This window comes from Schistocerca nitens, chromosome 5 (assembly GCF_023898315.1).
Source record: "Schistocerca nitens isolate TAMUIC-IGC-003100 chromosome 5, iqSchNite1.1, whole genome shotgun sequence".
NCBI classification, from domain to species: Eukaryota; Metazoa; Arthropoda; class Insecta; order Orthoptera; family Acrididae; genus Schistocerca; species Schistocerca nitens.
In genome coordinates this window covers 273,341,763-273,413,851 of record NC_064618.1, presented here as the reverse complement: position 1 = coordinate 273,413,851, position 72,089 = coordinate 273,341,763, and positions in this window count along the sequence as shown.

Sequence of the window (72,089 nt, the reverse complement as noted above, 5' to 3'; positions counted from 1 at the left end):
CTCATCTGTACGGTCGTCGCCGGACATCCCCCCTGTTGCAGAATGGCATCAGTCCTTGCCTGGAAATATTTTTACGACGAGACGTAGCAATGAAGTGCAATGCTTAATTTACTTTAGAAGATTAAAGGTATGTCTGTCATTTCTATGAAATAATAAAAGAGGAAAGAAAAGATGGTAACATCAATGAACTGAAATCTAATACAATTCTTTCACAGTATTGAACGAAAATAGAAAGTACCTGATCTGTTGCCCGTGCCTACATAATAAGCCTTTATCTGCTTGTAGCCCTAGAAAGCGAACAAAACCTGAGTTTTCACCCTTTTGCACTGACTATTCGTAATGCCCAAATAGTTGCATGAGCCCCGACTACAACATGATTTTTGATGAGAGTTTCAAAAAATTAGAATTAATAGAAGACTAATGGTGACTTTTTGTAATATTCAACGGTTTATCATTTTTCGAGAAAACCAGCGGATGGGTAGGTGGAGTAAGTTTTCTTTTGTTTGCTTGATTAATTCAATATTTTGATTCCGTGCGACCTGAACCTGAGAGGGTCAAAATTTTTCAATCTTTGTCCGATTTCTACATTTATTACTGGGAATAACAGAAATAAAAAACAGAAAATCGGTTATTTAATAAACCAGTTATTTTGAGTGGTACTAACAGTCAGGTTAAACTGATATGCGAAAAAACCGATATAACCGAATAAACCGTTCAAATGGCTCTGAGCACTATGGGACTTAATATCTGAGGTCATCAGTCCCCTAGAACTTAGAACTACTTAAACTTAACGAACCTAAGGACATCACACACATCCATGCCCAAGTCAGGATTCGAACCTACGACCGTAGCGGTCGCGCGGTTCCAGATTGTAGCGCCTAGAACCGCTCGACCACTCCGGCCGGCTGTAACTGAAAACCTGTTGTTTCTGCGAAAATAGCCAACTCATCGACTGTGGCGGCGTAGCGAAGCTCTAGGGAGAGTGGCTACTACGGCGTTTTTCATTCGTCGGTGCGGCATGCAGCGACTATACCTTTCTGTAGTTTCGTTGTCAGGGGCCAATCTTGGTTTGGCACACCGTCCTCCGGACGACACACAATTGTCCAACAACAAAGTACGAATTTTGGTGACTGAAAGCGATTACAGCTGAGGTCGCTACGCATATCAAACTCTACACAGACTGCAACCAAATCGGATATTTTGGTTCTCGCCCAGTAAGACAGAACTGCGGCTTTATAGTTTCGCTGCTGTACTGTAAGTAGCAGGCGTGATTAGTACTAAATGATTTAAATATAACTGATGAAAGAGAACGGAATACCATAACCGCTACGTAGAAAGTAAAATCAAGTTTACGGTAGAGGGTGTAACGTTGTTACTTTAATTTGCTATGAAAGCGGTGCTGATAGCCAATAAAAGCGGGTTAAAAGCTGTGAGCTGTCTGGGGAAGTTAACCTTGCATTACTGCGCAACTGTTTCATCAGGTATCCAGTCTAGCTTACCAAATTCCCAACCAGACTAACATTAATTATAATCTTTTAATAGTCATACGACAACCGGTGATATATATATATATATATATATATATATATATATATATATATATATATATATAAGAGAATTTAAATAACAAGAAATAAATCAGTTTATATTTCGAAATTTATTTTAACATTGATCATTGAAATTTCAGCATATTAAACTTGAGTCATAACTAAGCTGGTGCCTTATTTAGGACTGTGAAAATGTGAGTTTGTAATCTTACGGAACACATCAAATAGGGAGCCAAGATTGGGAGACTGCATACAACACTGCATTCATAAAATAACACACGAAGAACGTTGAAACATATGCAAGAGGAAATTAACCACAACCAACCGATTCAATTTTCACCCAAAGAAATTACGTTCATAGCGCAATCCTGTCCGTCATGAAATTACCACACACTGGTATACTAAATTCATACTAATTCTCTGTGAAACCTTCCCGAAAAGAATAGCTGAGGGCTGCTTTGATGATTACACCACATGCTACACGTGGTCAACTTGGTTTACACAAAGAGCGTAACTCCACAATAATTTTGATAATTAAAATAAATTACATCGAAACGCAATTTAGAAAAGAAAAACCTCGAACTGGTTACTATCGTCTTACTATTAACCTGATGGGTCCAACAATTGTATAAACACGTGGTACTGGTCTCACAAAGTACGCCCCACGTGGGTTGAACATAAAGAAAAGTTGCTATATTGAGAAATATTGTCAATATGAGACGTAATAATCACACGAGCATTCGCATTTAAGATTGATGATCTTAGTTAGAGTTACTGATCAACACGTGTTTCCACTTTACTCACAAAGTAGTGACAAAGCAACTACCGGAAGATATTCTGAACTTCACACGCGAATTACACTGCGTTGCAATTTAAGATAACATTAAATATTTTAGAGCTAAACCTGAAATAAAGGATATTAAATTTTCAATTAGGCTGAACTTAAGAAATCCATTGTCCTACGGACTTAGCAGACACGCGCTTAGCCGGAGATCTTACCACTTCAGACGCTCGCCACGGACCGACTGACCTGCTTCCTTCCTGAGGGTGGCTCTCAAATACAAACGGAAGTGGCCAGAGGGGCAGCTTCCTATACCAACATGACAAGGGACGGACAGGACCATACTAAGAATAGAAACCTCTCTGCTTTTAGAAAGCGTAGCTACCTGTTCCCACGTTGGTCCTACTGTTCTCTAGCAGACAGGCTTGTCTGCTACCATCCAGCATGCAACTAGAAATACATTTGCTCATTCATCCTCTCACACAGAAGGGAAGGGGGATGACAGTATCTTATCATATACAGTATATAAAAGAAAGCGGATGTAGGTTCCGTATGAGACTGTGTGACATGAATTCCATATAAACTCTGTTTTAAAGTGTAGTAGTGTGACAGCTCGTTCTTGTTTATGTGTAAAAGTAACACGTTTCACTGCTCAGTCTCCTCCCAGATAGTCAGAAACGCCACAGTAAATTTAGAAGAGGAATTTATGCCGTAAATGGCAACATATTTAAGAAATTAACATGAAAGGAATCCAACAGAGACCTTTCAAGGGTAGGGTAATTTTTTATCCCTCATTCATTAGGGAACAGACTTTTCACGAATGCCACGAACAAAAGATCACAACATCCCACGTAATTAGTCGTCGCTAACATGTATGAATTTAGATTAAGCACGGTGTAATAATGTAATACACACTTTGAATGATCAACTGTCGATGAGATGCGATACGAATGAAGTGACGACATGTTTTAACAATAAAAGGTACATAGTAGGATGGGGCCTCAAGCAGTAAATTGCACATTATTATGGCAGGCCAAGTAACATGTGCTAAAACTGCACTATACTTCTGAGTGACACAGATACTTGACACTCTTTTTCAACAAAGTCATCAATTCTTTGTAATTAACGATTGAAATGTTCTACCAACTGTTCAGTTACTCAACAATAGTACTTTCTTCTTTCGTCGATCAAGTGAAGTACCTCACTTTTTACCCAAAGTTTTCTTCGCAATTACCTTCCTAGTACCTACGTTTGTCTTTCCAAAACCTGTGATTGTTCTATTTAGAGATGTCCCCTCCTCATCAGCTGAACTGGCTACTGTAGTATTCGTTATCGTGGGGTCCACGTCTTTAGCTGACTTCAAATGTGTCTCTTCATTCCTCAATTGTTTAGTATCCAACTCTCTACCGCACTGGTTCTTCCCTACAAATCTATTAAAGTTCAATTTACTCTTCAAAACTAAGTTGATATCTGAGTCTACACCTGTTAATGTGTCCTCACTGGAATCCATTATCTGTTTTCGGAATCTCTGTCTGACTGTGATGTAATCAAACTGGAATCTTACTGTTTCTCCAGGACGTTTCCAAGCATATCTCCTCTTCTTCTGATTTTTGACTAATGTATTTGATGTTACTACAGTGTTAGTCAGTGAAACGGGAAGATTTAAATAAGTAACTAAAATTCTTTAAGAAATTTTTTTTTAATTTAATGGTTATAAATATAAAGTACAAAGGTAGCCATTTACTGTACAATAAGTGAAAAAATTACTTTTTGATATCTGCCAAATGTCTTCCATTGGAATCTATGCACTTCTGCAGCTGGGCCTGGAAGTTTCCCATGACATTTTGCAGCATATTGACTGGTATTCCTTCAATTTCGTCCCGAATTCGTTGTTTTAGGACTGGGATAGTTCTGGGTGGATCGTTCTGAAGAACTCTTGTTTTTAAGTAACGCCATAGAAAGAAGTCGCAGGTTTTCATATCTGGAGAGCGAGGGGCCAAGGGATATCCCAGTTTCGGGAAATGACGCCGCCTGGAAACAAAGCATTCACAGCATTCATGGCAACTCTTGCAGTGTGGCTTGTTGTCCCATCTTGTTGGAACATTGTGTGTTCATTCACTGGAAAACGGGCGAGTTCTGGCATAAGAAAGTTCTGGATCATTGCAACGTAACGCACAGAATTAACAATCACAGCACTTCCATTGAAGTCCTCGAAGAAAAATGGGTCTACGATTCCTCTTGCCGACATTGCGCACCAAACCGTAACTTTTAGAGCATGAAGAGGCGTTGCATGAAGTGCGCCAGTGTTTTCCTCCAACCAGTGTCTGAAGTTTTGTTTATTAACAAAACCAGAGAGGTGGAAATGCGACTCATTGCTCATCCACAAGTGGTTCACTTGGTCGTCTTCAAGTCTTCTGGCCATTTCCTCACAAAATTGTAATCGTTTCTGATAGTCGCTTGGTTTGAGAGATTGAACAATCTGTATTTTATATGGGTGAAAATGTAAATCTTGATGAAGAATCCTTCTCACCGAAATGTAAGTTATTCCAAGACGTAGAGCAAGTTGTTTGGCAGATCAGCGTGGACTTCTGAGCATTTCCTGTTGAACAGCAGCTATGTTTTGAGGGGTTCGAACGGTTTTAGCACTCCCACCTCATTTTTTGGACGTTGATCCAGTTTGTTCCAGGTTGTTTATCCACGAACGAATTGCGTTATTCGAGGGAACAGGCCTGTTACGCGGTATGTTGGAATGGTGTCTAAGAGCACGTCGCGTTTTCACCAAACTCTCACCATTCGTATAATACGCTTTAACCGCGTAGCCGCAATGTTCATCCGTCCAACGATCCATAGCAACTAAATGGCGGGACATGCAGGCAGAACGGAGCCGGCCACCATTACCCCCACCAATCACATTCCAGCTGTCAAGGCCATCTCCAATCTGCCCGTTTCACTGGCTAACCCTGTATATCTACATCTATTTCCATACTCCACAAGCCACCTGACGGTGTGTGGCAGAGGGTACCTTGAGTACCTCTATCGGTTCTCCCTTCTTCCGGTCTCGTTTTGTTCGTGGAAAGAAGGATTGTCGGTATGCCTCTGTGTGGGCTCTAATCTCTCTGATTTTATCCTCATGGTCTCTTCGCGAGATATACGTAGGAGGGAGCAATACACTGCTTGACTCCTCGGTGAAGGTATGTTCTCGAAACTTCAACAAAAGCCCGTACCGAGCTACTGAGCGTCTGACAAACTGCCTATTGGCTAAGAACAACGTTCCACTGAGACCGATCGTTAGCGCTCCTGGATCACCGACATATAAACTGGCAAAACACTTGGCCTCTCTGCTCCAGCCACACGTGGGGAAGACCGACACATACATTAAGGACTCAGGACATTTCATTGAGAAGCTGAAGAAACTGAAACTTGCACCAAACGACATCCTGGTCAGCTTTGATGTTGTTTCGTTATTTACGAAAGTGCCACTCAGTGACGCTCTGGAGCACATCGGTTCCATTTTTCCGCTAGACATCAGAAAGCTCTTCCATGCATGTCTCACCACGAGCTATTTCACGTGGAATGGCGATTTCTACGAGCAGCTGGAAGGCGTCGCCATGGGTAGTCCTCTCAGTCCAGTGGTGGCCAACTTCTTCATGGAACAATTCGAAGCACAGGCACTGGACTCGGCGACTTACAAACCTAAGGTGTGGTACAGGTACGTCGATGATACTTTCGTGGTGTGGAGCCATGGTGAAGAACAGCTCAGTGACTTCCTAAGACACTTGAACAGCCTCCATGCCAACATAACATTTACCATGGAAGTAGAAAAGGACAAGAAACTGCCATTTCTAGATGTTCTGGTCACAAGGGACGGCGAAGATCTGGGACACAGCGTGTATCGAAAACCGACTCACACGGACCGATACCTGCACAAACTGTCAAACCACCACCCGAGCCAGAAAAGAGGCATGATTAGTACGCTCGTAACGAGAGCAGGACGAATATGTGAGCCGCAACACCTCAAACGAGAAATGCAACACCTGGAAACTGTCCTGAGGAGCAATGGTTACTCCACAAATTATATTAGAAGTGTAACAGAGCCCAACCCTCGGCGAAGTAAGGAACCGGAAAAAGAATTGTCGGGTACGGCCTTTCTGCCATACATTCCCAGAGTGACGGACAGAATCGGCCGTATATTGCGCAAACATGGCGTAAAGACGATTTTCAAACCGACAAGGAAGATCAAAGAGTGTCTTAGATCGGCGAAGGAGAAAAGAGACCCACTTGCAATGTTGGGAATATACCGCATACCATGCACATGCGGAAAAGTTTATGTCGGAATGACTGGACGATCCATTAACACCAGGATCAAAGAGCATAAGCGACATTGCAGGTTGGGGCAGGTGGAGAAATCGGCCGTGGCAGAGCACGCACTGAATGAGACCGACCATGTAATAAAATTCGCCGACACGGAAGTTCTGGCTGTAGAGAAGCACTATCACACGCGCTTGTTCAGAGAAGCTGTAGAAATACAAAAACACGCGAACAGTTTGAACAAGAAAGAGGAAAGCCTTAAGGTCAACGGATCCTGGCTTCCCGTACTGCAGCGAACGACCGTCGCAGGTAGCAAGAGGAGAACCGCACCGGAAATGACCGCGGAGAAGCCCTCGGACGTTGGCGCGCCAGGTACATACAGCCTGCGCCCGCGAGCTCGGCTCCAGTTCACCACCGGCAATGGAGGGTGAAGCTTTGACAATGCCAGCCACTCGTGCTGGCGAAACGTCAGAAAAATCATTAGATGAACGTCGGCCGAAGAACCCGAGACAGAAGCCAATAGGCAGTTTGTCAACAAGTGGCCACGAAAGCCTCAACAATTTTGTACTGAGCGTCTCTCCTGCAGAGTCTTCCACTGGAGTTTATCATTTCCGTAACGCTTTCGCGATTACTAAATGATCCTGTAACGAAGCAAGCTGCTCTCCGTTGGATCTACTCTGTCTCTTCTATTAACCCTGTCTGGTACGGATTTCACACTGCTGAGCAGTATTCAAGCAGTGGGCGAACAAGTGTACTGTAACCTACTTCCTTTGTTTTCGGATTGCATTTCCTTAGAATTCTTCCAATGAATCTCAGTCTGGCATCTGCTTTACCGACGATCAACTTTATATGATCATTCCATTTTAAATCACTCCTAATGCGTACTCCCAGATAATTTATGGAACTAATTGCTTCCAGTTGCTGACCTGCTACATTGTAGCTAAATGATAAGGGATCTTTCTTTCTATGTATTCGCAGCACATTACACTTGTCTACATTGATATTCAATTGCCATTCCCTGCACCATGCGTCAATTCGCTGAAGATCCTCCTGCATTTCAGTCCAATTTTCCATTGTTTCAACCTCTCGATACACCACAGCATCATCTGCAAAAAGCCTCAGGTCATTTATGTATATTGTGAACAGCAACGGTCCCATGACACTTCCCTGTGGCACACCTGAAATCACTCTTACTTCGGAAGACTTCTTTCCATTGAGAATGACATACTGCATTCTGTTATCTAGGAACTCCTCAATCCAATCACACAATTGGTCTGATAGTCCAAATGCTCTTACTTTGTTCATTAAACGACTGTGGGGAACTGTATCGAACGTCTTGCGGAAGTCAAGAAACACGGCATCTACCTGTGAACCCGTGTCTATGGCCCTCTGAGTCTCGTGGATGAATAGCGCGAGCTGGGTTTCACACGATCGTCTTTTTCGAAACCCAAGCTGATTTCTACAGAGTAGATTTCTAGTCTCCAGAAAAGTCATTATACTCGAACATAACACGTGTTCCAAAATTCTACAACTGATCGACGTTAGAGATATAGGTCTATTTTTTTTTTAGGTCATCAGTCTACTGACTGGTTTGATGCGGCCCGCTACGGATTCCTTTCCTGTGCTAACCTCTTCATCTCAGAGTAGCACTTGCAACCTACGTCCTCAATTATTTGCTTGACGTATTCCAATCTCTGTCTTCCTCTACAGTTTTTGCCCTCTACAGCTCCCTCTAGTACCATGGAAGTCATTCCCTCATGTCTTAGCAGATGTCCTATCATCCTGTCCCTTCTCCTAATCAGTGTTTTCCACATATTCCTTTCCTCTCCGATTCTGCGTAGAACCTCCTCATTCCTTACCTTATCAGTCCACCTAATTTTCAACATTCGTCTATAGCACCACATCTCAAATGCTTCGATTCTCTTCTGTTCCGGTTTTCCCACAGTCCATGTTTCACTACCGTACAATGCTGTACTCCAGACGTACATCCTCAGAAATTTCTTCCTCAAATTAAGGCCGGCATTTGATATTAGTAGACTTCTCTTGGCCAGAAATGCCTTTTTCGCCATAGCGAGTCTGCTTTTGATGTCCTCCTTGCTCCGTCCGTCATTGGTTATTTTACTGCCTAGGTAGCACAATTCCTTAACTTCGTGACCATCAATCCTGATGTTAAGTTTCTCGCTGTTCTCATTTCTACTACTTATCTTTACCTTCGTCTTTCTCCGATTTACTCTCAAACCATACTGTGTACTCATTAGACTGTTCATTCCGTTCAGCAGATCATTTAATTCTTCTTCACTTTCACTCAGGATAGCAATGTCATCATCGAATCGTATCATTGATATCCTTTCACCTTTCTTTTATTTCCATCATTGCTTCCTCGATGTACAAATTGAAGAGTAGGGGCGAAAGGCTACAGCTTTGTCTTACACCCTTCTTAATACGAGCACTTCGTTCTTGATCGTCCACTCTTACTATTCCCTCTTGGTTGTGTTACATATTGTATATGACCCGTCTCTCCCTATAGCTTACCCCTACTTTTTTCAGAATCTCGAACAGCTTGCACCATTTTATATTGTCGAACGCTTTTTCCATGTCGACAAATCCTATGAAAGTGTCTTGATTTTTCTTTAGCCTTGCTTCCATTATTAGCCGTAACGTCAGAATTGCCTCTCTCGTCCCTTTACTTTTCCTAAAGCCAAACTGATCGTCACCTAGCGCATTCTCAATTTTCTCTTCAATTCTACTGTATATTATTCTTGTAAGCAGCTTCGATGCATGAGCTGTTAAGCTGATTGTGCGACAATTCTCGCACTTGTCAGCTCTTGCCGTCTTCGGAATTGTGTGGATGATGCTTTTCCGAAAGTCAGATGGTATATCGCCAGACTCATATATTATACACACCAACGTGAATAGTCGTTTTGTTGGCACTTCCCCCAATGATTTTAGAAATTCTGATGGAATGTTATGTATCCCTTCTGTCTTATTTGACCGTAAGTCCTCCAAAGCTCTTTTAAATTCCGATTCTAATACTTGATTCCCTATCTCTTCTAAATCGACTGTATGCTGAGTCTGTCCTTCCGACAATCATATCTTTTTCGATGTCTTCACATTTTTCCTGCAGCCATTTCGTCTTAGCTTCCCTGCACTTCCTATTTATTTTATTTCGATATCTACCATTTTGTCATCGGTGCAACAATCTAGAGAAGGAACTACAGTGCAGTCTTCCTGTGTGAAACAACTTTGAAAAAAGACATTTAGTATTTCGGCCTTTAGTCTGTCATCCTCTGTTTCAGTACCATTTTGGTCACAGAGTGTCAGGACATTTTGTTTTGATCCACCTACCGCTTTGACGTAAGACCAAAATTTCTTAGGATTTTCTGCCAAGTCAGTACATAGAACTTTACTTTCGAATTCATTGAAGCCTCTCGCATGGCCCTCTTCACACTACATTTCGCTTTGCGTAATTTTTGTTTGCCTGCAAGGCTTTTGCTATGTTTATATTTGCTGTGAAGTTTCCTTTGCTTCCGCAGCAGTTTTCTAGCTCGGTTGTTGTACCACGGTGGCTCTTTTCCTTCTCTTACGATCTTGCTTGACACATACTCATCTAACGCATATTGTACGATGGTTTTGAACTTTGTCCACTGATCCTCAACACTATCTGTACTTGAGACAAAACTTTTGTGTTGAGCCGTCAGGTACTCTGAAATTTGCTTTTTGTCACTTTTGCTAAACAGAAAAATCTTCCTACCTTTTTTAATATTTCTATTTACGGCTGAAATCATCGATGCAGTAACCGCTTTATGATCGCTCATTTCCTGTTCTGCGTTAACTGTTTCAAATAGTTCGGGTCTGTTTGTAACCAGAGGGCCTAATATGTTATCGCCACCAGTCGGTTCTCTGTTTAACTGCTCCAGGTAGTTTTCAGATAAAGCACATAAAATTTTTTCACTAGATTCCTTGTCCCAGCCACCCGTTATGAACGTTTGAGTCTCCCAGTCTATATCCGGCAAATTAAAATCTCCACCCAGAGCTATCACATGGTGGGGAAATCTACTTGAAATATTTTCCAAATTATCCTTCAGGTGCTCAGCCACAACAGCTGCTGAGCCAGGGGGCCTATAGAGACATCCAATTACCATGTCGGAGCCTGCTTTAACCGTAACCTTCACCCAAATTATTTCACATTTCGGATCTCGGTCAATTTCCTTCGATACTATTGCACTTCTAATCGCTATAAACGGGCGATCAAAAGGTTTCTGTTGGAGGAGGTCGCTGGAGCGAATAGACAATGTAGAGCTGCGTATATGTATGGCATTAGTTCGGCATTCGTGCATTTCCGCCGTGCGTGCGGTAAATACTGAAATATGAAGTGTGGCTGTTATAACTAAACGGATCCCAACAGGTCCAACGCGCTGTTATTCTTTTTTTGGCTGTCAAAGGACAAACACCGATAGACGTTCATCTCAGAATGAAGAACGTTTACGGGGCAGCATGTCTGTCGGAAAAAACCGTTACGGAATTTTGTGCCAAGTTCCAAGCTCGTCGCGGTACGACACAACGCACGTCCATAATCGTAAATGTCGTAACGTAGAAGTTAACCGCAGCTCGAATTGGAGACACTCGAGAACACGCCAGGCGTACAGTCCTCATCTCTCCCCATACGATTACCACGCCTTCCGTCCCTTAACAAAGTCCTGAAGCGTCGACGATTCCTATCGGTCGAGGATTTGCAGTAGGCAGTTACGGACATCTTCAGGCAGGAGGACACCATGTTTTACCAAATGGGTAACGGTAATGGTTTTAGAAAACAACGGTCTCGCGAGACGCAGCTGGCCATCTTTGTGCACCATATACAGCAGGCTCTAGATACCGGCTCCCAGGTTGATGCCATGTTAGTCGACTTACGAAAGGCGTTCGACTCAGTTCCGCACCGTCGCTTGCTCCAAGAACCGCTCGCTTACGGTCTGTCCGATGATATATGCGGTTGGATAGAAACTTTTCTAACAGACAGGGAGCAGTATGTCGTCCTGAACGGGGTGTGACTTCAACAGAGACAAGCGTAAATTCAGGTGTGCCCCAGGGCAGCGTAATAGGTCCGTTGTTTTTTACGATTTACATAAACGATCTGGTTGATGGTATTGACAGCGGCATTAGACTGTTTGCCGATGATGCTGTAGTCTACAAGAAAGTAGTATCACACGAAAGGAGTGAACTAATCAATGAGGTTTTGCAGAAAATAAATGAGTGGTGTACTAACTGGTAGTTATCTCTCAATATTAGTAAGTGTAACCTACTGCGTATAACAAGGCGAAAATCCCCATTAAAGTACGAGTACAAAATAAATGCACAGTCTTTGGAAGCGGTAATATCCGTCAAGTATCAGGGTGTGACCATTCGAAATGATCTCAAATGGAATAATCAGATTACACAAAAAAAAAAAAAAAAATGGTTCAAATGGCTCTGAGCACTATGGGACTTAACATCTATGGTCATCAGTCCCCTAGAACTTAGAACTACTTAAACCTAACTAACCTAAGGACATCACACAGCACCCAGTCATCACGAGGCAGAGAATCAGATTACACAAGTAACGGGTAAGGCGGACTCTAGATAGCGATTTATTGGTAGAATCCTGAAGCGCTGCAGTCTTTCAATATAGGAAGTAGCTTACAATACGTTACCTCATCCAGTCTGAGAGTATTGTTCATATGTATGAGACCATTACCAGTTGGGTCTGATTCAAGAGATTGAAAAGGTCCAAAGAAGAGCGGCATGATTCGTGACTGGTACATTTACCCATCGCGAGAGCGTTACAAATCTCATAGAAAGTTTGAAGTGGGACACACTTGCAGATAGACGGCGCGCTAAACGAAAGGGGCTGCTCACTAAATTCCGGAATCCGATCTTCACCTAGGATGTAGAGCTTATATTATTACCACTAACTTCCAAATCGCGCAATGATCAAAGATAAGGGAAATTAGAGCTCATACTGAGGCGTTCAGACAGCCGTTTTCCCCTAGCGCGATCCGCGAGTGGAACAGTGGGGTGGGGTGTGATTTGGGGGGGGGGATATGACTTTGGCGCGAAGTATATATATATATATATATATATATATATATATATATATATATATATATATATATATATAGAGCGTCGGTGGGATGATTGCCTCACTGTTCACGGCAATTTCTCCTGGTTGGTTGGCATACTGATTCTAGACTGTACGGCCCTTGAACGGAAATTCTTTGATCGCCCCTAAAACACAAATTTATTGCAGAACTCAGTCTTTCTCCTCTCTTCTTTTCTACTACGAAACCCATATTGACCAATAACTCTTTCTTCTGTTCCTTCCCCTACAACCAAATTTTCATTCCCCATGATTATTGGATTCTCATCTCCCTGTACGTACTGAATTACCTGTTCAGTAGCCTCATATACTTTCTCTGTGTGTTCGCTTTCTGCTTGCGACATCAGCAGCTAAATCTGAACTGTTGTTGTCGATGCTGATTTTCTATCGGATGAGAACAGCGCTATCACTCAAATTTTCACAGTAATTTAGTCTCTGCACTACATTCCTATTCACAACGAATCTCACTCCTGTTACACAATTTTCCGCTGATGTTGATATTACTCTATATTCGTCTGACTAGAAATCCTTATCGTCTTTCCATTTCACTTCACTGACCCCTACTGTATCTAGTCTGAGTCTTTGGATTTCCCTTTTGAGATTTTTTTTAGCTTCCCTACTACGTTCGGACTTCTGACATTTCACGCCCCGAGTCGTAGAACGTTATCCTTTCGTTGATTATTCAGTCTTTTTCTCATGTTCACCTCTCCCTTGGCAACCCCATTCTGGAGATCCGAATGGGGGACAAGCCCAGATCATCATGACACTTCTTCATTTTGAGGCCACACGTCCTGTGGATACAGATTTAGTTTCTTAAATGCAGAGGTTTCCATTGTCTTTCGCATCCATATGTCGTTGATCATTGCTGATCCTTGAGACGCACCCACATTCCTTGCTCATACTGTGGCATCAAGCAGTCAGGCCTGCAAGATGAGTGGTCTGCCAAGCGAGTGGATTCATTCTTATTTATCGAGTAACATGAACTCTAGTACTCACACTTAAGTTACAAGTTATCCTCCTATATGATTAATACGCAACGGAAACACGCAACTGACTATCAGTAATTTAAAGAACTCTGACTGTACACTACGCACTGGCAATACCACATTTTCTTTCTTTTTTATTTAACGGCTTTTGTCAACACGTGGCCACCGCACTGAATATGAATGGCGCACACATTATAAATTCGGGACATTATGACAACATACAATTCGAAGGAAAAGTCCACCAATCTTTTTCTTTTCACTATCTTATTTATTCCGATAAATTCTCTAACCTAAATACACAAATTCTATAACCTACAACAATAACACATGAGAAATTCCGCCCAGTGGGCATGGCTTTACATTGGTGAATCTCTATATTATGGTCTCGTAATTATTTAACGCTACAGTGCACTTTCTGGATAGGATGGTGGATCTTTTATTATTTCTCACACTTCGACTCTCACAATCATCATCACGAAACTATCCTCCAGACCGAGCAGTACAGAAGGAACAAGCATAACCCACTAATATTTTGAAACTACCTTGCTACTCTCCCATGCAAACCACACATACCCAAATTACATGACATACATCACACTACGACATGGAATACAAAACACTAAATAGTCACAAAATTATCACTTTCAGCTTTCCCACTTCAATTAGTATTTATCCCAGTTTCACACGACACTGCCCCACTTCGTAATTCTACTTTCCTATTATGAACTCTGGAGATACACTCCTGGAAATTGAAATAAGAACACCGTGAATGCATTGTCCCAGGAAGGGGAAACTTTATTGACACATTCCTGGGGTCAGATACATCACATGATCACACTGACAGAACCACAGGCACATAGACACAGGCAACAGAGCATGCACCATGTCGGCACCAGTACAGTGTATATCCACCTTTCGCAGCAATGCAGGCTGCTATTCTCCCATGGAGACGATCGTAGAGATGCTGGATGTAGTCCTGTGGAACAGCTTGCCATGCCATTTCCACCTGGCGCCTCAGTTGGACCAACGTTCGTGCCGGACGTGCAGACTAGAGATGGGGGATCCGCTCTTGAACTAATTCATAGAGTTCAATCTTTCAAAGGAGTGAACAATCAGTGATTCAGAAAAAAAGAACGGTAGCTCCAAACGTTTCCCAGGCAGAGAGAGAGAGAGAGAGAGAGAGAGAGAGAGACGGAGCATATCAGCAGCGCCTCTGCTGGTCAGAGCACAGTGCACGCCACACAACACAGCCAGCGCCGGCCTCTGCCCTGCTTCTACCTTGGCTGCCTGCATTGTGCAGTGCCCCATTGGATTTTGTGTTTCACATATGCCGGGCCGTCTCTGTGCGTCGTCTGCCGTGTGCACTGTGCAGTGTCTGGCGCAGCTTAACTTCGCATCGCACTCTGTCGGCGATCGTTTCAGTCGCACGTCCTGCCCTCTGGGCAGTTGATGCCAGCAACAGGACAGAGAGCCACCTAGCGGATAACATAGGAACTACTTGCAAAAACCTGCTCGCAAGGGAGCGGACGATTTGTCTCGGAGCGGGTGAGCTCCCCCCACCCTCGGAACTCGCCCGCTCAACGCTCACCCCACCGTCTCGACTCTAGCCAGAGCGTCGAGCAAAGCGACTCTCGTGTCACTCTGGTCTCTGCGGTCTCAGCTCACGCAGTAATACAGCTCGCGGCTTGACCTGCTCGACTCAGCGCCTCTGCATCGGAGTTTGTCCCCACTGGATATTGTTCTTCGTAGTAATACCGCTATGTATATTACATTATTATGTTATGTATACATCAATTGTTTTTATTTTATTTTTATTTGTTTAAACTGATTAGATTAGGTTCCTGATGACTACTCTTACTATAGGATTTTTATTATGGACACTCGAATTTACGCTTTAATTACGAGCGAACCGATAAACGTATCGCAAAATGTGATACACCAATATTTTCCTTGTTTTATTCTGCGTAAGGCTATATGCAGCACTTTCGTTTTACAGTCAAATTTATATTTTTTTTTTCTTATTCTGGTACGGATTTTGCGATTTTAGGCGTCTTCGAAAGGAAAAATATATGGCTTACGATGTATTTGTATGAGGTTAATGAAATTTTAATACATTATAGCCAAATATATTGTTAATGTAAATCTCAAGCTACAACATTTTCCGATCACCCAAAAAACCACGCTAGTGCAAAATAAATCAATAATCAAAAACTTTGTCATATCGTGGAAATTTCAATAAACAATACAAAATTCTTACTCATTATCTATGTTACTTCAAAATATGATCAAATAAGATCAAAATACAGGTATAGTACTGGAATAAACCAAGTTTAAAGGGCAATGTGCCTTTCATTTATTTTCTTTTGTAAATGAGTGGTGAGTCATGAAAAACAGCTAATTCATTTCAGGGAATGAACAGTTCTGATCCAATCTCTGAAAAGAACAGTTTTGCCCATCTCTAGTGCAGACCGCGTGAGACGACGCTTCATCCAGTCCCAAACATGCTCAATGGGGGACAGATCCGGAGATCTTGCTGTCCAGGGTAGTTGACTTACACCTTCTAGAGCACGTTGGGTGGCACGGGATACATGCGGACGTGCATTGTCCTGTTGGAACAGCAAGTTCCCTTGCCGGTCTAGGAATGGTAGAACGATGGGTTCGATGACGGTTTGGATGTACCGTGCACTATTCAGTGTCCCCTCGACGATCACCAGTGGTGTACGGCCAGTGTAGGAGATCGCTCCCCACACCATGATGCCGGGTGTTGGCCCTGTTTGCCTCGGTCGTATGCAGTCCTGATTGAAGCGCTCACCTGCACGGCGCCAAACACGCATACGACCATCATTGGCACCAAGGCAGAAGCGACTCTCATCGCTGAAGACGACACGTCTCCATTCGTCCCTCCATTCACGCCTGTCGCGACACCACTGGAAGCGGGCTGCACGATGTTGGGGCGTGAGCGGAAGACGGCCTAACGGTGTGCGGGACCGTAGCCCAGCTTCATGGAGACGGTTGCGAATGGTCCTCGCCGATACCCCGGGAGCAACAGTGTCCCTAATTTGCTGGGAAGTGGCGGTGCGGTCCCCTACGGCACTGCGTAGGATCCTACGGTCTTGGCGTGCATCCGTGCGTCGCTGCGGTCCGGTCCCAGGTCGACGGGCACGTGCACCTTCCGCCGACCACTGGCGACAACATCGATGTACTGTGGAGACCTCACGCCCCACGTGTTGAGCAATTCGGCGGTACGTCCACCCGGCCTCCCGCATGCCCACTATACGCCCTCGCTCAAAGTCCGTCAACTGCACATACGGTTCACGTCCACGCTGTCGCGGCATGCTACCAGTGTTAAAGACTGCGATGGAGCTCCGTATGCCACGGCAAACTGGCTGACACTGACGGCGGCGGTGCACAAATGCTGCGCAGCTAGCGCCATTCGACGGCCAACACCGCGGTTCCTGGTGTGTCCGCTGTGCCGTGCGTGTGATCATTGCTTGTACAGCCCTCTCGCAGTGTCCGGAGCAAGTATGGTGGGTCTGACACACCGGTGTCAATGTGTTCTTTTTTCCATTTCCACGTCTTCCTGTGCAATGCAAGCCAAGTGGCGTTGCTGGATAGACGGCCGACTCACTTTGCTTCTCTCTCAGAGTTTGAATCTAGCGTCACACGGAATCATATCACGCAAAGTATTATTAAGAACATATTCATCACACACGCGAGTCCTCAACTGATGCCATGGACGAGTACTTCTCTTTATCTTTTGTCTCATACACAGTTTGAGACTCACACAGTACTCACCACGTGGAAGTACTCGTCTCTAATTTCAAGTCCTGCACACGCCATTTCTTAAATATTTCAACTTATGGTACACACGCTATTTCTTAAATATTTCAACTTATTGCACACACGCTAGTAATTCAGCTTAACTAAAGCACACGGAAGTATTTCAACTTATTGCTACACGTGGTTTCGTTGTGACCGTTGGTCACTTCCAAAGATTACTACAATCCCATTAATATTACCTGCCTGACACTTAATTCTCCCCACAAAAGTTCCTGAAATAGAGAAATTATTATTTCAAACTACTCTTAAATATTCCACATGCATACCATGTCTCCACTCTTTTGTCATTACGGAGCACAACTAAGACAGGTCTTAACAGCACAAGATCCAGCTGCAGAGTGCTGAAACATGGCCGTTCTCTAGGTCATCTCGCACCTCTGTCGAGGTGGGGGAAGACCATGCTACCGTATTGGTCAGCCACATTTCAGGCGCTCAAAGCTCAGGTAAATTTCATCTCTTTGGTCCCACCAAAGGTGGCCAAAGGATCGACTCAAAGATGATCATATATTCACATTCACTATCTGCGGTTAGCAGACGACCATACATTCATTCATTTCACAGATCTCACCAAACTGGATGTAGGGATTTACTTTGTGGGAGTGCACATGTGATAAATTAAATAAATAAATTGTCATTCTTTCCCACACTGGTATCCGGCTTCGCTGTATTAATTGAGTTATTTTTACAAAAAAAATGTGTTGTTCTGACAAGAATAATGAAGTATGTTGTACCTATTTTCAATGTCGGGCGGTACTGTACCCTTTCATCCTTACGCCATTTAGGAGCGGTTTGCGCGCCCCAAGGGCAGGAGAGTGTCCTGAAACTATATCCGCTCCTCCCCCTTCTGTGAAAAGGTCGTTTTCAGAGTGAGGATGGCTTCTTACGCCGGAAGTCTTCGATTGCCATTGCTGATGATTTTTATTCAACATTTAAGTAGGAGCGGTTTCGAAACCAGGACCGCGCAAGGTTTGGCTATTAGTCAAAGATGTTACCTCTAGCTAGTGGGTTTTTAGACGTATTTGTCTGTTTATGCGTTGCATCTCAGTCGTCGAAGTCTTGTGAACCTCTTACTACAGTTTACATTGCCGAAGGCGTTTCCGAAGCCGAAAAAAGCTTGGAAGGTATCTTCGATTTTCCTCAGTTTGTCTCTAATTACTAAATACTATACGAGGAGTGGTTTCTCTGTTACCTTTTTCTTTAGTAATGCGAAGCTGTCTTCGACCATTACTGCTTCAATTTTTTTCTGTTCTTTTATACATTATACTGATTAAAATTTCACAATGGTAACTTCTAATTATTGGTGGAGGAGAGGAGGTGGAGACATTGCAAAGCTCTGACCTTCGCATAACCGACTTCTCGATTCGCGCCTATGGCACTGTAGATTTTCAGCATCGTATACGGCATGCGCTCTTTCTAGTTTCTGAACGTGCCTCTAAGAATTGCAGACGCTTCGTTACTCTGTTGGTAGGACTGGAGTGTTTCTGAAAGGCTTTGTGTATAAGTATTGGTAGCATTGGTCGTGATATTTGTGCTGGTTGTCATAAGAGTTAACAAAAACCGCGCAGACAATGTTATTACATTGTGCTGAAAAGAACCAAGATACGTGTTGAAGTTGGAATAAAATGATACGGCCATATGTCGAATTATAAATATGGACATTTTATGATGTGAGCTTTTGCGCTTATTACTTTCAACTCGATATCTTACTAAACCCTTACACTGCGAACAGCGTGATTGCCACTGAGTAGATACTGCCGCGATCGCGAAAAACGAATGGCATGTTACAAACATTCTATAATAAGGCTGATATCGTTATTTGTCAGTGTTGTCGTGCTTCAAGTTTGATTAGTACGTCATCCCTGATTACTGGCGTGTTTGAACAAAATTTATCGTCCACGCTATTTCACGATTTTTGTACGCCATTTACATAACGTTATCGCTAATTTTCATTTGTATGCACATTACTTGCATGGACCGGATCATTGTTTATGGAAATTTATCGTTTACTCGGGAGAAGATGTTTTACGAAATTTTAATGCAAATCTCTGTGAAATTGAGTTAAACGGAACCAAGCTAAAATTAACGATGTGGTACCTGACAGATGGCTCTTGGTTTTGTGAAACACAAGGGGATTTTTTAAATACATGGTGTGACCTTGTTTTGAAACGAGCGTACTTTACAGGTTTTAGTGTCAAAAAAGTATTCACGCCTTATTAGTGAAAGCATTTCTAATAAGTTTGCGTGACCATCTTTCGCAGCAGCTGTTAAAATCTGTTAGTACTGGTTATCTGTCTTGAGTTGACTGCAATTTAATTAAAAGGAATTTCGTCAGGCTTGTATTGCCTTTATTTATAATGAATCTTCTATGGTTATTATGCAAATTGAATAGATACGTTTGTACATTTCTGGTTGTTTTAGGTTACAAACAGCGTTTTAATTTAAAGTTGGTGTGCAGGTTACTAATGGTATTTCTTTACATGTCCTGCTCCTTCCCTCTTTGCTAGCAGCGGTTGACGTCTAAAGACTTCATTCATATTTACAGTTGGCACTTTTTGCCATTCTGAAGTATTTCTTGGGCTACATAATTTACGCTTCACTTTTGTAAACTGTTTCTCATTCCGCACTGTAGAGTGTTTGTCTGTTCGTTGTTTTCGTTCACGTTGTGAGTGTTGCCAACCTGTGGAGCTACTTTTGTGTGTGTGTGTGTGTGTGTGTGTGTGTGTGAGTAATTTAGTGAAAATTATTGAAATCGTCTTGTATATTAGCTAGAGAAGTGAAACGAGTGGGTGGGGATTGACAACTTTTTTTATCTTTCTTTGTAGGGGGGGGGGGGGGGGGTGCGGGGATGGACGGTGATTATAGGACAGAAGCTGGGAGGAGATGGTAGTAGTAAATGGAGCCTGTGTTTATATGTGTATATTTCATGTTATATTAAGTGGTCAACCAGTTTAAAGAGTGTGTGGTTTGCCAAGTTGGTCTGATCATTTATGAGTTGTTTCTTTTCTGTTATCGTGTTTTTGATGTGGTGGTTTTCTTGTAAGGTGAGGAGGTATTTTTTGTTGTTGTTTATCTCTATGATTTCCATGTCTGTGTCTCTGGCTGTAATTTGATGTTGATGTGGGTGTACGTTTTCTGCAAAAGTTGAATGATTTGTCCCATACTTCCATGCTCTTACACGTTCTTTGTATCTGGCATCAAAAGTCCTTGTTTGATCTATATATCTTCCATCACATGTATTGCATTTCAGTTCGTATATTCCAGATTTAGATCAGTTTTTAGTATTGTTTTTGGGAATTATTTCTGAATTCAGTTGTTGGTTTTGTGGGGTATCTTCATACCTTGTTTTTTAAAAAAATTGGATATTCTGTGTGTGTATTTGTGGTTGTAGGTCACTGTGTACCATGTTTTGCTTTTTGTTTCTTTCAGACTATTCGTTATTCCTATTCTTAATTTATCATGAGCAGATTTTATGTCTATGTGTAACTGGTCACTTTTGTTACTTGGCTCATCTATCAGGCACAAGTCAGCCATATTTCTAAGCCAGTATAGGATGTTCTACCTATCTGGTTCTATTTTGTTAAATATAATCTGTTCTACATGGTTCATAAACATGTTGGCTATTGTTTCAGACGCTGGAGATCCCATTGGTAATCCTTCTTTTTGTAAATAGTATTAATTATTAAATTGAAAATATTTCTGTTATTAGCGTTAGAAGCCTGACTGTTTCTTTGACGTATTCTTGTGGAAATGTGGAACGACAAAGATGTTACAAAAATGAAGTGTAAATAATGCAGAGCAAGAAATCCTGTAGAATGGCATAAACTGCCAAGTGCAAATATGAATAGAAATCTTTGGACGTCAACCGCTGCTAGCAAGGAGGTAAGGAGTAGAATATGTAAAGAAACACCGTAAGTAACAACCAAAAATGTACAAATGTATCCAATTAGCAGAATAACCACAGAATATATTTCATAAATAAAAGCGAAACGCTCCTGGAGTAATTTTTTTAATGAAATTGCAGTCAGCTCAAGGTGGATAAACAATAGTAAGAGAAAGCGTTTCTGATTATCTAGCCTTATTAGCACAACACATCTTCACACAAAGTAACCCAAATGATACAATGAAAATAAGTGTTATCACAAAATTTCTCTGTAGATAGCTCTCAACTCTAACGGCTATGCTTTTAGTGACACGTGACGCATCCAAAAGGCGTAAGTTCAAACGCTGAGTGCACTATTTGGCATTTACACATGAAATACAGAAGTTCTTAAGACATGGAGTACACACCTCCTGATCAGTACTTTATTTTAGGAGTATTTTCAGAGCAGGTACCGAAAACTGTTCATCATTTGGTATTTTAGTCATTCAGCGCTAAGAGCCACAAATTTATTTTCTTTTACCCAAGTAGCATGCATTTCCACTGTTGTTTGCACTTCGTCGCTTAGAACTGCCTCTCACTACCATTTTCTACGTAGTAATACGCAGAAAAATTTCCATTCTTCCAAAGGGATGACTGCAAATAACCTCTCATGCTTCAAAATACATGTAAACTCACATTTCGCGCTAACAGAGGGATTGGGCAATTAACTACTACGGAAGTGCATTCCTTAAAGGTGCAGTACGATACATAACAAAGAACGAGGCTTTTCCCTTTCACGTAGCTCGTAAAATGCCATGCGACTGAAAGGACTCTGTTCCTGTCCCTTCAAAAAAAGAAGGAGAACGTCTTTCGTGGCATCGGTGAATGGTCCAAGCGCTCCTGCGCCCGCCCTTCCCCTTCCCCTAGGATAGCCATATATGTACACCAATCAGCTACAGGCGCCAGTATTTAATGTTATTGATTTGCTGACAAGAATATTGAAAATATTCGCGTGAAGACTCGATTATACTCGAATTCCGATACGTCCAAGGTTTGGTCATGGTAATACGAGACGACTGAAGTTACATTTTCAGAAAAAATGCGATTACAGGTATTTAAATGATAGTATTTTAGGAAATTTAACCAAAAAGATACTCTGAATGCCGGTTCAGAAATCCTACTACCCATTTATGCTCTCCACAAATTCTAGCAGTTATAAAACACCGTGTCCTCATTTTCCCTACTGACCATTAAAATTGCCACACCAAGAAGAAATGCAGAAGATAAACGGGTATTCATTGGACAAATACATTATACTAGAACTAACATGGGATTACATATTCACGCAATTTGGGTTCATAGATCCTGAGAAGTCAGTACCCAGAACAACCGTCTTTGGCCGTAATAACAGCCTTGATACGCCTGGGCATGGAGTCAAACAGAGCTTGGATGGCGTGTACAGGTATAGCTGCCCATACAGCTTCAACACAATACCACAGTTTACTCTTGATGGCGTCTTCTTCCTGTCGGTTAAATTTCGCGTATGTAGCACGTCATATTCGTGGTGTAGCAATTTTAATGGCCAGTAGTGTAGTTAACATACGCTATATAGGATGAGTCTTATTAACTTTTTAAGAAACCAGAAGCGACGTATATGACGATGAGACAAGTAATTTGATATAATATCGAGGTCGCTTTGGGGTTTTTTAATCGTTGATAGGGATCGCCCTGTAATACAAGAAGGTGTTCTCTGTGTGTGACTTAAAATCATGAAAACAATTTTCTTTGTAATTATAGTTCTTCGTATTACAGTACTGTCATTATTACCAAGTGGGAATTATATGAGCAGTACAAAATTTTTCATTAAGTACGATATGGTTAAAGGGACAGTGTATGCAACATAAAATAATTTGCGTAGTAAAAAACAAAAACTTTTTTTAGATGACAATGCATAACTACTTTTCGTATTACGACATTCATCAAGGAAGGAAAAGAGGCTTTAAACGTTAAAAGTACTAGAATAAGCAATATAGGCGTATGTCAGGGGCGATATCATAGAACGTTAAGTCGACCATTGGTGGCAGTCTTGCTCTTCTTCCTACAAGTATGTTTGAGTTACTGCTCATTTGAATGGCGATGCTGATGCTGCTTCGACGGGGCGGGACATGCGGAACATTTAAAGTCGACGAGGACTCTCGAGCTGCAAAAGTGCTACATTAGCTCTTAGTTACAGCTGACGAAAAGAAAAAGTAAGAAGTAACATGAAACAGAAGACTTCACTACTTACTTATTACAGTAGTACACTACTGGCCATTAAAACTGCTACACCACGAAGATGACGTGCTTAAGACGCGAAATTTAACCGGAAGGAAGATGATGCTGTGATATGCAAATGATTAGCTTTTCAGAGCATTCACACCAGGTTGGCGCCGGTGGCGAAACCTACAACGTGCTGACATGAGGAAAGTTTCCAACCGATTTCTCATACACAAACAGCAGTTGACCGGCGTTGTCTGGTGAAACGTTGTTGTGATGCCTCGTGTAAGGAGGAGAAATGCGTACCATCACGTTTCCGACTTTGATAATGGTCTAATTGTCGCCTATCGCGATTGCGGTTTATCGTATCGCGACATTGCTGCTCGCGTTGGTCGAGATCCAATGACTGTTAGCAGTATGTGGATACGGTGGGTTCAGGAGGGTTATACGGAACGCCGTGCTGGATCACAACGACCTCCTATCAGTAGCAGTCGAGATGACAGGCAAAACGTCATTTTTTTGGGTGGATCAAGGTTTTGTTTACAGCATCATGATGGTCACATCCGTATTTGGCGACATCGCGGTGAACGCACATTGGAAGCGAGTATTCGTCATCGCCATACTGGCGTATCACCCGGCGTGATGGTATTGGGTGCCATTGGTTACACGTCTCGGTCACCTCTTGTTCGCATTGACGGAGCTTTGAACAGTGGACGTTACATTTCAGATGTGTTACACCCGTGGTTCTACCCTTCATTCGATTCCTGAGAAACCCTACATTTCAGCAGGATAATGCACGACCGCATGTTGCAGGTCCTGTTCGGGCCTTTCTGGATACAGAAAATGTTCCACTGCTGCCCTGGCCAGCACATTCTCCTGATCTCTCACCAATTGAAAACGTCTGGTCAATGGTGGCCGAGCAACTGGTTCGTCACAATACGCCAGTCACTACTCTTGATGAACTGTGGTATCGTGTTGAAGCTGCATGGGCAGCTGTACCTGTACACGTCATCCAAGCTGTTTGACTCAATACCCAGGCGTATCAAGGCCGTTATTACGGCCAGAGGTGGTTGTTCTGAGTACTGATTTCTCAAGATCTATGCACCCAAATTGCGTGAAAATGTAATCAGATGTCAGTTCTAGTATAATATATTTGTCTAATGAATACCCGTTTATCATCTGCATTTCATCTTGGTGTAGCAATTTTAATGGCCAGTAGTGTATATACACACATAATCATGGCCTCTTCCCCCATGAACCATGGACCTTGCCGTTGGTGGGGGAGGCTTGCGTGCTGCATCAGCGATACAGATAGCCGTACCGTAGGTGCAACCACAACGGAGGGGTATCTGTTGAGAGGCCAGACAAACATGTGGTTCCTGAAGAGGGCAGCAGCCTTTTCAGTAGTTGCAGGGGCAACAGTCTGGATGATTGACTGATCTGGCCTTGTAACATTAACCAAAACGGCCTTGCTGTGCTGGTACTGCGAACGGCTGAAAGCAAGGGGAAACTACAGCCGTAATTTTTCCCGAGGACATGCAGCTTTACTGTATGATTAAATGATGATGGCGTCCTCTTGGGTAAAATATTCCGGAGGTAAAATAGTCCCCCATTCGGATCTCCGGGCGGGGACTACTCAAGAGGACGTCGTTATCAGGAGAAAGAAAACTGGCCTTCTACGGATCGGAGCGTGGAATGTCAGATCCCTTAATCGGGCAGGTAGGTTAGAAAATTTAAAAAGGGAAATGGATAGGTTAAAGTTAGATATAGTGGGAATTAGTGAAGTTCGGTGGCAGGAGGAACAAGACTTTTGGTCAGGTGATTACAGGGTTATAAATACAAAATCAAATAGGGGTAATGCAGGAGTAGGTTAAATAATGAATAAAAAAATAGGAGTGCGGGTTAGCTACTACAAACAGCATAGTGAACGCATTATTGTGGCCAAGATAGACACAAAGCCCATGCCTACTACAGTAGTACAAGTTTATATGCCAACTAGCTCTGCAGATGATGAAGAAATTGATGAAATGTATGACGAGATAAAAGAAATTATTCAGGTAGTGAAGGGAGACGAAAATTTAATAGTCATGGGTGACTGGAATTCGTCAGTAGGAAAAGGGAGAGAAGGAAACATAGTAGGTGAATATGGATTGGGGGGAAGAAATGAAAGAGGAAGCCGCCTTGTAGAATTTTGCACAGAGCATAACTTAATCATAGCTAACACTTGGTTCAAGAATCATAAAAGAAGGTTGTATACCTGGAAGAATCCTGGAGATACTAATAGGTATCAGATAGATTATATCATGGTAAGACAGAGATTTAGGAACCAGATTTTAAATTGTAAGACATTTCCAGGGGCAGATGTGGATTCTGACCACAATCTATTGGTTATGACCTGCAGATTGAAACTGAAGAAACTACAAAAAGGTGGGAACTTAAGGAGATGGGACCTGGATAAACTGAAAGAACCAAAGGTTGTAGAGAGTTTCAGGGAGAGCATAAGGGAACAATTGACAGGAATGGGGGAAAGAAATACAGTAGAAGAAGAATGGGTAGCTCTGAGGGATGAAGTAGTGAAGGCAGCAGAGGATCAAGTAGGTAAAAAGACGAGGGCTAATAGAAATCCTTGGGTAACAGAAGAAATATTGAATTTAATTGATGAAAGGAGAAAATATAAAAATGCAGTAAATGAAGCAGGCAAAAGGGAATACAAACGTCTCAAAAATGAGATCAACAGAAAGTGCAAAATGGCTAAGCAGGGATGGCTAGAGGACAAATGTAAGGATGTAGTGGCTTGTCTCACTAGGGGTAAGATAGATACTGCCTACAGGAAAATTAAAGAGACCTTTGGAGAGAAGAGAACCACTTGTATGAATATCAAGAGCTCAGATGGCAACCCAGTTCTAAGCAAAGAAGAGAAGGCAGAAAGGTGGAAGGAGTATATAGAGGGTTTATACAAGGGCGATGTACTTGAGGACAGTATTATGGAAATGGAAGAGGATGTAGATGAAGATGAAATGGGAGATAAGATACTGCGTGAAGAGTTTGACAGAGCACTGAAAGACCTGAGTCGAAACAAGGCCCCGGGAGTAGACAACATTCCATTAGAACTACTGATGGCCTTGGGAGAGCCAGTCATGACAAAACTCTACCATCTGGTGAGCAAGATGTATGAGACAGGCGAAATACCGTCGGACTTCAAGAAGAATATAATAATTCCAATCCCAAAGAAAGCAGGTGTTGACAGATGTGAAAATTACCGAACTATCAGTTTAATAAGTCACAGCTGCAAAATACTAACGCGAATTCTTTACAGACGAATGGAAAAACTGGTAGAAGCGGACCTCGGGGACGATCAGTTTGGATTCCGTAGAAATGTTGGAACACGTGAGGCAATACTAACCTTACGACTTATCTTAGAAGAAAGATTAAGAAAAGGCAAACCTACGTTTCTAGCATTTGTAGACTTAGAGAAAGCTTTTGACAACGTTAACTGGAATACTCTCTTTCAAATTCTGAAGGTGGCAGGGGTAAAATACAGGGAGCGAAAGGCTATTTACAATTTGTACAGAAACCAGATGGCAGTTATAAGAGTCGAGGGGCATGAAAGGGAAGCAGTGGTTGGGAAAGGAGTGAGACAGGGTTGTAGCCTCTCCCCGATGTTATTCAATCTGTATATTGAGCAAGCGGTAAAGGAAACAAAAGAAAAATTCGGAGTAGGTATTAAAATTCATGGAGAAGAAGTAAAAACTTTGAGGTACGCCGATGACATTGTAATTCTGTCAGAGACAGCAAAGGACTTGGAAGAGCAGTTGAACGGAATGGACAGTGTCTTGAAAGGAGGATATAAGATGAACATCAACAAAAGCAAAACGAGGATAATGGAATGTAGTCAAATTAAATCGGGTGATGCTGAGGGGATTAGATTAGGAAATGAGACACTTAAAGTAGTAAAGGAGTTTTGCTATTTAGGGAGTAAAATAACTGATGATGGTCGAAGTAGAGAGGATATAAAATGTAGACTGGCAATGGCAAGGAAATCGTTTCTGAAGAAGAGAAATTTGTTAACATCGAGTATAGATTTAAGTGTCAGGAAGTCGTTTCTGAAAGTATTTGTATGGAGTGTAGCCATGTATGGAAGTGAAACATGGACGATAACCAGTTTGGACAAGAAGAGAATAGAAGCTTTCGAAATGTGGTGCTACAGAAGAATGCTGAAGATAAGGTGTGTAGATCACGTAACTAATGAGGAGGTATTGAATAGGATTGGGGAGAAGAGAAGTTTGTGGCACAACTTGACTAGAAGAAGGGATCGGTTGGTAGGACATGTTTTGATGCATCAAGGGATCACAAATTTAGCATTGGAGGGTAGCGTGGAGGGTAAAAATCGTAGAGGGAGACCAAGAGATCAATACACTAAGCAGATTCAGAAGGATGTAGGTTGCAGTAGGTACTGGGAGATGAAGAAGCTTGCACAGGATAGAGTAGCATGGAGAGCTGCATCAAACCAGTCTCAGGACTGAAGACCACAACAACAACAATCATGGCCTTTTAGTTAGTATGAGAACGCAAGTTATTTATGTACATGAGATGTAAAATATGCTCATACATGCGTATAGGCCATAGTTTACTTTATTTTAAAGTTCGCTTTGTTAACTAGAGAGGTACGATATTTTAAATTCCGTGTTTGTAATTCGACTTTTATGTTTTCCATTGTAGTTTCTGAGGATACTGTCATATGTAAAAAAGAAATTATGATTGCGTCCGATAGAAACTATAATAATTATGACCTTTTCCGACTGAAAAAAAATTCGGCATTCCTGTTCTTGTGCGAGAATCTCGTCCTCACCAACAGTTAGCAAAACACCGGCTAAGGCCCTCGGCTCCAGTGCATGCCGGGCAAGTTGCACAGTTCGTCCAAGGGCCTAAGTGTACCTTCCCTCGACCTTCTCTGGTGCATATTTCACTGGCCGCAGTTTGCAGGGGCGCAACCCCGAATCTTCCCGAAACCAGGTAGGTAAGCAGGTAAAAGGACCGAATGCTCCAAAAAAATTGTTCAAATGGCTCTGAGCACTATGGGACTTAACTTCTGAGGTCATCAGTCCCCTAGAACTTAAAACTACTTAAACCTAACTAACCTAAGGACATCACACACATCCATGCCCGAGGCAGGATTCGAACCTGCGACCGTAGCGGTCACGCGGTTCCAAACTGAAGCGCTTAGAACCGCACGGCCACACCGGCCGGCGAATGCTCCAAAACTGACACATTATATGTTGTATTATAGACAATAATATAATTATCTCCGCCATGTTCCTTATCTCCTTCCCCTACCCCTCCCATGTTTGAAGGAAAAATTGTTGATTCGCTTATGCACGCTTTGCTCGTGACCTTAAGCGGGACTTACTCGCTGGCGCTTCGCCGGCTGGACTTTTATCTCAATAAGATAAAAGATAAAACTTTTAAACATACTCACCATACACGCGAATATTTTTTACATCTTCTACTGTAACTTCATATGCTTTCCTTCGCCTGCTTGGAGTATTCATAACGCATAGAACTGCTACCTGCTTCAAACGGGAGGATTCGGCCCCATCGTTTTTCGTTGCGGGCTTGGAAGGATTCGGTACCATTTTTCTGACCGCGGGAGGGTTCGGGGCTGCGCCCGTTTGCAGGACACCAAAAAGTAAAATATATGAAATATATTAATGATTCGCTTACTTCAGTGCATATTGCAGTGCATTTGTCTTTTCGGAAAGGGGGGATATCGTAACCCCATGACACATCCCTGTCTCGTACGTGTATGGTAATGGAGGTGCGGGAGTGGAAATTGTAAAGGTAGAGCAAGGCTTGACTACAGTAAACAGATTCAAATGGATATACACTAAGATGACAGTGGGTTAGCGATATGCACATATACACATGGCCTCAGTATCCCGCACACAAGGTATAAAAGAGTAGTGCATTGGGAGAGCTGTCATTTGTACTCAGGTGAGTCAGGTGAGAAGTTTCCAGTGTACTTACAGCCGCACGACGAGAGTTAACAGACTCTGAACGCGAACTGGTAGTTGCACGTGGAACGTTTGATAGGGAAATCAATATTCCGATATTCAGAGTGTCAAGAGTGTACGAAGAATACCAAATTTCAAGCATTACATCTCACCACGCAAAACGCAGTGGCCGACGCCCTGCACAGAACGACCGAGAGCAGCGGCGTTTGCATAGATTTGTCAATGTTAACAGACAAGCAACACTGCGCGAAATAACTGCAACAATCAGTGCGGGACGTACGACGAACGTAGCCGTTAGGACAGTGCGTCAAATTTTATGGGCTCGTGACCATATCGGTTGGACCCTAGACGACTGGAAAACCGGGGCCTGGTCAGACGAGTCCCGATTTCAGTTGGCAAGAGCTGATGGTAGGGTTCAAGTGTGGCGTAGACCCCATGTAGCGACGGACCCAAGTTGTCAACAAGGCGCTGTGCAAGCTGGTAGTGACTCCATAATGCTGTTAGCTGTGCTTACATGGAATGGACTGATTCCTCTGGGTCAACGGAACCTATCAAATGGTTCAAATGGCTCTGACCACTATGGGACTTAACATCTATGGTCATCAGTCCCCTATAACTTAGAACTACTTAAACCTAACTAACCTAAGGACATCACACAACACCCAGTCATCACGAGGCAGAGAAAATCCCTGACCCCGCCGGGAATCGAACCCGGGAACCCGGGCGCGGGAAGCGAGAACGCTACCGCACGACCACGAGCTGCGGACTCAACTGAACCTATCAATCACTGCAATCTTCTCCTGAGAGTCAAGTATGTTATTTCTGATGCACCACTGCCAGTGTGCACTGCCTCGCACCCTCACATTGACGATTTAACACAGAATTGCGTCACTATTAAATACTAAAGGATCAATGCCGACTTCTCCCCAAAAGAGGAACACGGGTACGGTCAATATATGGATTTTCTCCTGGGATTCAAGTATCTTTTTTCCGACGCAACACTGCTAGTTTACTGTATCCCTCACACCCTCACACTGACGATGTAAGACAGAAATAGCGTCGCTATATTAATACATCTTAGTGTATATCCATTTGAATCTGTTTACTGTAGTCAAGCCTTGCTCTACCTTTACAATTTCCACTCCCACGCCTCCATTACCATGGATCCACGCCTACTTCTCCCCAAGCGAGTGACACGGCTACGGTCAATGTATTGATCTTCTCCTGGGAGTAAAGTATCTTATTTCCGATACACTACTGCCAATTTACTGTAAGCCTCACACCCTCAAATTGACGGATACTTGGAGATGATTTGCACCCATTCATGACTTCATGTTGTAATGGTACTTGAATTACGTAACCATTACGGCACCTCACCTCAGCCTCTCGATACCAGCAATATCTACTGTGTTTCTGTAAAATAGTTAACATATTTCTGTGACAACATTCAGATTTGATTTCATTAATGTAGAGGTACTTCGATACATCTGTATGTATATATTGCAATGATATTATTCTTATGTGTATTCTTTCTTTTGTCACTACGATCATTGACATACTTGTAACTCTGATTTTTGGGCGCGTAAGCGCTTATTAGAGAGTCAAGCTTTGGTAGTCATGTTAAAAAGACGTAAATTGTAGTCAGTTTATGAAATGTGAACTTTAACAGTGAGGAAGATATTTTCAAGTATGTTTTATATTGTGATGTTTTGGAACGAGTTACGTGATATTGCAACAAAAGTAATAAAAAAAGAAGTGTAACTTAAATTCGGAGTGCTGATTACTTTTTTACATCACCATTGTCCTAACTTGCAAAAGTTTAATCTTCAAGAATGGTTTATGAAACACATCTATAAAACTTTTGAATATCGCAGAATAACACCTAGGCCTCTTTGCATCCGAGCTTGGAACCATCACTACCTAGATTTTCGACGATTGCGCCATGAGTTCACAACGAGACCATCGTGGGAAACACGAAAAGATGAGTGCCTAGTTTATCCATTATTTCAAGAAATGACTATTAAATGTGCTCTAATGACACCTGCCACATAATATAACTTTGTTGTTGCCCGAAAATGCAATATTTAGCAGCGTGAGTAACACTACAATCATAATTTATTTTTGACCATTGTTGTGGTAGGATTGTTAGAATGTTCCCAAACAATTGACGGCAATGCACCATGTCACCGGGTCACAATTGTTCACGAGTGCTTTGAAGAAATTTATGGACAATTAGAGCGATTGATTTGGCCACCCATCAAATCGAGAGGTCACTTCGCGCACAAAATCCTGCACCAGCAACACAAAATCCTGCACCGGCAACACTTTCGCAATTATGTGTGTGTGAAATTTTATGGGACTTAACTGCTAAGCTTACACACTACTTAACCAAAATTATCCTAAGGACAAACACACGCACCCATGCCCGAGGGAGGACTCGAACCTCCGCCGGGACCAGCCGCACACTCCATGACTGCAGCACCTTTGACCGCTCGGCTAATCCCGCGCGCTCGCAGTTATGGACTTCTATAGAGGTAGCGGGACTCAATATTACCTCAGGGGACTTCCATCGGCTTGCTGAATCCACGCCACGTCGATTTCCGCTCTACACTGGGTAAGAGGGCCGATACGATATTAGGAAGTTCGCCATTACTTTTGTCACATCAGTGTAGGTTGCAGCAGATATGCAGAAACGAAGACGCTTGTTTGTGATTAGCTTTTGACTAATAAAGCCACAAGTTGTTAAGTTCCATGTGTTGCAGTCATATACTTCACCACTTTCCATCCTTCCCCTTTCTGTTCGGCTCCCACATTCACAGCGAGAGTAGCGGTCCTTTTCCCTCCGGCCCCAACAGAGGGGGTCCGCGGGGCTGCCGACCATTTTGCACTCGTAACTGCGGAAGGACGTTTGACGCTGCCGTCAGTTCCCACGCGACGAATCGGGCGGCCTTCCCCGGCGAGTCTCCAGCAGGGGCAGAAGAAAGCGCGGCCGGCTTGCCACTCTGTCTCCGCAGCAGGGCGCTGCGCGGCGGCGTGACGAATTATTGACAAGTGGCAGCCAGCTACCGGACTCACAATGGGGAGGCACTCCTTGTAATATTCAGCGTCGAGCGGAACAATGCCGGCCGCCCGGACAAAAGGGCAGCCGTAGAGGGCGTCGCCCGCCTCCGCCCGCGACCGGCCGAGACAAGACGTCCTCCGAGGGCCACCAGCCTCTCTGTCCTCCCCTCCCCCAACCACGAGTCCCTTTTCTCCAGAAAAGCATTAGTACGACGCCTCGGTCGGTGGCTTCTGTAGATCCATGCCGGCACCAGAGAATTCCTGCAAATGAAGCATTGTTTTCTCTGTTTGCAAGTCCTCGAATGAGCATTGATCCCTGCAAAGGCGCATCACTTAATGGACACATTTACTGACGTAACAAAAGTCGTCCTCACAAGAAATGCTTTTTCATTCTCATTTCTCGTTTTCATGGATATCAATAAATGGTTTAAAGCCAACTCACTGACATTAAACTTCGAAAAGACTCACTTTATGCAATTCAGAACCTGTAAGAGGTTTCCGCCCAGCATATGCATACAGTATGAAGAAGAGCAGATAGAAGCGGTTGACAGTCCTAAATTCCTGGGATTACAACTTGATAATAAATTCATTTGGGAGGAGCGCACCACAGAACTGCAGAAACGCCTTAACAAATCTGTATTTGCAATTCGAGTGTTAGCAGACATGTTGTTGTTGTTGTTGTTGTTGTGGTCTTCAGTCCTGAGACTGGTTTGATGCAGCTCTCCATGCTACTCTATCCTGTGCAAGCTTCTTCATGTCCCAGTACCTACTGCAACCTACATCCTTCTGAATCTGCTTGGTGTATTCATCTCTTGGTCTTCCTCTACGATTTTTACCCTCCACGCTGGCCTCCAGTATGAAATTGGTGATCCCTTCATGCCTCAGAATATGTCCTACCAACCGATCCCTTCTTCTAGTCAAGTTGTGCCACAAACTTCTCTTCTCCCCAATCCTATTCAACACCTCCTCATTAGTAATGTGATCTACCCATCTAATCTTCAGCATTCTTCTGTAGCACCACATTTCGAAAGCTTCTATTTTCTTCTTGTCTTAACTATTTATCGTCCATGTTTCACTTCCATACATGGCTACACTCCATACAAATACTTTCAGAAACGACTTCCTCCCCATTGCGGCACTTGCATGACCTATACACTGCAACCCCATTTAAAATCAAACAAGTTCAGTTGTGTGGACTATCCACTGTTTGTAAATCATTTGATTGCTGCAGTCCTTACTTCTGAACTGGCAGAAAATGGACGACTTCAGGCTGTTAATGCTTTGCGTCTAACCACTCTAATAATAATAATAAAACTATGTGCAGCGCTATAGTGGGCCTTGTGTAGTTACTGCTGTGTCGTCCTGTCAATTAATTCATTTATCTGTTTTGAAGCGACTAATGAAGCATTTTATGGACTACTGCACGTACTATCTACAACTTGGAGAAGAGATTTTCTTGAGATTTTTAGCATTTGTTGCGTATATGTCTCACTTTTATCATCAGCGATGCCTGGGACAACGCACAACATATGTGTGTTGTAGATGGATTGTGTGAGGAACCTATAATCTCCACCGCATTCATGCTACTAATTGGATGAAAGTAATTATTTACAACTTATATAATTAGTATTAGTGACTTAGAAAACTGTGATAACAGTAATGATCTTTTGAAAATAATTTAGTTTCGTGACTGAAACAGAATCTAATCGTTTAGCTTTAACCCCGCAAAAAATTTCGTTTCACCCCTCTGAGAGTAATTAATCCCAGGCTATGTTAGAAGATACTGCTTGCACACTTGTCAGGTTGTTTCGAGTTCACTGCGTTGGGAAGCACTTACACGTCCTCCATCCAGTTTACTTGCTTTTTCCATCTATCTCGCTCTGCCCATTTTATTATCAGTCCAGCGAATTTTGTACATCCTTACATAGCTCCAAATGTCAAACGCTCCGTTTCTCTTCTTTTCCGGTTTTCCCACAGTTCATGATTCGCTATCCCGGAAAGCTGTACTCCAAACGCACATTCTCAGAAATTTCTTCATCATATTAAGGCCAGTGTTTGACACTAGTAGACTCCTGTTGGCCAGGAATGCTCTCTTTGCATCTCCTAACCTGCTCTTAAGTGTCCTCCTTGCTTCGTCCGTCACTGCTATTTTGCTTGTAGGGTAGGAATATTCCTTAAGTTCGTTATCTCATCTCAATTCCAATCCTAAGTTTTGTAGCTGGACTCATTTCTGCTACTCATCACTACTTCCATGTTTCTTCAATTTACTCTCAAACTGTATTCTGCACTCACTAGACTGTTCATTCCATTTAACACGTCCTGCTAATCTTCTTCATTTCCACAGTGAATAGTAAAGTCAGCAATGAATATTACCATTGACATTCTTTTACCCGGAATTTTAATCCCACTCGTGAACTTTCACTTCCTTCATTGCACCTTCTGAAGAGCAGGAACGAAAGACTTCTTATTGCGAGCTCTTCATTCTTGGTCTTGCATTCCTGTTGTTCCATGTGCTCGTCTTTCCATATAGCTCATTCCTATTGTCCTCAGTTCTTCGTACTTCTTGCACCAGTTTATATTGTCGAAAGGTTTCTCCAGTTCGACAAATCCGATGAATGTGTCCCGATTTTCCTTAAATCTTGCTTCCGTCATCAATCGTAACTTCAGAACAACGACTGTGATGCCTTTACCTTTCTAAAAGCAGAAGCCAAACTGATTGTATCTAACAGATCCCCCATTCCTCTGTATATTACTCATGTCAGCATCTTGGATACACGAGTCGTTAAAATTGTTGGATGTGAGGTCCGCCAGTTATGCAAAACACCGTTTCTTCTCAGTACCCAAACATGTTTCGGCACCACTGTGCCATCATCAGTGGGTTTTCGTTTCTATTTATTCTGTAATGTGAACATTTTTGTTGAATGATTATAAAATTATGTGCATTTTTAGTTCAAACAACAGATCGTCTCTTTTTGTAAATACCTTTACATTTGGTGTGCATGAATTTTCTGGATCACTTGTGTGTTAATTACTACAGGTAGCTTGGCATCTGCAACCAAACGATGTTGATGATTTTTTTTTTTTTTTTTTTTTTTTTTGCGGGAGTTAACCTATCTTCTAGAATGTAATTAAGTTTTTGGCGATGCTTTCGCGCCTATATTCGTTTTTACTTACGTTAACGTGTGGCAAGTACTTCCATTCTCCGCATAATGCTGAGGATGCAAGTACTTGCCACGCGAAAACGTAAGTAAAAACGAATACACGCGCGAAAACATCCCAGGCGCGAAAACTTCGCGAAAAACTGAATTACATTCTAGAAGATAGATTAACTCCCTGAAAAAAAATTCTCATCAACATCATTTGGTTGCAGATGAAAAGCTACCTGTAGTAATTAACGCACAAGTGATCCGGAAAATTCATGCACGCCGAATGTAAAGGCATTTACAAAAAGAGACGATCTGTTGTTTGCACTTAAAATGCACACAATTTTATAATCATTTAACAAAAATGTTCACATTGCAGAATAAATAGAAACGAAAACCCACTGATGATGGCACAGTGGTGCCGAAAAATGTTTGGGTACTGAGAAGAAACGGTGTTTTGCTAACTGGCGGACCTCACATCCAACAAACTTAACTGCAAACACGGCCAATACAAGGAGCTGCAAATCAAAATGATGGATATGAGTCGTTAAGCAGTTTATGCGATACGTTTTGGGCTCATCTGCCGTAACTAACCTCAGGTTTGTTGGATGATATTTTTCTATAAGTCGGGTGGTATGTTTCCAGACCCATCGCATCGCTCCTTTTATTCTGTCTTAGATGTCTTGTGCTTCTTGTTACTGTTTTCGTCCTGTCCAGAACGCAGGAACTATCGTCCAGAGGTTACTGAAGAACTGTCCAGTGCTTCTGACGTGTCGTGTGGTTCTCTAGCAGCGCCACTTGGCCGCGACGCGTGAGAAGGTGGCGGGTTAGCAAGCAGCTGCCGCCCCCGCCACAGAAGGGAGTGAACACGCGCGCCCGGCCGGGCGTATCCAGCGGCGCTAAATGACGGAAGTGGCTCTCGCCCTGACGCTCGCATCTAATTTTCAAGTTGAGCGGAACGAATCGTTTGCCGGCCCTAAAAAGGTACGCCTAATTGGCCGCGAAGCGAATGCTGTTTACAGAGTGAGACCTCGGCTTTCTTCCTCCCGCCTCCTTTTCTCTTAGGTCGGCCCCGTCCCCGCTTCCTCAACCCTGCTGATTCCCGCCCGAAGACGCCGCGAACTGCCGCGCCGACCGACGACAATTTATGGTGCTCGCGCTGGCTCCGGTAGCGGCGTCCGTGCCTAACGCGCGGAGACAAAAGGTCCCGGAGACAAAACAGCCGGGAGAGGCGAGGCGAGGCGCTGCCGGTGGTCCGTCAGCGCGCCCTCTGCACGGCCGACAGCGGCCGCCCGGCCCAGAAAGGACGATATTTCACGCGTCCGGCCGCCGGCAGCTGGACCTACCGGGCGGCCGGGCGGAGCAACCTTTGTCGCAGGCACCGCCGTCCACGCGTTGTCCTAGACTCCTCGCAACTGTCCTCGGGGCCATTAGACTTCACAGACACGGCAGCACTTTGGAAGCGAACTGTTCTATAGCCGCCATGCACGGATTCAGGGTGGCATTCCTGCTCCGTCATGGTAACGGTCATGGGTGCGGACTCAGGTTCGAAAAAGGCTGTGAATTTTATATTTGCCTTACAAAGGACAATTGAAAAGGTACACGAGGTGATCCGGGAGCGGTAAATTACTAGAACAATTACTGGAAACAATTTTATTTCAGTACCACACATATACACTATGTGATAAAAAGTATCTGGACACCTGGCTGAAAATGCTGGAATTCAATATGGTGTTGGCCCACCTTTATTAAGGCAATACAATTACTGCACTGTAACCCCCCCCCCCCCCCCCAAAAATGAAAATACGAGGGCCGTTCAGAAAGTAACCTCCGGTTGATTTAAAAAAATACACCAAGTTAAATAAAAATATTTTAATATATACATCTTACAACTACATCTTTGTACTATTTTTCTACATAGTCTCCATAGCGATTGAGGCACTTATCGTATCTCTTCACAAGCTTTGAAATTCCTTCTGCGTAACAATCACCCGCTTGTGCCTGGAGCCAGCCTGTGACCGCATCTTTGAGCTCTTCGTCGTCATCAAACCGCTGTGACCCGAGCCATTTCTTCAAATGCATGAAGAGGTGATAATCACTTGGCGCCAGGTCTGGGCTGTAAGGTGGATGGTTGATAACGTCCCACTTGAAGGACTCAAGAAGGGCCGTTGTTCTGCGAGCAGAGTGAGGACGGGCGTTATCGTGCAAAAAAACGATACCGGAAGTCAGCATACCACGGCGTTTGTTCTGTATAGCCCGTCGTAACTTTTTTATTGTTTCACAGTACACGTCTTGATTAATGGTCGTACCACGTTCCATGAATTCAACCAACAACACCCCTTTGGCATCCCAAAACACCGTTGCCATCAGTTTTCTGGCAGAAAAATCTTGCGAGGCTTTTCTTGGTTTGGTAGGCGAATTTGAATGTGCCCACATCTTTGATTGTTCTTTTGTCTCAGGGTTCACGTACTTAATCCAGGTTTCGTCACCGGTCACGATTCTGTTTAACAATGGTTCTCCTTCGTCCTCATAACGTGACAGAAAGTCTGATGCAGAGGCCATTCTATGAGTTTTGTGGTGGTCGGTAAGAATTTTGGGCACCCATCGTGCACAGAACTTACGGTAACCCAATCTTGCTGTCACTATCTCGTACAAGAGAGTCTTAGAAATCTGTGGAAAACCAGTAGACAACTCCGACATTGAGAAACGTCGATTTTCACGAACTTTTGCATCAACTGTCTGAACGAGTTCGTCAGTCACCAATGATGGTCTACCACTCCTCTCTTCATCATGAACGTTTTCTCGTCTACTTTTAAATAAACGTACCCATTCACGGACAACTCCTTCACTCATAACTCTTGGTCCGTACACGGCACAAAGCTCACGATGAATAGCTGCTGCAGAATATCCTTTGGCTGTAAAAAACCTTATGACAGCACGCACTTCACATTTGGCGGGGTTTTCTATTGCAGCACACATTTCAAACTGCCACAAAAACTAAACTAGCGCAGGTACGACGTTCACTCGACCACGGCTTGATGCCGACTGACCTGTTGAGTGCGTGAACGCACAGATGGCGTCGCTACTCCCCCCACAACCCGCACTGTGACCAATCGGAGGTTACTTTCTGAACCGCCCTCGTATTACAAAGAAACCGATAACGAACAGTGCGAAGGAATTATTTAAAGGCCGGCTGCAGTGGCTGAGCGGTTCTAGGCGCTTCAGTCTGAAACCACGCGATCGCTACGGTCGCAGGTTCGAATCCAGCCTCGGGCATGGATGTGTGTGATGTCCTTAGGTTAGTTAGGTTTAAGTATTTCTAAGTTCTAGGGGTTGGTTCAAAGGCTATGAGCACTGTGGGACTTAACTACTGTGGTCATCAGTCCCCTAGAACTTACAAGGGAACCTCCCTATCGCACCCCCCTCAGATTTAGTTATAAGTTGACACAGTGGATAGGCCTTGAAAAACTGAACACAGATTAATCGAGAAAATAGGAAGAAGTTGTGTGGAACTATGAAAAAAATAAGCAAAATATACAAACTGAGTAGTCCATGTGGAAGATAAGCAACATCAAGAACAATCTGAGCTAGGAGGCGCCGTGGTCCCGTGGTTAGCGTGTGCACTTACGGAGCGAGGGGTTCTTGGTTCAAGTCTTCCCTCATCTGAAAATTTTTATTTCTTTATTTTCGCAAAGTTATGATTTGTCCGTTCGTTCATTGACGTCTCTGTTCACTGTAATAAGTTTAGTGTCTGTGTTTCGCGACCGCACCGCAAAACCGTGCGAAGAGTAGACGAAAGGACGTGCCTCTCCAATGGGAACCGAAAACATTTGATCGCAAGGTCATAGGTCAACCGATTCCTCCACAGGAAAACACGTCTGATATATTCTATACGACACAGGTGACGGCATGTGCTTCACATGACAGGAATATGTTGTCGACCCACCTAACTTGTACACTTGGCGAATGGATAAAAAGATTCCTCTACCTTGCCCGATTTAGGTTTTCTTGTGGATGTGATAATCACTCCCAAAAAAGTGATGAAAACATAAGAGTTTGTCACATAAACTGCAACAAATGAATACAACAGTTTCACAGTGGCACAGTTTTGCCTGTGCTCTGTCAAAACATATGTTTTCAACGTTTTCAAATTTTTCAATGTGTAGACCGTCAAATCCTGCATATGTCCAAGCAAATTTGAACATGTCCTGGAATTTTGGAGAGCGAAGTTGATTATGTGTGAGTGCCTGAACTTTGATAATTGTCAGAAAACAAAAAATTAAACTTTTCACTCGAGGGTATACTTGAACCAAGGACCTCTCGTTCCGCAGCTGCTCACGCTAACCACGGGACCACGGCGCTCCTAAGCTCACACTATCCGTTATGTTACCTATCCTGCGTATGGACTACTCAGTTTGTATATTTTGCTTATTTTTTTCATAGTTCCACACAACTTCTTCCTGTTTTCTCGATTGATCTGTGTTCAGTTTTTCAACGTCTATCCACTGTGCCAACGTATAACTAAATCTGAGGGGGGTGCGATGGGGAGGTTCCCTTGTTAGAACTACTTAAACCTAACTAACCTAAGGACATCACACACATCCATGCCTGAGGCAGGATTCGAACTTGCGACCGTAGCAGTCGCGCTGTTCCGGACTGAAGCGCCTAGAACCGCTCGGCCGCCGCGGCTGGCTATCAAAATTATTTTGGAAACGTAAGTAATGCTAGCTGATTCAGAGGCGCCGATGGAAGATCTGCTTGGATGACACACAAACCAATAATAATACAATACGACAATGAGATGTGCCACAGACAAAAACTGTGTGTTTGTTACGTAATTCAGTGCCGTGATAAGAATGGTGAAAAATATGATGACACCTTCCACTCTCACAGGCATACGTTCAGTTATGTGTTCGAAGGTTTCTTGGGGAATGGCAGGCCATTCTTCATGGAGTGCTGCACTGAGGAGAGGTATCAATGTCGGTCGATGAGACCTGGCACGAAGTCGGCGTTCCAAAACACCCCAAAGCTGTTCTATAGGATTCAGGTCAGGACTCTGCAAGCCAGTCCATTACAGGGACGTTATTGTCGTGTAACCACTCCGCCACAGGCCATGCATTATGAACAGGTGTCTGATCGTGTTGTAGATGCAATCACCATTCCCGAATTGCTCTTCAACAGTGGGAAGCAAGGAGATGCTTAATACATGAATGTAGGCCTGTGCTGTGATAGTGTCACGCGAAACAACAAGGGGTGCAAGCCCCCTCCATGAAAAACACGACCACACCCTAACACGACTGCCTCCGTATTTTACTGTTGGCAATACACACGCTGGCAGATGACGTTCACCGGGCATTCGCCATGCCCACGCCTTGCCATCGGATCGCCGCATTGTGTACCGTGATTCGTCACTCCACACAATGTTTTTCCACTGTTCAGTCGTCCAATGTTTACGCTCCTCACACCATGCGAGGCATCGTTTAGCATTTACCGGCGTGACGTTGGCTTATGAGCAGCCGCTCGACCATGAAATCCAAGTTTTCTCACCTACCGCCTTATTCTCATAGTACTTGCAGTGGATCCTGATGCAGTTTGGAATTCCTGTGTGATACTCTGGATTGATGTTTGCCTATTACAGATTACAACCCTCTTCAATTGTCGGCGGTCTCTGTCAGTCAACAGTCGTGGTCGGCTTGTACGCCTTTGCGCCGTACGTGTCCCTTCGCTTTTCCACTTCACTATCACATCGTAAACAGTGGACCTAGGGATGTACGGACGTATGACACAAGTGGCACCCAATCACCTGACCACGTTCGCAGTCCGTTGAGTTCCGCGGAGCGCCCCATTTTGCTCTCTCACGATGTCTAATGACTACTGAGGTCGCTAATATGGAGTACCTGGCAGTAGGTGGCAGCACAATGCACCTAATAAGAAAAACGTATGTTTTTGGGGCTGTCCGGGTGCTTTTGATCATATTGTGTACATCAAGCATACACCATTAACGTGAGCACCTCTATTAAGGCAATACAATTACTGCACTGTAGCTGATACAGAACAGTGCGAAGGAATTATTTAAATATGTCCAAAACAGATTACACCACTTACAAAAATTACTTTGGATGCAAGATAATTCAGAAGCGCCGAGGAAAGATCTGCTAGGATGACACACAAACCAATAACAACACAATACGACAGTGAAATGCGCCGCAGGAATAAAATGTGTGTTTGTTACATAGTTCACTGTCCTGATAACATTGGTGAAAATTATTGTTCGCTATCGCCTACTCACCTCGGAAGATGTTGCCCGCAGTAGGCAACGAAACTTCAGGAAGGGGAAGAGGTTTTATATAAGGACCACGGCAGTTCAGCCCGGAAGTTTTAATTAATGAATACGCCGGCCGTGAAAGCTTACATGTTATGATCAAGAATGTTGTTTGTGCGTGTTCGCGTGTTTCTTATACTCAGCGATGTATAGCAAGTGTTTTGATGCACCAAGTCTTTTCTGGTATGTGTGCGACGAGTTTAAGTCACAAAGACACCCTATTTCACATAACGTCAAAAGGCAGACTCGTCGTATTTTGAATCAAACGTAGATGAGCGTAAGGGTTCGGCATCACAAAACTGTTGCTCACGCTATTTAAGAGGCTCGTTGCATGGAACCCACCCACCCATGCCATTTGCCGTACCAGAGTTGTGGAGTGAATAGAAAGACCATATAACAGATTGCTACTTTTGTTTAACTAAAGTAAAAATAATCTCATATAATGGAGACACACAGTTTTTTATCCAAATTTGGAATCTGCAATTCGTCCAGTTCCGTAATCTGATTCTCTCCCAGTTTCAAAACAACCAATGGTATGAACACTGGAAGATGCAACACGATGGGCATGACAATCAAAAAGATCATGAAGATCTTGAGTACACGCCATCTGCAGCACTGCTACAAACACAGCCATTGTCTCAGGCAGAACTGAACGGCCTTATAAGAGAACTAAAACTTTCAAAAAGGCATGCAGAAGTGCTTGCGCGTCGTCTTCAAGAAAAGAACCCGTTACAATCAATCACTAGTAAACGACAGCTTGGTCTCTGCAGTTTTTTCTCAATGACAGAGATTTTGATATATTTTAATGACATAAATGGGCCCCTTGCAAAATTTGGGGTGATTCACAATCCGAAAGAATGCACCTGCTTATAGATTCTTCAAAGAGTAGTCTCATAGCGATTGTTGTAAATCACGGAAACGAGAAACTTCCGATGCCAGTGACCCATTCCATTCAGATAAAGGAAACCTACGAGAAGATGAGGCTACTGCTGAAGTTTACTAGCTATTCATATCACAAAGGAAAATTTATGGTTATCTCAAAGTTCTGGGATTGCAGACTGGTTAGACAAAATATTACTGTGTCTTGTGTCACTGGGGTATTAGGGCAAGGAAAGACCATTATGTAGTCGAAGAGTGACCTTTGAGTGAAATTTTCAATCCTAGTGGAAAAAATGTGTCGCATAAACCCCCTGTTGACAATGACAGTGTGTCGTTACCACCACTCCATCTGAAATTGGGCTTCGTGAAGAATTTTGGGAAAGCAGTTGACAGACCTGACCAGGGTTTTCAGTTTTTAGTATCTAAATTTCCTGCGATTAATTCTGCAAAAACTAAAGAAGGAATTTTCACTGGGTCTCAGATCCGTGACTTGATGAAAGATATTACCTCTGAAAAGTTGCTGACAGATTCTGAGAAGTCAGCTTGGCATGCTTTTAAAGATGTATGCTATAATTTATTGGGAAACGTAATGTCTGAGAACTGAGTGGAACTGACGAAACACACGCTAGACTGTTACAAGGCTATGGTGTGTAACATGCCTCTGAAATTACACGTTCTTCATTCCCATTTGGATTTCTTCCCAGTAATCTTGGAATCAGCAAACATTTTGACGCATTACTGCTGGACACTGCTACAAGGAGTTTCGCCGTCCACCCACAAACGGAAAATTTTCAGGGAATGTTTCTAACTTGTAAGTACATTTCAAGCTTTATTCATTTGTCACGTACTATTTTCATGTTGTTTTATGTTTTGTAATACAAACAATTACTTTTGTTAGATGATCTATGTATCAGTCACCTACGGATTCCTCCAGTATTGTTACTGAGTCGTTTCAAAGTTCCTCGAAAGTGGTATAAGTGACGTATCATTTCCAGAAAAAGTGGTACGTGATGAAACATTTTTAAATTCATTCTCGCCATCAGCACGTATGATTTATTAAAGAAGACATACTTTCATCTTGCGGCAAGTCATAAAGTCCAAATTTGTTGTCCTTCGTAAGTAAAGAGCCACTGGTTAAAGGATCGGCTTAAGGTGAACATTTCTTTAAAACATCAAAGTACTTAACTATATAATTTAACATCAAAATTATTTAAAGGGGCGCGAATAATTGGATAGGATGTCGCTATTAACAAAACAATTTACAGTCTCCAGTAAAGGATAAATCCATCAATGTAAAACACACATCAAAATTTTTTTTTTCCATCACCCAGGATCAGAGAACTCCTGAAGACAGACGTTGTCTGTGGTTATTGTATCACAGACACAGTCCTTTTGACTGTTCAGAGAAGTTGCTAAACCTACCCAAACATATAAACAACCATGAATGCCCAGGGCCTATTAGATGGAGGGTATCCGACAGCTGATCAGTTGCAGTCATTCCAACATGAAGGAGGTATACGGCTCGTGATGTCTGTAGTTGAACTATGCCTAGACGGTCAATACCGCTGTTCAATCGCATCCGCATTATTACTTTTTGCCAGGAAGGGCTCTCAACAAGGAAAGTGTCCAGGCGTCTCAGAGTGAACCAAAGCGATGTTGTTCGGACATGGAGGAGATACAGAGAGAAAGAAACTGTCGATGGCATGCTTCGCTCAGGCCGCCCAAGGGCTACTACTGCAGTAGATGACCTCTACCTACGGATTACGTCTCGGAGGAACCCTGACAGCAACGCCACCACGTCGAATAACGCTTTTCGTGCAGCCACAGACGACTCAAACTGTGCTCAACAGGCTGCATGATGCTCAACCTCACTCCCGACGTAGATGGCGAAGTCCATCTTTGCACCCAAGACACCATGCAGCGCGATACAGATGGGTCTAACAACATGCCGAATGGACCGCTCAGGATTGGCATCACTTTCTCTTCACTGTTGCCTCCAACCAGACAATCATCGGATACGTGTTTGGAAGCAACTCGGTCAGGCTGAACGCCTTAGACACATTGCCCAGCGAGTGCAGCAAGGTGGAGGTTCACTGCTGTTTTGGGGTGGCACTATGTGGTGTCGGCTTACCAAGCTGGTGATCATGGAAGGCGCCGTAACGGCTGTACGATGCCACCCTCCGACCGACAGTGCAACCATATCGGCAGCATATTGGAGAGGCTTTCGTCTTCATGGGCGACAATTCGCGCCCCCATCGTGGACATCTTGTGAATGACTTCCTTCAGGATAACGACATCGCTCGGCTAGAGGGGCCAGAATGTTCTCCAGATGTGAACCCTATCGAATATGCCAGTGATTGAAAAGTGCTGTTTATGGACGATGCGACCCACCAACCACTGTGAGGGATCTACGCCGAATCGCTGTTGAGGAGAGGGGTAGGCTGGAACAACAGTGCCTTGATGAACTTGTGAATAGTATGCCACGACGAATACAGTATGCATCAGTGCAAGAGGACGTGCTTCTGGGTGTTAGAGGTACCAGTGTGTACAGAAATCTAGACCACAACCTCTGAAGGTCTCGCTGTATGGTGGTACAACATGCAAAGTGTGGTTTTCACGAGCAATGAAAATAGCGGAAATGATATTTATGTTGATCTGTATTCCAATTTTCTGTTCAGGTTCCGGAACTCTCGGAACCGAGGTGATCCAAAACTTTTTTTGATGTGTGTTTTAAAATTGTTTTACAGGCGGCAATAATTAGAATAAACACAGTACAGTTCCACGGATTTAAACTTAGCACAAATTGATTCCGATGACGCAGGTTAAATTACAATCCAGGTTTCAACCCGATGTAAAACGCCAAAGCCCTTCTCAGAAATTTCGCCCAACTGTTAGTTACACCATTTGACACCGATCGTAACAGGTCGTCCCACTAGTTTTGCACAGGTAGAACAAGAACAGTTATGTTTTAAAAAAATTTAGAGCTCTTCAACAGAAAAGACAATGTTAGCACACAATGTTAGCCTTAGAAACAAGCGCTTATCACCTGATATAAGGGAACAGTTTTGCATATCTAACATCTCTGACCAGCCCAAATAAACTCAGCCACAAATAAACGCTATTACTGCACGGCCCCTTTGGGTCAACCACGCACATTTAAGCAAGTGGTAAAAGTAATTTATGACAAAATACTGCCCAGGCGATGCAGTAGTTATGGGCACGTTCAAACGCCAAAAACATATACACCTTATCCCTGGTAACCCCATAGAATTTTTTTTTTTTTTAGGAAACGTGAATGGAGAACACGAACAGGCACGGGAGCCAACAAGTTCACGCGCGTTTGGCACAATTCAGTATGGAGTTCAGTAAACAGGCGCTCATCATTAACTTTCGTTGTATGAAGACGATACCTGCCACAATGCCTCGCACTAAGTAAACCTTGATGAAGTATGTTCGTGACCGAGTTAAAGCCTGGCACTACAACACTGACAGTTCCACAGTAGCAATGGAAATGGCCGAAAGAAGAGACAACTTTACACGTCGCTACCTACCACGCAGCCATCTGCAAACAATAAAAGTTGCTGCCTTGCAAAATCGACACTCCCCGCTGTCTTGGACCACCTTCACGTATGGATAGTTGCTAGCCGACTCGTCTCTCTCTCTGTACTGCCCAAACCTCACCCTCTTCTCAACGCTTCCACGTCATCTCTCACCGACCGTCAGCACAGTGCCGTATCGCAACGTGCCCCAGAGCTCCACGTTAAAGCACTGCTGCCAGTTTACCCAAAACATATCGGCACCAAGTCATCAACATTATTTTGTACCTACACACGTTGCTTGGTGGTGGGTACCCTCTACTACTAATAATCATTTCCTTTCCTGCTCGCAGAGCGCGGGGAAAACGAGTGTCTATATGCCTCCACATGAGCCCCAATTTCTCGAGTCTTATCTTCGTGGTCCTTATGTGTAATGTACGTTGTCGGCAGTGGAACCGATCTGCAGTAGGCCTCAAATGCCGGTTCTCTAAATTTTCTCATTAGTGTTTCTCGAAAAGAACGTCACTTTCCCTCCAGGAATTCCCATTTGAGTTCCCGAAGCATCTCCGTAACACTTACATGTTGTTCGGACCCACCGACAACAAACGTAACAGCTCGTCTCTGGGTTGCTTCGACGTCGTCTTTTAATCCGACCTGGCACGGATCCCAAACACTCGAGCAGCACTCACGAATAGGTCGCACCGGCGTGCCGAACGCTGTCTCCTTTACAGATGAACCATTCTTCCATAAAATTCTCCCAATAAACTGAAGTGCCTTTCCTACCACAGTTCTCACATGCTCGTTGCTTTTCATATTGCTTTGCAACGCTACGTCCAGATGTCTAAACGACGTGACTGTGTCAAGCAGTGTATTACTAATGCTGAATACGAACATTACTGGTTCGTTTTTTCTACTTATTCGCATTAATGTACGTTTTTTCCACATTTACATCTAGCTGCCATTCATCACACCAACCAAAACCCGACGGTTCAATCCCGTCTCCGGCCATCCTGATTCAGGTTTTCCGTGATTTCCCTAAAATCGTTTCAGGCAAATGCCGGGATGGTTCCTTTGAAAGGGCACGGCCGATTTCCTTCCCAATCCTTCCCTAACCCGAGCTAGCGCTCCGTCTCTAATGACCTCGTTGTCGACGGGACGTTAAACACTAACCACCACCACCACCAACCAAAACTTTTGTCTACGTTGTCTTGTATCTTCCTGCAGCCACTCAACTTCGACATCTTACCGTACACCACAGCATCACCATTAAACAACAGCAGATTGTTGCCCACACTATATGCCAAATCGTTTATGTACATAGAGAATAACAGAGGTCCCATCACCGTTCCCTGTGGCACACCTCACGATACCCTTGTCTCTGATGAACGTTCGTCGTCGAGGACAACATACTGGATTCTATTACTTAATAAAAAGTCTTCGAGACGCCCACATATGTATGAACTTATATCATATGCTGGTATCTTCGTTAACAGCTTGCAATGGGGCACAGTGTCAAATGATTTCAAGACATCTATAAATACGGAATCAGCCCGCGACCCTTCATCCATACTTCGCAGTAAATCCTGTGAGAAAAGCGCAAGCTGTTTCGCACTAGCTCTGTAAAGCTCTGTAAAGCCATGCTGATTCTTAGACATAAGGTTCTCAGTCTCAGGAAAGTTTATTATATTCGAACTGAGAATGTGTTCAAGGATGCTGCCGGAAACCCATGTTATGGATATCGGTGTGTAATTTTGCGGGTCCGTTCTTTTACCTTTCTTATATGCTGAAGGCACCTGACCTTTTTTCCGGTCGCTTGGGACTTTGTGCTGGGCAGGAGATTCGCCATAAATGCAAGCTAGGTCCTGGGCCAATGACATAGAGTAGTCTTTGTAAAACCCAATTGGGATTCCATCCGGACCTGGTGATTTATTTGCTTTCAAATCTTTCAGTTGTTTCTCTATGTCAGGGATGCTTATTACTATGTCGTCCATACAGGAGACTTTCCGATGGTTAAATGACGGTATGTTTCTACGGTTCTCCTCTGTGAACGATTTCTTGAACGCGAAATTGAAAACCTCGGCTTCTGTTTTGCTATGCTCAACCGTCGCACCAGGCTCATCAACAAGCGACTGAATACAAGCCTTAGACCCGCTTAGCGATTTTACATAGGATCAGTCTGTCTGTCTATCTCTCCGACTGTTAAAAACTCTCTTACGGACGGGTTAACGATTCACACTGAGATTCATGCCACATACTAAGCTCTACTGTCGCTTGACGGTGTAAAAAATTGAAACTTCTGAGTCAGAGCAATCAAAAAATAGGGACATTTATGTAACGTGTTTTGATACTCAAAAATTCACTCATCAAAAACTGTATGGTACTTCCCGTTGACTTAGAACCATTCAGTTGGGCAAGAAGAAACATTTAACAGTGGAAGGAAAGAAAATATCCGAAAAGTGTTAATTTGTAATTATATTACTTAAAAATAAATTTCTTTTGTCATTTGTTATGCGACTTCAAACTTAAAATTACAACATTCTCGAAAGTCTTCGAGTTACCGGGTCCGACATCTTGCCAACGTCAATGTCGATAACAGGCAATACTCATCGAGATTCTCGATTCCCAGGGTGGACCAACTGTCTACATATATAGTTAAGTTCGTACGGGACCGTCAGAGCGCTAGTGTGATACGACCTCATTTCCCTTGCTTGATACAGAGTGAATAACAAAGCTGAAATTTGTGAATAAATTTAAGAGTTGTCCGGATTTGCTATACACGTGAAGATTTCTCTGAATGTGAGCTAGCTGCTCGTGGTCATGTGGTTAGCGTCGCTGACTTGAACTGGTGTCAAATAAAAAGATTTGCACCAGGGCGACCGAATTCCTCAGAAGAAGAGGCACGCCAAATATACCAGTGACACATTTCACTTCATTATTTTGCGAATGGAACTAAAGGCAGACGTTTTTAAAATATATGTGCCATTTCGAAATCAGTGTACTTGACGTTGTATTAAGAATATTAATATCTACAGCCTTTTTTGATAGCAATAACACTAAATCAGTAAAATTAAATTGTCTGTAATACGAAAACCGTAGTTACGTAAAGCGAAAACATAGTGAAATATTATGCCCTTAACATTCTTTTATTACGTTCACTTCATTCAAATATGAGACAAATTTGCAAATATCAATATTCTTGTGATGCTGATCAGCTACTCAATAATGGCAATCCCAAATTCTTTATGATCAGCACCTTGAAAATGTTCCTCAACCTTAACTGTGGATATCAGTTTCAACCTTATTCTGACGTTGTGCTAAATTTTTCTCAAGTATTTTTTTCCACCAATGCAATATCTGAATGTCATGCCACTTTGCTCCGTGGAGCCTGGTCTACAGTTTTTTGACACTATTAGTTTTCTGAGGACTGATTTTATAGCCAAGTGGAATCGGGGTGGGATTAACTGCAGAAACGATTTAGACTTCTTAATTCTACAAAGTGGAGTTCCTACATCGATGTTCTGATTCAGTTCTCTTTCGACAAGAATTTTCTTTTTTTGAGCACGATAGAATCAACCTTTTACATTTCGGCATCTAAAAATAGTTTTGGCTCCTCTCTCCAGTCTCTTGCAGACCAGTCTTTTTTCAATCAGTGGTCCATGTTTCGCATACATTATTAATACTTTAAGATATGACTGAAACCACGGCGTCTTACAGCATAAGAGGTTCCCCCACAGTGCATGCGCATTGCAATATGGGAACGCCAGAGAGGCATCCATGTAATATTATTAGCTGGCGCTGGTGTTGGACGAGTATGAAGCAGAAATGTAATGGTACTGTCCGAATTTTTCTTCTGCAAATGACATTCGACATTCATTTAAAACACGTTTCAGTCGGTTTTTGAAACTCCAGAAGATTATAATGAGTTTCAATTTGAAAAGTTCTACTTGACTCAGTTGACATCTCAATTTTGTGAAAAATATATAGTTGCCTATCTTTGATAATGAACTCATTTATTTCATGAGTATAGTAAGATTGGAGTCTTCATCATTAAAAGTCGAATAAACGACTTATTGCACACATGGAATATGTAAATATGGCCGAGAGGAGGAATAATGCATTGGCGCATTTGATGGGTAACTGTCCCTTGAAAACGGCCGTACAGACCGAAACTGCGATCGTGGCGAATAATTACATTTCATAAGTCCGGGTGAGAAATGTTTTCCTTCGTAAAATAATGCAGGACTGGTGATGTAAGTAGAAAGTAATTTAAGTTTATGCTCTATAGTTTGGGATTGCGAACATATATCATATTTTTGACACTGTACATTTCGTTGAAGTTGTTTGCAATTCTCGAGCAAATATAAACTATACGCAAAGTCGTGTTATATACAATATGTACAAGAAGCAAGAGGGAACAAGAAGAGTGGAAATTGCTGGAGAAGTAAGGAAGGGTCACAGACTTTCAGGCCTAACGTTCGACTTGTTCATGGTATAAGGAGTATCTGAAATAAAAGAAAGATTCAGTTGTGGCAAAGTATTCCTGGAGAATAACATCAGTGATAACATTTTCTGATGACATTGCTATCCTTCTTGGAGACAAGGATGAACTGCAGGATGCGGTGTTGCGTTTCATTTAATTATTTAATGACCTTTGACCCCATTCTTTAACCCACATAAAATCGTCACCTACGTTCGTCAAGGGAGTTCAGTAATTTCATTATGTATATAATCTCTCTGCTTCGGTCCAAGCTCTCTTCTAAATTAATTTAAAAATAATATCGCACGTGTGTTTATCAATACAAGATGGGAAAAGCTGGTATCAGAAATTCAGGAATGACAACAGTATTTAAATTGTTCCCCATAGAACGCCGTCAATTAACTCAAGCTTGCATCTCAGATAGGCAAATAATGTGTATAAATAAGAACTTCCATAAATTCTCCGTTATAAAACCCAGTCCATAAATAATATATGATCGAACATATTATTACTTTCTATTAGTACTTCCTGTTACAACATTTTAAATGGATTCCTTTAACTTAGTAGCAGGAAAAAATAAAATTAAATCGTTCCGCGATTTCGCATAGCCGGCCGGAGTGGCCGTGCGGTTCTAGGCGCTACAGTCTGGAGCCGCGTGCCCGCTACGGTCGCAGGTTCGAATCCTGCCTCGGGCATGGATGTGTGTGATGTCCTTAGGTTAGTTAGGTTTAAGTAGTTCTAAGTTCTAGGGGACTGATGACCACAGCAGTTAAGTCCCATAGTGCTCAGAGCCATTTGAACCATTTCGCATATAAATAAACGTCAGTACTTTGTGTAATCTTTCATTCTTGCTTTATTTTATTCTTTTATTCATATCTTGACTCAGGGACATCAGATTGGCGACTAAACATATTTCATATACACCAGCAAAATAATAAAATAAACCACTTCGGTACTAGAAAAAACGATCTCCAGATACAACAACAAACAGAACGTCCCAGGATGGCAAGCTCACGCTTCTCCGACGAGGGATGGTCTTCGGCCCATCTGCACCAGGTGAAAACTTATACGGCGTACCTCGGTCTCTGGAGGCATCACGTATTCTCCGAGCGATGGCCACTTACATGAAAAAGAAACAGAACACAAATTTTCCAATTATAAAACAAACGTAGGCCTACTTTAAAATGTAATAAATCTTGTTAAAATGCTTAGTACTTTCATTTGGTCGGCTGTTGCAGAAATGACTGTCACAGGCAAGTTTGTGGGGCTACGAAGACTTCCTCAACGGAGTGAAATGCCTAATGAGTACAGAATATGGATTGATGGTATACTGGGGAAGACGAAAGTATAACGAATAGCAAAAATGATATTAACTATATAGTTAACATAAAAATTTCGGACCACAAAGGAGATGATATGAAGGAATACTGCTACCTTAGAAACAAAGTAACACTTAACGGATGTGCAAGGAGGAGATAAAACGCAGACAAGTACAGGCTAAGAGGGTATTTTAGGACAAAAGAAGTCTACGTCGGCCTCAATTTGAAGCAGAAATTTCTGACAATGTATATTTCGAGTACAGCATTATATGGTAGGAAATCATGTGAAACGTCCCCTTTTGAACAATTTATACAAGACTGTGCTTATACTGACACACAGTATTTTTTAGCGCAAATTCCCTACAAAAGAATGGCCCTGACTAACATTAAACTATACCTTTCACAAATCACTTACCTCACAAAAATCTTCGCTGCTCAAGCTACTGCAATACAGCGAGCGCCACTCCTGCCAGCTAAATAAAAGATTCAAACTATGGAAGGCACTAACTACTGATAGGGATAGTTAGCAAATGAAAGATATTAATAGAGAACAAAGAATGTATTTACCTTGATATCATCACATATATAGCAGTTCATGACAAATTACAAAGCTCCGCCATCTCTCTCCCCACATCCATCACTGCTGGCGGCTCACCTCCAACTGCGCAACGCTACGCACTGTTCACAGCCAGCTGCCTAACACTACAATGGCGAGTATTACAACAATGCAAAGCAGCCACAGACTGCACACAGCACAGCCAGTGATTTCTTTATACAGAGGTGGCGTTACCTATAAAAAAACCTAAACAGCCTTCTTACATAGCCCCCATGCTACCCACAAAAAAATTTTACAAATTTTTTTGGGCACTGGCCAATACATATTTGTTAAAATTTTTTTCACAATTACAATAACAAAGAAATCAAATGCACACACTTATTGATACAATGTTGGTCAAAAGCTAAAATTTTCTCAAAGTCCATAAAGACAGTCCTGAGCGTTGATCACACTAAAATTGCCGTGTTTTTCTCTAAGTCTGAGCAGTAAAAGACAATGCACACAGACGTAGTGGATTTCCATGCAGTCTTGAAGAAGTAGTGTTGTCCTTCCAACGGAAAGACAGTGCTGACTCGACATGCAGACAGGTAATGGGCCACAACAGAGCAAACCCACAGCAGAGTCAGTCGAAATTTTGAAGAGTATTGGTAGGTAGGTCATCACAGAGCAGACCCACTGTAGTCCTGGTAGAGATTACGGTATTGGTGGGCCACCAGAGGTGCAGACCCACTGCAGTCCTTGTAGAAATAATGGTACTGGTGAGTCAGCAAAGACGCAGATCCACTGTAGTCCTTGTAGAGACGGCCAGCAGCCATCCGTTGTGACTGTGCAGGTGCACAATCACCATTGAAGAGTCTTGCGGATAATTTAGCAAGTCCATAACCACCACTTGTGCACTCACAAAGTTTTTGGAATTGTCCTTAGAACCAGCAATGCTGTTATCCAGTCCCCTGCTGAATTATTAACACACATACAAACACTAACAGTCCCTACTTCTCACATATTGTCCATATACTATGACCAACAGAAACGTGTGCAGTGAAATGTAACTTACAAGTTACTTAATTTGATGACCTGGTGTCAATTACAATTTTATAACATGAGAATACAATTACAAAGATACAGAAAACATCATTAAAAACATAATAGTACAGATAACATTCGTAGTAATAGGGGCTTTACAAAAGAATAGAAATAAACATATACATCAGTGTTACAAAAATAATGACATAAGTACATACATAAAAGATCAGAATAATTATTGAAACATCGACTTCACACATGAGCATTAAAACAAAACAGAATTAATAATGTCTAAGCATCTTTACAAAGTAAATAACATATTATCAATGCAAATTATATTTGAGGATAACAGTATTCCTCATCATAGTGAATGTAACTTAGTATTAGAAGCGAAAAAAGTTCTATGAAACAGTACACAGAGACAGGAAGAAAACAAATACACATGGGTACACAAACACATAGTGGGATAACACAAGGAAAGGACAGGGTTTCTTTTACTGCAGTATTTTGCAAACAAAACTTTCTTTACTTCTCGGAGATCTCCCTTCGTTCATCATTATTCCCAAAAAGTCCTATCTGTACCTCTTTTCTGTATTCTAACCATATTTCTTTCAAAATAAATATGGCTCATTGTACAATACTCATTTAGGCCCAAATCGTTTTCATATACCTTGTTAATGCATTGCTTCCAATTCATCATAGTTAGTTTCTTATATAGTCTACCCCCTCTTAAGCTAACTTAAATCTACTGAGCTCAGATGCTAAACTAAGGGACGAGGCAATGCAGCAGCACAAATCAAGTAACACAAACATCAATGACAAAAATTTCAAGCTGGCAAAGCAAGCTACAGTAAATCTAAATTACCAAGCAATTCAACATTACAACTAATATGAGGCAATGCGCAGCAAACAAGAAAAATAAATCAGTAGTAAAACTGGCTTAACAGCGTAATACAAAGTCAAATTCAGTAACATTATGCCTGGCAAACAGCAGAAGCAAAAGCAATAAATTATATCTAAACATGACAACGCTCAAGCAGAAAAATATTACAGTAAAGACAACAATGCAGATAAGGGAAATGTATAATCACATCTTAATGTCTAAGTAATTAAAGTGGTGCACCACAGAAAGTTTTTCTACCAAAAAAATTACCTAGTAGTTGAAAAGAAAATTCCGTATGCAATTCCTGTGAAGGGAGATATCTTTTTATGCTCCTTCGTTTTTTTTGAATAGATCATAAAATTATTTACTGGATCTGTAGGCATAAAATATTTATATTAGTACATCTATTAAATTTTATTTTAACCAATGCTGCAGTGCAGCTAGAAACTAGATATTAAACAAAATGAGTAAATATGTACAAAGGAAGGCTTGAAACATCATTCATTAGCCATAGGGCATTTCATAAGGTAGTACAGAAAATCTCTCAACTCTCGTAGAAAGACGCTTGTCATAATCAGGTGTGCAGATGTAAAAATATTTCTCATCATTTCATTAGGCATTTCTGTAAATATCATAAATTAAGAGCTCCACAGTGTCAACATATGTTTTCAAGTTCGGCCGTGTCGTTTTTGCGATGCTTTCAACAAAGGAACATCAATAGCGAGAATAATGGCCTCTTTTCTTTTTCTACCTGTGCCGCTGGAAGGCACACGGTAATGGCTTTTTTTTTTTTTCTCGGGCGGCTGTCGCCCATCTGGGTGCCCATGACGCATTACGTGCAGGTGGTCACTTAACTTTCTTACCGAAATATTTACGACACCAGTTTCCGCTACAGTGACAGTCTCATATAAAAATTCCACAGTTCGAGAATTTGCGTTGCAAATCTGTAGAAACAAAATCCTATAAATGTAACAGCGTCCAAAAAATTTTCGCCAGCATTGTGATACATTCACGCATATACACACATTTCATAACTCTTAAAGTACGATTCTTGGTTTCCAACAACCTTTTCCATAAGTCAGAGTCCCTAATCACTTTACATTACCCCTTACCTTATTACACATATACATATTCGTCGACACGTCAATCTTGCGACGACACTTCACTATTTCATCGTAATAAATACATAGCATAATCAAATTCCCCATATAGCATCAAATTGTTCATCATAAACATACCTCAACAGCATAATACACATTGTCGTCATAAAAATAACATCATAATACCTCAGTCAACTCTCAAAATCGTCGTAGCTTCCTCCAATAATTTCAAAACCTAAAAAAATTCTCTGCTCATGTCAAAAGTGTCATCCGCCTCAAACACACTTCAAAAATCATGATCCCATACCAAATACATCATTCAAAGTTCTCATAGTATCAAAATGGTTCCAAAAAAAATATGAACAGTTCACAAAGTACTGACAAAATGCAATTTGATACGTGTGAAGTTATTCAACTGTGTAATTACGTACACATCTGTCACTAATGTAGTAAAAAAATGTTTATCTCTCAGTTACATGATCAGATAGCTGTGTAATTTGTGTGTTAGAGAAATATGGTACCGATGTGTAAAGTTGTATAAGCAAAGACCATATTAGCTAGGGTTCCTTGTGGTTGCCACATACATGGTACACAAAGTAAGCGTGTACCCCCCTGAGGATTAATGTAATTATACCCTCAGGTGTTACAGATTATTGCAATGGAATGAAATGTATCACGGAAAAACTTCGTATCATTGTACTTCAAATATCTTTAAAAATAAATGTTTTGAGTACCAAATTAATCACTCAAATGCGTGTCCTGTAGCGCTAAATGTGCGTCTTGCTGTAAGATAATTCTGTGGAAGTGTAGTAATTATCGTCCTCCGAAAGCTAAGTTCTGCAGAAGTCAATGTACTTACCTCATGATAAACAAAAGTGAAATGCTTTGCGTATAGATATCTTAGTTATTACGCTTATTGTTGTGATGAAGAAAGTACTGTGCTGTGACGTATTGTTGTGCCACGGAAAAGGCTGTCTCATTGTAGCTATACCACAAAAGTTAAATACTAAAACATGTTTTACTTTCCAGAAGAATTCAGAAAACTTGTGCAGATATAAAACAGATACACCGCAAAAGCAACATTGTAAATTGTCACTCATTAGTAGCGTCGTGATAAAATCGTGTAGCTGTCACATAAACTAACCTCTGTGTCATCTGGTATCTCACAGAAAGTACTTTAAATCCAGAATGTATTTTCAAGTAAACCAAAATGTTGCATTAAAATCTCAAATTAAAAAAGCACATTATCTCTCAATAAACGGTTTTACGTGTGAAATGTGGTGTAAACCTTTGCTCTTCCTAGTACGCAGAGTTTCAACTTTAACGCAATTATCAAGTGGTATACGTCGGTAAAGAATACTGGAATTTTTTTCAAGGTTAGGGTCTATGTTATTTTTCCCTGAGCCAGCGGGCGCACGTGGCTGCCTGTGGTGCGAGTCATTGTCTGCTATCTCTTTGTTGCCGCGCGTCGTTATTGCGGTTAGGAGACCTAACTTCTACAAATTCACTCTGACGAGAAGGCCCTGCCCTGTTTAAATCCCGCCAGTTCTGATGCAATTCAGGTCTGTCGTTACGATCACATCGTCTGTCGTCATGTCGGTAGATGCCATAGTTTCTTTCTTGTCGGTCATGTGGTGGAGAATTTCTCCCTGAATCGTAACGGTGCGCTGAACTGTTGCGTCTGAAGTTATTCTGTCTCCCCTGATAATAATAATTGTTTTGATTCCCATATTGTCTGTTTCTAGGGTAATCTCTGTCGTATTCATTACTACGGAAATGCGATCTTCCTCTGTAACTATTATTACTCTGCCAGTGGTTGTCATATGGGTGGCGTCTGTTTTGGTCACGATTTGCGTTGTAAGAATAGCCTTGTCGCGTCCAGTTATTATTTCTTTCATCGTGGAATTGCGACGGATGTGATCTGTAATTGTTGTGCTCCTCCGTTCCGCGATTGTCAGTGTCAATTTCCAGTTCTTGTAACAGTCCCTGAAAAGCTTCAATGTCGTCTTTGCAACGTCCTGCTAAAATAATATGCCGTAAATGTTCAGGTAATTTGATTAAGCAAATTCGGATGAGTTCTGAGGGGCTGTATGGGTTTGAAAGATCCTGATTCTTACGCAACATGTCTTCAAAATATTTCATAATACTGGAAAATTCAGATTGTTCGAAACGTTTCATCATTATGATGCTATGTTTTACTCGGTCTTGTGTGGCTTGAGACCAATATGCTGAGAGGAAGGCATGATAAAAATCTCCTTCACTGTGACAATCGTGAATGACCGATCGCATTCTTACAGCTGGTTCATTCTCTAAGTAGCCACACATAAATTCTAATCTGTGCTCTAACGACCAGTTGGGAGGAAAACAATGAGAGAATTGATGGAGCCATGCTTGTGGATGAATGTCATTACCAGAATTCTTAAATGTTTTGAATTTACGTGTAGTAATGAACAGCTTATAGTCAAAATCATCGTGTCGGCGAGTCGCATATCGGTCATTGTTACGTTGTTTCTGTGATTCCATCTCAAAATTCGGTGTGCCTTGCCAATTTCTTTCATAATTTCCGAAATGCGCTGTGTTATTATTTTGTGGCTGTTCCGCATTTCTATGTCCCTCTTCCAGTATTGGGGCGCGAGTGTCCTCTGAAATACGTAATTCTTGTATTACTTGTGTCAGCTGATCTTGTACTTCCCGGATTTCTCTTTGGTGTTGCGTATTTATTTGATTCTGATTTTGTTTGAATTTCCTAATTTGTTCGCACTCTTCTGTGTCATTAAAGACTACCGGTTTTGTGTCATTCACATTATCATCTACCTTCGTAGATAAGTTAGTGAACTGATCCGAAAGTTCGGCTACTTTCTCCGATAGTGAACACATTTCCTCAGTGTGTTTTTCTAAACCAAGTTTCAGAGTGTCCATTTGTGTTGAAATCGAATCTACTGTGTCCTTTAAGTTTTCTTGAGTTTTTGCAAGTTGCGTAACCGAATCGGTAGATGCAACTGAGTCAATTTCAGCCGACAAGGTCTCATGGTTTTCATGAACAATGGTTTGCAGTTCTTTTATGGCTGCTTCGTGATTCTGTAATGCATTTTCATGCCGCGAAAAAATAGGTTGAAAATGCTCACAAATTTGTGTTTTTACGTCATTACAGACTTTTTGACATTTCGATTCGATGTTATGTAACTCAGTAGTTAAATCTTCACGTGTTTGTTCAAGCGTGGTGTGAAGATTTTGTTCCATTGCGTCTAACTGTTGCTGTGTTTGTCTCTGGTGTTGTTCCATTGTGTCTAACTTTTGAAGATTTTGTCCCATTGCGTCTAACTGTTGCTGTGTTTGACTCTGATTTTGTTTCATTTGTCTCTGATTTTGTTCCATTTGTTGCATTAATTGCAATAATAATGTATTAGTGTCTGGAATCTGTTTCTCTATGCTTTTTGGCAGTGCATTTTCACCGGCAACATTCACATTTTGACAAGCAGAAAATGTGTCTTGACTCATTTGAGAAAACGGTGATGACCCAGAACCTGAATCTACAGTATTTGCGAAATTGTGTCCCGTCATTTCGGATTCCTGAGGCGAGCTGTTGCCGACCGACCGATCGATAATGCTTCCCTGCTCACTAATTGTTTCACTGTCTACGCCATTGTTTGCCGCCCGCTCCATTTCCCTATGCACAATTACCAAATTATTACTTTGAACATCAGTTAATTCATTACTCGGTGGCGCTGACACACTGCTTTCGTTTTCACTGTCATTTCGCAGTTTACTTTGGAGCCTAGTATTACGTTTTTCACACGCCATTATTGTCACAGTATTTCACACGACAACACAGAAAAACACAATTTGAAGAGCAAAAATAAGAGAACACATTAACATAACACTGAAAATAATATCTAGTTAATTGTAGCTGCGAAATACTTGGTGCCAATCTACATGCATGCCACAACTGTTTTACTGTACAACAATGAAAGACTGCAACTACAAAGGAGATTCTCTCTACAATTACGCGCTAGCAATAAACAAAATCTACACTAATTACACAAACTACAAGAAAAAATCAGAAGATTCCAGTGAGGTATCCTCGGCTAAGGGTCGACATATGAAACGTCCCCTTTTGAACGATTTATACAAGACTGTGCTTATACTGACACACAGTATTTTTTAGCGCAACGCAATCTGACTTTCAAAATTCCCTACAAAAGAATGGCCCTGACTAACATTAAACTATACCTTTCACAAATCACTTACCTCACAAAAATCTTCGCTGCTCAAGCTACTGCAATACAGCGAGCACCACTACTGCCAGCTAAATAAAAGATTCAAACTATGGAAGGCACTAACTACTGATAGGGATAGTTAGCAAATGAAAGATATTAATAGAGAACAAAGAATGTATTTACCTTGATATCATCATATATATAGCAGTTCATGACAAATTACAAAACTCCGCCATCTCTCTCCCCACATCCATCACTGCTGGCGGCTCACCTCCAACTGCGCAACGCTACGCGCTGTTCACAGCCAGCTGCCTAACACTACAATGGCGAGTATTACAACAATGCAAAGCAGCCACAGACTGCACACAGCACAGCCAGTGATTTTTTTATACAGAGGTGGCGTTACCTATAAAAAAACCTAAACAGCCTACTTACACATGGACTAAGAAAAAGCGGAAAAGAAGAATCCGCAAGAAACTGTGTGTAAGCAACAGAGACAAACGAGTAATGTACAAAGGCTTTATTCTAATATACCCTTTCAACACAATACGTAGTAAGCGTCACATTATCGTTTTGAAGAAGATAATTTTATGATGATCGAAACATCGATCAACGCTCCCGATATACCTGTGTTACGTGACGGGTTGGCTGATTTTTTTCTATCCTTTCCACGGTTACCTCTTATTTTGTCTGTTTGCAGCCATGTTCAAGATTTTAATATGAAAATACACTTTAAGACGTGCTACGAGGGAATTATCCGAATGGGATGGAAATCGGTAGACATGATGTACATGTTCAGGCGAACAAATAATTAGTTTGAGAAACACTGAAAGTTTTATTCAAGAGAAACATTCCACAAACTGACCAATCAACAATGCATTGATCCACGTCTGTCCCTTACGCAAGTAGTTATTCTGCTTGGATACCGTGCCTATTTCTGTACAATTGGCGAGTTAGATCCTCAAAATGCCATGCTGGTTAGAGAGTACGTGATGCTTCCAGAGACCGACGTACGCAGACGTACCTGGTGCAGATGCGCCGAAGACCATCGCTCGTCGGAGAAGCGTGAGCTTGCCGTCTTGGGACGTTCTGTTTGTTGTATCTGGAGAGAGTTTTTTCTAATACCGAAGTTGTGTATTTTATTGTTCTGCTGGTGTATATGAAATCTGTTTAATTACCGAGCTGATGTCTCTGAGTCAAGACATGAATGAACAGAATAAAATAAAGGAATAATGAAAGATACACAAAGTACTGAAACTGTATGGTAAAACAAAAATAAATAAACATTTATGACAAGACGGCGTCGTTTATTTATGCGGGGAATCGCGGAACGATTTAATTTTATTTTTTCCTCCCACGAAGTTAAAAGAATCGTTACAAAATACAGGGTGATTCCAAAAGAATACCACAACTTTAAAAATGTGTATTTAATGAAAGAAACATAATATAACCTTCTGTTATACATCATTACAAAGAGTATTTAAAAAGGTTTTTTTTCACTCAAAAACAAGTTCAGAGATGTTCAATATGGCCCCCTCCAGACACTCGAGCAATATCAACCCGATACTCCAACTCGTTCCACACTCTCTGTAGCATATCAGGCGTAACAGTTTGGATAGCTGCTGTTATTTCTCGTTTCAAATCATCAATGGTGGCTGGGAGAGGTGGCCGAAACAGTTACAGTAGCACCTTCGAAGAAAAAGTGACCAAAAACTTTATTGGCTGAAATGGCACAGAAAACGTTCACCTTAGGCGAGGCACGTTCATACTGAGTTGTTTCCCGCGGATTCTCAGTGCCCCATATACAGACATTGTGACGGTTGACTTTCCCGTTAGTGTGGAAAGTTGCTTCATCACTAAACACAATCTTTGAAACAAAAGATCATCTGTTTCCATTTGAGCAAGGATAAAATCACAGAAATCGATTCTTTTAATCTTATCAGCTGCAGACAGTGCTTGAACCAATTTCAGACGATAAGGTTTCATAACCAACCTTTTTCGTAGGACTCTCCATACAGTTGATTGTGGAATTTGCAGCTCTCTGCTAGCTCTGCGAGTCGATTTTCCTGGGCTGCGAACAAATGCTTGCTGGATGCGTGCTACATTTTCATCACCCGTTCTCGGCCGTCCAGAACTTTTCTCTTTGCACAAACACCCATTCTCTGTAAACTGTTTATACCAACGTTTAATACACCACCTATCAGGAGGTTTAACACCATACTTCGTTCGAAATGCACGCTGAACAACTGTCGGCGATTCACTTCTGCCGTACTCAATAACACAAAAAGCTTTCTGTTGAGCGGTCGCCATCTTAGCATCAACTGACGCTGACGCCTAGTCAACAGCGCCTCAAGCGAACAAATGTACAACTAAATGAAACGTTATAGCTCCCTTAATTCGCCGACAGATAGTGCTTAGCTCTGCCTTTTGTCGTTGCAGAGTTTTAAATTCCTAAAGTTGTGGTATTCTTTTTGAATCACCCTGTATTATAACAGGAAGTACTAATAGAAAGTAACAATATGTTGGATCATATATTATTTGTGGACTGGACTTTATAACGGATAATTTATGGAAGTTCTTATTTATACTTATTATTTGCCTATCTGAGACGCAAGCTTGAGTTTATAGACGGCGTAATATGTGGGAGAATTTAAATGCTGCTATCATTCCTGAATTTCTGATACCAGCTTTCCCATCTTGTATTGATAAACACACGTGCGACATTATTTTTAAATTAATTTATAAGAGAGCTTCGACAGAATTAGAGGGACTATAAACATAAAGAAATTACTGACCTCCCATGTCGAACGTAAGTGACGGTTTTATGTGGGTTACAGAACAGGGTCTCAAGGTCATTAAGTAATGAAACGTAACACCGCATCCTGCAGTTCATACTTCTTTCTACCAAGGATAGCAATGTCATCAGAAAATGTTATCACTGATGTTATTCTCCAGGAATACTTTGCCACAACTGAATCTTTCTTTTATTTCAGATACTCCTTATACCATGAACAAGTCGAATGTTAGGCCTGAAAGTCTGTGACCCTTCCTTACTTCTTCTGCAGTCTTCACTCTTCTTGTTCCCTCTTGCTTCTTGTACATATTGTATACATGACCCCTTTCCGGATAGTTTATATTTGCTCAAGAATTACAAACAAATTCAACGAAATGTACAGTATCAAAAATATGACATACGTTCGCAATCCCAAACTATAGAGCATAAATTTAAATTACTTTTACTTACTTACATCCACAGTCCTGCAATATTTTACGAAGGAAAACACTTCTCTCCTGGACTTATGAAATGGATTTATTCGCCACGATCGCAGTTTCGGTCTGTAATACCGTTTTCAAGGGATAAAGTGGTTCAAATGGCTCTGAGCACTATGGGACTTAACATCTGAGGTCATCAGTCCCCTAGAACTCAGAACTACTTAAACCTAACTAACCTAAGGATATCACACACATCCATGCCCGAGGCATGATTCGAACCTGCGACCGTAGCGGTCGCGCGGTTCCAGACTGAAGCACCTAGAACCGCTCGGCCACATCGGCCAGCTTCAAGGGACAGCTACCCATTAAATGCGCCAATTCAATGTTCCTCCTGTCTACGACGTTTATATATTCTATGTGTGCAATAAGTCGTTTATTCGAAAGAAAGAAATTACTATCGCATCGATGTTATCTAAACACCTTGTTTCTAACGTGCATCCATCAGGCTGCCTAAAGTGCTACTTTCTACTATATTAATGATGAAGACTCCTATCTTACTACACTCATGAAATAAATGAGTTCATTATCAAAGACAGGCATCTACATTTCTCACAAAATTGAGATGTTAACTGACTCAAATAGTACTTTTCAAGTTGAAACTCATTATAATCTTCTGAAGTTTCAAAACCTGACTGAAACGTGTTTAAAAAGAATGTCGAATGTCATTTGCAGAAGAAAACTCGGACAGTTCTCAAATGGACCTTGCTGGCCAAGGTAGGGTTTGTCAAGCACGAAGACAAGACGCGGAAACTTTCGCCGAGTACAGGTGGTCATTATTTTGGTGAAATCTAAACTGAGACTGACTTGCCATGAAGTGCAACAAAACAAGGCGCAGAACATCGTCGACGTACAGCCGTGCTATAAGGGTGCCGCGGACGCCAACCAAAGGCGTCCTGGTATGAAATGAACTGGCACCCCGATTATCACTCCTGGTTGTTGGATCACAATACAAGTGACAGTCAGGTTGGTATCCCACCACTTCCTAAGAGTCCCCAGACACTTTTCGCTGGTCATCGGGTCTCAGTTCGAAGCGGGTCTTATCACTGAAGACAATTCTACCCCAGGGAATGAGATTCCATACCGTCTGGAGAACACCCGGACAGTGGTTGGATGCCAAGCTGGCTATCGCCAGTCATATGGTCGACAACGGTGTTCGTCTAACAGCAGGATCCCTTTGCTTGCTATCTGCGGCACCTTTACAACACCAGGAGTTTTGGTCTGGTGTACCACTTCATTTCATATCAGGACCCATTTGGTTCCCATGTGCGACACCCTTACAGCAAAGCGGTACGTCGACAATTCTCTACATCCCGTTTTGTTGCACTTCATGACAAGTCTGCCTCGGCTTTCATTTCCGCAAGAAAATTCCCGTCCGCACTCGGCTAGAGTTTCTACACCTTGTCTTCGCGCTTGCCAACCCATACTTTGGCCAGCGAGGCCGCTGCACTCTCGCCAGCTGAGATAATTTGGAGCATTACAGGCAGGACCCTCCAACCAGCATGGGATTTTGACGATCTAACTCGCCAGTTGTACTGAATCAGGCACGGTGTCCTTCAGGATGGCATCCAGTAATTCTATGAGTCAATGCCAAGTCAAGTAATTGACTGCATAAGTGCCAGAGGTGGATCAACGAGCTGTTGACTTTCTCAGTTTATGACACTTTTTTCTCTTCAATAAATCATCCAGTTTTTCTGAAATTGTAATCGTTTATTTGTCTTCATGTACATCACATGTGCCGTTTTTCTCCTATTCGAATAATTACTTCACGCTGTGTTGTTACTAGAAGAATCAAGAGGAAGAAGTGAGAATGGAAGACCAAAAACGAAGTGATCGGATTAGGATGGGTGTAAGACGTGGATATTGTTGTGTTGGCAGAAGAGCCAACACCGTGTTACTAGTGGAGGCCGAAATGCACTCATTTTAGCTCACGCAGGCTGGCGTGAGGAGGGAAGAACTATACTGATGTGAGGTCTGGAACATGACAAGGAATGAGAATTCAGAAAGCGGACGTAATTAGTTTCATACTTAACTTTAATCCTGAAACGTCCCCTTTTAACAATTTTACAAGACTGTGCTTAACCTGACACACAATATTTATAGCGCAACGCAATCTGACTTTCAAAATTCCCTACAAAAGAATGGCCCTGACTAACATTAAACTATACCTTTCACAAATCACTTACCTCACAAAAATCTTCGCTGCTCAAGCTACTGCAATACAGCGAGCGCCACTACTGCCAGCTAAATAAAAGATTCAAACTATGGAAGGCACTAACTACTGATAGGGATAGTTAGCAAATGAAAGATATTAATAGAGAAGAAACAATGTATTTACCTTTATATCATCATTTATAAATGTAGCAGTTCATGACAAATTACAAAGCTCCGCCATCTCTCTCCCCACATCCACCACTGCTGGCGGCTCACCTCCAACTGCCCAACGCTACGCGCTGTTCACAGCCAGCTGCCTAACACTACAATGGTTGAGTATTACAACAATGCAAAGCAGCCACAGACTGCACATGGCACAGCCGGTGATTTTCATACTGAGGTGGCGTTACCAATAAAAAACCTAAACAGCCTACTTACATAGCCCCCATGCTCCCCACAAAAAATTTTACAAATTTTGTTGGGCACTGGCCAATACACATTTGTTATAAATTTTTTTCACAATTACAATAACAAAGAAATCAAATGCACACACTTATTGATACAATGTTGGTCAAAAGCTAAAATTTTCTCACAGTCCATAAAGACAGTCCTAATCGTTCATCACAGTAAAATATCAGTGTTTTTCTCAAAGTCTGAGCAGTAAAAGACAATGCTCATAGACGTAGTGGATTTCCATGCAGTCTTGAAGAAGTAGTGTTGCCCTTCCAACGGAAAGACAGTGCTGACTCTTGACATGCTGACAGGTAATGGGCGACAACAGAGCAAACCCACAGCCGAGTCATTCGACGTTTTGAAGGGTATCGTTTGGTAGGTCATCACAGAGCAGACCCACTGTAGTCCTGGTAGAGATTACGGTATTGGTGGGCCACCAGAGGCGCAGACCCACTGTAGTCCTTGTAGAGATGGCCAGCAGCCATCTGTTGCAAATGTGCAGGTGCACAATCACCATCGAAGAGTCTTGCGGACAATATAGCAAGTCCATAACCACCACTTGTGCACTCGCAAAGTTTTTTTTTTTAATCGTCCTTAGAACCAGCAATGCTGTTATCCAGTCCCTTGCTGAATTATTAACACACATACAAACACTAACAGTCCCTACTTCTCACGTATTGTCCATATACTATGACCAACAGAAACGTGTGCAGTGAAATGTAACTTACAAGTTACTTAATTTGATGACCTGGTGTCAATTACAATTTTATAACATAAGAATACAATTACAAAGATACAAAATACATCATTAAAGAACATAACAATACAGATAACATTTGTAGTACAGGCTTTACAAAAGAATAAAAATGGATACATCAGTGTTACATAAATAATGACATAAGCACATACATAAAAGATCAGAATAACCCTCGAAACATCAACTTCACACTAACAGTATTCCTCTTCATAGTGAATATTAGAAGAATAAAAATTCTATGAAACTACACAGAGACAGGAAGAAAACAAATACACAAGGGTACACAAACACATAGTGGGATAACACAATGGAAAGGACAGGGTTCGTTTTCAGTGTAACTTTTGGTACTGCAGTCCAACCCAAGACTTCATTCCATAGATCTTTCGTCTTATTTCCACATTTGTTTCCACCAAAAAAAATCCTATTCAAGCATGCTTTCTGTATATATATGTTCACATATTTCTTACCTCATTATTTATTTTCCATTATCTTACTTCATCATTTATTTCCAAGAAAATCCTACCTAAACCTGTTGTCCCTAAAACCTACTTTTTTTGTTCATATCCTCTTTCAAAATACTGTTTTGGCCAAACCATTTTCTTATAGATTTTCAATGTATTTCTTCCAATTCATCACAACTTGTTCTCTTATATAGTCTACCCCCTCTTAAGCTAACTTAAATCTACTGAGCTCAGATGCTAAACTAAGGAACGAGGCAATGCAGCATCACATAAAACAATTAATATAAACAGCAATTAAAAAAAACGCAGATTTGCGAAGCAAGCAGCATTAAGAAATTAGCAAAGCAATTGTAATATTACAACTAATCTAAGGCAATGGGCAGCAAACAATAAAATTAAATCATTAGTAAAACTGGCTTAACAGAATAATACAAAGTCAAATTCAATAACACTATGCCTGGCAAACAGCAGAAGCAAAAGCAATAAATTATATCTAAACATGACAACGCTCAAGCAGAAAAATATTACAGTAAAGACAACAATGCAGATAAGGGAAATGTATAATCACATCTTAATGTCTATGTAGTTAAAGTGGTGCACCACAAAAACTAATTCTAGAAAAGATTACCAAGTACTAGAAAAGAAAATTATGTATGCAGTTCCTGTGAAGGTAAATGCCCTTTTTTTTGTGCTCCCTCATTTTTTTGAAAAAATTATTATTTACTCGATCTGTAGACAGAAAATATTTACATTAATACATCTATAAAATTTTATTTTTACCAATGCTGCAGTGCAGCTAGAAACTAGATATCAAGTGAAATAAGCAACTATGTACAAAGAAAAGCATAAAAATATCATTCAGTAGTCATGAGGTATTTCATAAGTTAGTAGAAAAATCTCTCAACTAGAGAGACAGTAGTCATAATCAGGTGTATAGACATAAAAATATTTCTCGTCATTTCATTAGGCATCCAGTGTAATCATATGTTTTCAAGTTCGACCGTGTCGTTTTTACGATGCTTTCTACAAGGGAATGTCAGAAGCGAGGTTAATGGCCTCTTTTTTTCTCCACCTAATGGCTTTTTCTCCGGGCGGCTGGCCCAGCTGCGCGCCACAACGCATTACATCAAGGTCACTTACCTTTCTTAACGAAATATTTACGACAGCAGTTTTTTTTTACAGCGACAGTCTCATATAAAAATATTTCACAGGTCAAGAATTAGCGTTGCAAATCTGTAGAAACAAAATCCTATAAATATAAGTGTCCAAAAAAAATATTCGTCAGCATTGTGATACATTCACGCATTTACACACATTTCATAATTCTAAAAGTACGATTCTCAGTTTCCAACATACGTCTTCACAAGGCAGAGTTCCTAACCGCTACTCATTACTCCTTACCTTATTACACATATATATATATTCGTCGACGCTTCTTTATTATTTTATCTTAGAAATCCGTAGCATAATCAAATTCCTCATACGGTAGCATCATCTTATTGATCATAAACATATCTCAACAGCATAATACACATCGTCGTCGTAAAAATAACATCATAACACCTCAGTCAAATCTCTCAATCGTCGTAGCTTTCTGCAATAATATCAAAACCTAAAAAAAAATTCTCTGCTCATTTCAATGGTGTCATCGACCTCAAACGTACTTTAAAAATCATGATCCCATACCAAATACATCATTCAAAGCTCACGTAGTATCACAATGGTTCTGAAAAAATATGAACAGTTTACAAAGTACAGACAAAACAGTTTCATAAGTGTGAAGTTATCCAACTGTGTAATTGCGTAAACATCTGTCACTGACGTAGTGAAAAGAATGTTTGTGTCTCTGTCAAATAATCAGATAGCTGTGTAATTCTGTGTTAGAGAAATATGGTACCGATGTGTAAAGTTGTATAAGCAAATACCATATTAGCTAGGGTTCCTTGTGGTTGCCACACACATGGTACACATAGTAAACGTGTACCCCCCCTGAGGATAAATGAATAATACCCTCAGGTGTTACAGATTACAGCAATGGAATGAAATGTATCACAGATTACCTTTGTGTCATTGTACTTCAAATATCTTTAAAAATAAATGTTTTAAGTACAAAATTAATCACTCAAATGCGTGTACTGTAGCGCTAAACTGTGCGTCTTGTTGTAAGATAATCTCTGTGGAAGTGTCGTAGTTATCGTCCTCCGAAAGCTAAGTTCTGCAGAAGTCAATGTACTTACCTCACGATACACAAAAATGAAATGCTTTGCGAATAGATATCTTAGTTATTACGCTTATTGTTGTGATGAAGAAAGTACTGTACTGTAACGTATTGTTGTGCCACGAAAAAGGCTGTCTCATTGTTGCTATACCACAAAAGTTACTACTAAAACATGTTTTTCTTTCCAAAAGAATTCAGAAAACTGTGCAGATATAAAACAGATACACCGCAAAAGCAACAAGGTGAATTGTGTCACACATTAGTAGCGTCGTGATAAAATCGTGTAGCTGTCACATAAACTAACCTCTGTGTCAAAAAATGGCTCTGAGCACTATGGGACTCAACTGCTGAGGTCATTAGTCCCCTAGAACTTAGAACTAGTTAAACCTAACTAACCTAAGGACATCACAAACATCCATACCCGAGGCAGGATTCGAACCTGCGACAGTAGCGGTCTCGCGGTTCCAGACTGCAGCGCCTTTAACCGCACGGCCACTTCGGCCGGCACCTCTGTGTCATCTGGTATCTCTCAGAAAACACTTTAATTTCAGAATGTATTTTCAAATAAACCAACATGTTGCATTAAAATCTCATTAGCAGTACTGGTAAATGTTCTAAGTATGTGAGCCTTATAGTCGTTACGTAATCGTGCAACAAACAAGCAAGAATGCACACACAAGAACACTGTGTCGTCTGTTCACAATAACAATGCATTCGTAATTTCTGTTTCAATAAGTTCTCTTGGTTCTTGACTGGATATTTAACTTCAAACATTGTTGCATGTTAACAGATTCTAAATCTGACAAGCATACTAGTAATGTGAAGTGAAAAATTTTATGGCAAAGACTAAGTTAAAAAGCAGATTATCTTTCTATAAACGGTTTTACGTGTGAAATGTGGTGTAAACCTTTACTCTTCCTAGTACGCAGAGTTTCAACTTCAACGCAATTATCATGTGGTATACGTCGGATTCTGTAAGGTCCATTGTAAACTAGAAAGAATTTGTGACTCAAGTGTTTCTTCTTATGTGACAATGAATGAGCTTTAATGAGAACTTTCTGACCAATATACAATTTCTTTGCATTTGCTTCACCGTGTAGTTTTCTCCTTTTATCTGCTGCAGATTTTATATTTTTAAGAGCCAAATCAATTATGTCTTTGTGTCGAAGTTTACGTGTTTTCGGGAAAGGTACAAGCTCTCTGATTCTGTTCGGTGGTTTTTCATTCTTCAGTACAAGAGTAGGTGGTAAAGCAGTGGAGTCATGAGGCATTTCATTCAGCACGTTTTGAAATAAGTGTAAATATCTGTCCCAATGCTGATGCTTTCTGTGACAATAAAGTCTGCAAAGCTTATTGATTTCTTTCATAATCCGTTCGGAGGGGTTACAATGTGGTGAGTACAATGAAATAAAAACAGGTTTGATTTTATTGTTGCGAAGCATGCGAGACCAAACAGCAGATCTGAATTGCGGTCCGTTATCTGAAATGACTTTAGCAACGTGGCCAACTTCACGTAAGAAATTTTTAACAAAGGCGTTGGATACAGATCGTCCAGTGGCTTTACGTAACGGAGTGAAAGAAACAAATTTGGAAGTAAGTTCAACAGCGACTAGAACGTACGAAAATCCATTCGATGTTCTGACAAGGGGTCCCAATAGATCAACTGCAGCAAATTCTTTTAATTTAGAAGGAATAATAGGAAACAACGGAGCACGATGTGAGACAGTAGATGGTTTCGCCTTTTGACAAAGTTTACAAATAGACAAGACTCTTCGAATTCTCTTTTCCATATTGTTAAAATAACAAGTCGTTCGAAGAATATGATAACATTTTCGTGGACCAAAATGTGCGTAGCTGAAATGAATGTACCAAATGAGCTTATTAACAAAATCGTCAGGAATGCAAAGTACCCATAGCTTGTCATCAACAGTGCAGCGTTTAAACAGTATGTTGTTTCTAACCAGATAATAATGCCGAATCTGTGTGTGTGTCTTTTCATGCCATTTGCTTTTGATGTCTTTCCAAATCGGATCTTTATCTTGTTCATGAGCAATGTCCTTTAAAGATGTGGTGATGAAGTTTTCAAAGGCGACTTTCTGAATGTAAAGAATACTGAAATTTTTCTCGAGGTTGCCTTCTGTGTTACTTTTCTCAAGCCCAGCTGGTGCGCGTGACAGTGCGTCCGCAACCATGTTCTCCTTGCCGGGAATGTAGACTATTGTGAAGCGGAATTCTTGCAGAAACAATGCCCAACGTTTTAACCTGTCATGATTTAATTTTGAAGACATAAGAAATTGTAATGCACGATGATCACTGTATACTTTTACGTGCTTACCAGAAAGAAAGAAACGGAATTTGTTAAATGCCCAAACGATAGCTAAAGCTTCTAATTCAGTAACGGAATAATTTTTTTCAGATTTTGTTAGCACTCGGCTAGCAAAAGCAATGGTTTTCTGAACAGTAGTGTCATTTTCTGTGGCTTCTTGAAATAAATGGGCACCAAGACCGACTTTAGAAGAATCCGTGCTAAGGCAGAAATCTTG